Source organism: Ursus arctos, unplaced genomic scaffold, assembly GCF_023065955.2.
Source record: "Ursus arctos isolate Adak ecotype North America unplaced genomic scaffold, UrsArc2.0 scaffold_6, whole genome shotgun sequence".
Taxonomy (NCBI): domain Eukaryota; kingdom Metazoa; phylum Chordata; class Mammalia; order Carnivora; family Ursidae; genus Ursus; species Ursus arctos.
The window spans coordinates 68,857,344-68,929,432 of record NW_026623078.1 but is presented as its reverse complement, the minus strand read 5'-3'; positions in this window follow the sequence as shown (position 1 = coordinate 68,929,432).

Here is a 72,089-nt window from a genome sequence, read left to right as displayed (position 1 = left end):
GAGGGTGTGAATGAAAGAGACAGAAAGGTCTAGGATAACTCCTAAGATTTTATTTTATTGCTGTTTTATTTTTTATCTTTGCTGGGTCTCAATTATACTTGCTCAAGAGCAGAAATTGAGTCCTATTATTTTGTGGGAAAAACTCAGACTACAAGTTCTCTCTCCCATCCATAATTGTGGTACCCAAAATCCTGTCACCATGGAGGCTTATTTCTGCTATTTCAAAAGTATCATGCACAACACTCCAGGTAAGACTAATAGATTGAGTTCATTATTCTTTTTTAAAGTCCATTATTTTTAATTATTCAGAGAAGTACTCCTAAGAATTTTTTTTTCCTCAGAGGATTGGTGGACATAATATTTGTCTCCTATGTTAGTGTCCATACAGGAATAATATTTTAAGATTCTCAGGAGAAGCTCTCCTTAAGGAGCACGATCTTAGTTAGATAAGCTAGATATAAATTGACTGAAGGAAGGGATATTGGATATTAGTGGTCCAGCACCAGAAGACAGAGAAGAAAGGGAAGGTGAGACAAAAAAATATATATATATATTTACTGAAAACTTCTCCTTAAAGATCTTTCCATGTTTAGCACAATTATTAAAATGCAGGAAAGAAATTAAGGTTAGAGATGCATATCTGGGAGTCATTAGACATTGCATGAAGAGAGGAAAAAGAAATAGGGCAAGAATGATGTCCTGGGAAATTCCAACATTTAAGGGGGAAAAAAAAGGAAGCTTTGAACAAAGACTTGGAGAATTTAGACAGTTATCTGTGTGAGTATCTGACAGAAGGTTATTCCAGGCCTAAGAAACAGCCAGTACAAAGTCCCTGAAAAGTGTGAGGAACAGCAAAAATGTCAGTGCATCTGGAGCACAGCGGGCAAGCAGAGGAGCAGAAAGAAATGGGAACAAGACGTGATGATGAAGAGTCATGCAGAGCTCGACGACCATTGTCTTGTCTCTGGCTTTTCCTCTGAGTGAACTGGGATGCCATCACAGGGTTTTAAGCAGAGGACTGAAACACTATAGGCACTATATTTGGAATAGGCTATAGATCAGACAAGAGCAGATACAGAGTTACCAGTGAAAATACTATTAGGGCAAGAGATAATGATGGCTCAGACTAGGGAAGTAAGAGTAGAGGAAGCAAGAATTGGTTGAATTGTGAATATATTTCAAAGGTAGAGCCAATAAGATCTCCTTATAAATTACATGTAGGTATAAAAGAAAGAGAATAGTCAAGGATTACTTTAAGAGTTTTTGCCAAAGGGACTTCAAGCGTGGAATAACCAGTATCTGAGATGGGAAAGGCCACGGATGGAGTGGGTTTCAGAGAGAAGTACAGAATTCAGTTTGGGACACGTTAAGATTGAGATAAATCTTAGATATCCAAAAGGAAATTTCATGAAGGTGGCTGTTACATGAGTCTGGCATGAGACAGATCTGTGAGACAGATCTCATCCCGAGCTATAAACTTGGGGATCATGGGCCAACAGAGGGAAGTTAGACTATGTGAATAGCTGAGATCAACAAGACAGCAAGAGTAAATCAGAGGAGGACCACTGACTAAGCCTTGGAACCAGAGGAAGACAGAGAAACAAGGTGTAAAACCAAGAAAACGTGGACGTTTATGGAATGACTATACAAAGTATATGTAGAAGGAGAGAGGTCCAGTATGTCAGATGATACCAACATGTCAGGAGGTGGCCTGAAAACTGGCAACTGGATTCAACGATATGGAAGTAATTACTGAACATGACAAGAGAAGTTTTAGTGGAATAGTGGTGATGAGAAGCTGATTAGAAACAATTCTTTCAAGAAATGTTCACATAAATGGGTATAAAGAAATTGGGCAAGCTTGTAGGGAAAGTATGGTAAAGACAAGTTTGTTTATATTTTAAGATTGGAGAAAAATAGCATGTTTATATGCTGATGGGAACATATGAGGAATGAATGGAAAGTGAAATAGAGATAGTGATATTAGGTATGCATTAAGACATGCATAAGGACCTTAAATCTGGAGGAAATAAGAAGTACTAGGAGAGTTTGTACAGAGGGTCTCAGAGGCAATGGTAGTTAGGACTATTTTTTAAGGATAAGATAAACTAGAGGGTAGGAGGAAAAAAGGCCAGTAGAATTAAAATGGTTTAATATACCGAAGAAAAAGAAATCATATATGGATCTAGTTCCCAAGGAGATGAATGGAGAGAGGATAAGAGTGTAGATGGGGACTTGATCCATACACACAGGAATAATTCTTCCTCTGATCTGGAAGGAAGGATGATACTGATGAGATGAAGGGTTAAATCAGGAGATAGAAGTGAGGACGTATGTACTTTTGTGGTGATGTAGAAGGTGAGGACATGTGAGGAATGAAGGGTGAGTGCTAAGTGCAGGAAAAGAGTGAACTCTGGACCATTTGCTGAAAGTGGGAAATGGACCGTGGCTAAGGATAAGTGAAAGATGAGTTAACTGGCTAACATTAATATCCTAGTGAAGTTGAAGAATCATACATTTACAGTGCCACCAATTCGTATAATATTGTGATTCTTTTCCTGTAGTTTTCTTTAGAGCCTGATTGTAGGAGGTGAGAAGGCAGATGGTGAGTTGATAGGTCCTAGTTTGTGAAGCAGGAGCTTTGGAAATAAAAGGGAGCAAAAGCTGGTATTCGAGGAGTGGCAGTGATTAACCATGATGTCAAGGTTTAGTAGTGAAATAAACAAAGCCAGGAGGTGACAGCTAGAGAAACAAAAGGAATTACAAGTAGATGGTTCCTGAAGGTGGAAGAGCAGGTAGCTGTGAAAGCTGGAGGAGACTGGTGTAGGTTGATTCCAAATGACAAGTTAAGGGTATGAATACAAAAAATGAAATGCTGGTACAGCAAAGATGTCTTAGTAAAGTTGGATGGATCATTTGCATTGATTCTTGAGTCACTGAGGATGTTGGTAGAATATGTGATAGAGGGGAAAACTGTGACCCAGACATTTAAGGCTTGTTTCTGTTTTGTTTTGTTTGACAACTCCTAAGTTGGTCACTGATTCATTGTGGTGTTCATGGAGTTTGCTAAATTCTACTGAAGAGCTGCTAAAAGTTTGCTGACTCCTGATATAAATGTTCCTTTGGTGTGTTGTAATAATTTAATTACTTCCCTAAGCACCAATCATATGTAACATAAGAGGAACAAGAAAGAAGAGACTGTTCCCATTAGTATTGCTCCATAACAAACTACCCCAAAACTTTATTTCTTAAATTTTTTTATTTAAATTCAATTTATTTAACATATACTTCATTATTAGTTTCAGGGGTAGAATTTGATAATTCATCAGTTGCATATAACACCCAGTGCTCATTACATCTAGTGCCCTCCTTAATGCCCATCACCCAATTACCCCATCTTCCCACCTACCTCCCCTCCAGTAACCCTCAGTGTGTTTCCTACGTTAAGAGTCTCTTATGGTTTGCCTCTCTCTCTGTTTTCATTTTATTTTATTTTTCCTTCCCTTTCCCTATGTTCATCTGCTTTGTTTCTTAAATTTCACATATGAGTGAAGTCATATGGTATTTGTCTTCCTCTGCCTAACTTATTTCACTTAGCATAATACCCTCTAATTCCATTCTTATCATCGCAAATGGCAAGGTTTCATTTTTTTGATGGCTGAGTAATATTCCACTCTGTGTGTGTGTGTGTGTGTGTGTGTGTGTGTGTGTGTGTATCACATCTTTATCCATTCATCTAAGGACATCTGGGCTCTTTCCATATTTTGGCTTTTGTGGACACTGCTGCTATAAACATTGGGGTGCATATGCCCTTCGAATTACTCTTTATAACCTTGGGATAAATACCTAGTAGTACAATTGTTTGGTCATAGGGTAGCTCTATTTTTAACTTTTTGAGGCACTTTCATACTGTTTTCTAGAGTACTACACCAAAAATTTTGGCAATTTTATTAAGTTCAAGATTCTGAAGGTCAGGAACTCAGAGAGGGTTCCATGATATCTGGGACCTCAGCTGAAAAAACTCAGCAGCTGGGGATGACTGCACAGTTGGGGATGGAATTATCAGGAGGTGTCTTAATTCACATACATGGTGGTCAATGCTGACTGTCAACTGGGACCTTAGCTGGGGCTGTCAGTGGAGCATCTACAGATGGCCTTTCTTGCTTGAGCTTCCTCACACCATGGGAGCCTCAGCATGGTAGACTTCTTACATATTGTTTGGGGCTTCAAAGGTGAGTGTTCCATGAGAATCACATAGAAACTGCATGGCTTTTCCTGACCTAGGTTTAGGAGTTACAGTGTCATTTCTATTACATGTACTAGTGACAAGTGAATCATTTAAGTTAACCTAAATTGAAAGAAAGGGGATACAGATCGCACCTCTCAACTGGAGAAGTATAAAAAATCTCCAAACATGTATTAGAGCTTCTAAGTGGCACTCATAGGGATTACTTAACTCTACTCCCAAGTCTAGTGCTAAATGTTTGCTGAGTCCCATTAAAATCTTCCTTGGGGCACTGGGTAGCACAGTTGGTTGTGTCCAACTCTTGGTTTCAGTTCAGATCATGATCTATGGTTGTGAGATCAAGCCCCACATGGGGCTCCATGCTCAGTGTGGAATCAGCTTGAGATTCTCTCTTCCTCTGCCCCTCCTGCTCATGAGCTCTCGATCTCTCTCTCTCTCAAAATCAATCAGTCAATCAATCAATCAATCTTCACCAAAAAAAATCTTCCTTGAGGGGCGCCTGGGTCAGACTCTTGATTTCAGCTCAGGTCTTCTACTCAGGTAGGTCTTTGGCTCAAGTCATGATGTCAAGATCCTGGGCTCGAGCCCCATATCAGGCTCCATGTTCAGCATGGAGTCTGCTTGAGATGCTCTCTCCCTCCCTCCCTCACCATCTATCCCTCCCCCCTGCTCTCTCTCCAAATCTAAATGAATAAATGAAATCTTTTAAATTTTTTTCCCTTGATTCTAACTGTATGATGTTCTGGAAAAGGCAAAACAATACAGACAGTAAAACAATCAGGAGTCGCCAGGGGTTGGGGAGGGAGGGAGGAATAACTGGACCACAGAGGATTTTCACGGCAGTGGAAATACACTGTATGATGCTACCATGGTGGATACATGTCATACATTTGTTCAAACCTATGTAATGTACAACATCAAGAGTGAGCTCTAATGTCAGCTGTGGACTTTGGGTGATTATAATGTGTTACTGTAGGTTCATCAATCATAACAGATGTACCACTGTGGTGGGAGACATTGATAATGAGGGAGACTGTGCATATGAGGGGATGGGGGTATATAGGAAATCTCTCTACTTTCCTCTCAATTTTGCTGTACCTAAAATCTCTCTAAAAAAATAAAGTCTTAAAAAAAAAACTAAACCATGATGGAAATTGTGCATAAGTTAAATTTTAAAAAGACAAATTCTTCCTCTGGTGTCTTTAGTAAATTTGAGATTTCCCAATTTTCTAGCCAGTGCTTGAATGTTCTCACCCTCATAAAGTGTGTTTGGGTACATATTAGTAACTCTCTTCATAACTGAAAAACCGTCAATTATATGCTGCACAGATTCATAAAAACCACCAGCAAAACCACAGTTCTTCATAAGGAAAAATTGCTCATCCAGAGTTTATTTCAACAAAGGTGGCAGTAAACAACAGAATCATTTTCCCCATTCTTTTTCAATGCATGTGTCTTCTTGGCATGTTGCAAGCTTATGTTATTTCAGTTGTCCTAGTAATTCCTTATGTTTGTTTAAGAATTGCCTAATGTTTATCACTAAGTATAGGTTACTGTGTTGAGTGGATATGCTTATTTTTATTCTGATGTAATTTAAAAATAGAACAAGTAAGTAAGAGATAATGGTTAGAAGCAAAGGTCCTTTAAACATTAGATAATATTTTGCAGTGGTATTTGCATTTTGTGGGAGAATTGAATCAACTACTAACTCATTCATTTCATAAAAATATCCAGTTAGAACGTAGAATGTCCACTATATTCTGAGGTTTGCAAGTGACCAGTGAGTTCAATGAAAACAATGGATTAAGAGTGTACTTCCATAATGGAATCAAAGTTCTGAGTTACAATGTGAGATGGGTTGTAATGTTAGCTACCTCGCCTTGGGTAATTACTCTGAGCTTTAGTTGTTCCCTCTGTGAAATGGAATTTATATCAAGCTCACCCTTGTAACAGAAAACAACTACCAAATATGGACAAAATACAAAAAACAACTGTAGACATCAGAAAAATACCCAGATGGTCAGTACTTGAGGAGTAGAGATGATAAAGCAAGGGGAAATACATTGACATGAACCCCAATTCTCTACTGCTTTTTTCCCCAAACTATTTGCTCATTTGTTGGCAGTGTAGGGCATACAGTCTAAGCAGAAAATGGCAGCTAAACATCCCCAATCTTCAGTGATTGATGTAAAGACTGTAAATACAATCCATGTAAACACTCATTTGTTGGCAGTGTAGGGCATAAAGTCTAAGCAGAAAATGGCAGCTAAACATCCCCACTCTTCAGTGATTGATGTAAAGATTGTAAATACAATCCATGTAAACACTTATCACTGGAATGTGATAAGTACTTGAAACGTGTGTAAGAGGACTAAAACAAACATGACAGAGGGTCTTCTGCTTTCCCATTGCCTTCTCTCTTGGCCTCCCCACCCACTTCCTTACATGTTTGCTCTCAAACATCCTCACCCTATGGACTTTGACTACCTGGTAAACCACAAGTCTTCCAAAAAGTGAGTTCTTGGAAAATACTGTTCTGGTGGGTATTGTGATAATACCAAGAATCATAAGGACATATGACATGTAGCATCTCTCCTTATGTTATTTTACATCTCTGTATCTTTGGTGAGGTGTTATGGTTCTGTTTTAATCATGCTATTTGTTAAGGGGCTCTTAGCCACTGACAATACCGTTTTTAATATCTTTGGCAATAATCTAGTTAGGTATTGTTATAGCCTAATATTAAGATAGTTATAGTTCATAGATATGGGCTTGATGATACTTATGACTCTGGAAATGTTACTTAACCTAACATTTCAGCCTCCTCATCATTAAGATAAGGATAATGATAATACCTTCTTCAAAGGATTTCTTTTAAGATTAAATATAATGTACGTAATGTCTGTACAGGTATTAGCATACAATAAAGACTCGATAAGCATTATTATTATGATTAATGTATGTGAGATACTGAGGCTTTGAGAAAATGATAACCCAATTACACATAGCTTTTATGTATCAGAATTGCAAATCAGACACTCACTCTCTGATTCCAGGATTTGTGAGCTAATGACTATGCCGTAATTACTATATTGTAACAAAACCAGAGTTACAGGACAGAGCCAACAAGCACATCAAATTTTGTGTAGAGGGTTCAATGGTGGCTTCAAAAGATATGTTCATTTCATAATTCCCAGAACCTGTGACTATAACCTTATTTGGAGAAGAGGTTTTTTGCAGATATAATTAAATTAAGCATCCTGAGATGAGGCAATCATCCTGGGTTATCTGGATGGTCCCCAAATCCAATGATATGTGTCATTACAAGAATGAGGCAGAGGGAGATTTCTCTCTCTCTCTCTCTCTCTCTCTCTCTCTCTCTCTCTCACACACACACACACACACACACACACAAGAAAGCCACGTGATGACAGAGACAAAAACGGGAATGAGGGAACCACAAGCCAAGGAATGCTGACAGGCACCAGAATGTGGAAGATGCAAGGAACAGAATCTTCCCTGGAGCCTCTGATGGGAGCATGGCCCTAGGAACTTCTTGATTTCAGATTTCTGGACTCCAGAACTGTGAGAGAATAAATTTCTGGTAATTTGTTATGACAGCCCTAGGAAACTAATATACCTTGCTTTAAGACTGATGTAAGACTGATGTCAATTTAAATTTAAAAGCCACTTATTATTTACCTCAAGTCCCACTTCCATAATCTTGCCTAATAAATCTACTTTATATCAGCCTTATTTTCCTTTAACTTCTTTGTCAGTGTAACTAGTACCTTAATATACATTTTCCTTGATTTTTAGCTTGTATGCATCACAGTATTTGATATTCAATTTTATTTTCTCATTTCTTTATGGTTAATTTTGTCTCTCCAACTAGGATGTAGGTGCCTGTGAGCTGGAACTCTATAGCAATGTGTTTATATTGCATTCACATTGTATCAAGAAGCTGGGTCTCTTCAGCCCTCAATAAACACCTATTTATTGATTGATTGTGATTGATTAAATAAATGAGAGACTAAGAACTTCCATAAAAATAAGAACAATGGGATATTTAGGAAGCAGTAGAGACTTCAAAGTCAAACACAGATGAGTTTCCATCTTGTTTCAGCCAGTTACTAACTTTGTGACCTGGTGGGAGTTATTCACACACTGAACTGCAAATTCCTTATGTATAAACAATGGTATATACCTATTCTCCAACCTGGTTGAAGGCAATTGAAACAGTGTAATGCATACACATTGGTTGTTTTGTTCTTTCCAGAATACATTCACACCTTTTTGCAGTAATAGCACCTAATTTTGTCCCATTAGTTAAGGTCTCCACATAATGATAGCCAAGGCATCGTCTGCTCCTGGTCAATAATAGTCATGTGAGCCAGGATAGGCTATCAGACTTTCTTCTTGGAACTTAAATCTCAAAACCCAGTGACTGAAAATGAGGTTCAAGATGACTTCCTAATGCATGAGCCCTAAGGTAATCCATCATTTCTTCTGATCTAGAAGACAGGAACTTTATAAGGGACTGGAGCTTTATTGGTTCCTGTCCTTTCTGATACCTGGCTCTTAAGTTTTTTTCTTCAATTATATGACTTATTTCATAGAACTTAATTTTCTGTAAATTTTCTTTTTGCTTACATTTGCCAGAGAATTCAGTTTTTATGCTTTTAACCAAAGGTTCCTAAACAACACGTTTGTCCAGTGACCAGGGCAATATACTGAGCCAATACGTTGCAGCAATTACTACCAGCGGTATTGAGCACACAGTCTCATGCAATATAGACTGGCTGGTATAATTTGCAATTGTTATTTTCTTCCTCTATATCCCTCCTGGGGGTGATTTTGTGTTCCAAGGGACATTCGGCAATGTCTGGAGACATTTTTGGTTATCACAGCTGGGGAGCTCCTACTAGACCTCTGGGGGGTAGAGACCAGGAATGCTGCTAAACCTCCTACCCTGTAGGCCCCACAACAAAGAATTATCTGGTTTAAAATGTCAATAGCGCCAAGATTGAGAAACCCTGCTTTAGAGGAAGCAGGACAGCACACTGTAATTTCCAAGGAGTAAGTGGCATTATTTAGACTAATTAATCCTTGTTTAGAATCAGTTAATTTACTCCTGGAGGAAAAAAAAAAAAGAATCAAGACAGTGATTGCCACAAAGTTATGAAGATTTTAAATTCTTTCTCAGCGCTGTGCCTACCAACATCTGATCATGGCTCTTCAGCCATTTGTTGTCCTGGGTTTTTGATGATTTCTTTGAAACACTGTATTAATCGCCAGTCTCCTTTTTTCCATAGCTCTCACTATGTCCTCCTCAAAGAAACCTCCTTGAATGTGCTCCCACACGTCTCTAATGAGTCTCTGGCATCAATTGTCCTCCCTTTGGGAATGACCTAATCAACAAAATCAGTCTATATAAACCCTCCCAAAAAGAGCGGGGGGGGGGGGGTGCATGTTTCAGGGAAAACCAATTAGAGTCTTTGCCAACCAAATGTTCTTTTACATCCAAGTAATCTGTTCCCTATTTCCCTTTCTCTGTCACTGTATTGCCCATCAGCATTACATGGTTTTAATAATGATGATGATAATGAGATGAACTTCAAGACGGGTTACAAAGTGAAGAAATAATTAGAGAAAAAAAATATGACCTTCTCTTTGGAAGGGAGCGATTTGGCTTGTATGATAAAGGAGCTTAAGTCATTCAGCTGGGATTGGTAAGAAAGGGACCTTTATTAAAGATGAGCTTCAGACACAAATTTCGGTTCTTGCCACGGAGTCAAAAAGTTTTTATATTTTGGGTCCTCCTGCTTGAGCATTTTTTTTTTAATAATTGCTATGTTATCAGAAAGCTATAGTGATTAAAAAAAAAAAAAAGAAGAAAGCAAGCTATAGTGATCTACAATTTCATCAATAAGAGGTCTTCAAGGGCTGTCCTTAGTGGGTTTCACAAAATTCTGACAGTTTTAAATGATCCACTCTCTAGTGAAACACTAAATGAAATGGCAGGATGAAAATAGCTTCAAGTAATTTCCCAGTGCCAGGAACATCTCCCATTGAATATTTTCATTGCCAGGATATTTACTGCCTTGACTCTCTTTAAAGTAGAACTATAAACTCTTTTTAATTCCCTCAAAAAAAAAAAAATTCCAGACTTGCAAAATGTTTGGTTATTTTCTGAGCTAACTATACCCAAATGAACATTTATTTTAACTAAAACGATCTTTCCCCTCACATTGCTCTGTTGCAAATGGAGGAAAACAGTCCCACACTTCTGTCGTTGTTAATGACAATGAGAAAAGAACATTTTCCTGGAGATTAGAGCTCAGTAGAGCTGCTTAATCTGTGATAATGTGGGGGTTAGCCATATAATTCTCTACCCCTGTGAGTCCGAAACAGCTACATCATTTGTAGATAGTCTTTGCAAAAAGGTGTCCTGGGAAAAGGAAGGTAGAACTCACTCATTATCATCTCTAACTGCCACTCACTAGTTGTTTGATCTTGGGAAGTACTAACGCTCTCTCACCCAGTTTCCTCATCTATAAAATGGGAACAATGATACAGATAATAATGCCCATCCTGTTTTCAGCCTATGGTTGTGAAAACACTTATAAAAGCTGTAGCAAGGTAAACTGCTATAAATATAAATAGCCATGGGTGAAAAGAGAGCATATCTAGATAAATGGTTAATTCATCTCTTGTCAGTGAATCATACGTCAATTACTGTAGTCCAATTACCCTCTGGTGAAATATATGGAATCATTGTTTTGTATGTGTGCAGACTGAACAACCAAATTACCACTGGCATGCTATAATTTTCAGTGGTTGCTTTCTGCTCTATCATGACTTCTGGAGCCAAATACCCTAGGGTTAATCCTACATCTGTCACCTACTAGATATAGAACATGACATAAATCAATTAAGGCCTCATGTCCTCCGATGTATATGGTATATAAAATGTAGAGAGCGTTGCAAGGAGGATCTAATGATATAAAGAATGCAACATGCTGCTATAACAATGAACACTGAAGTCATGTTAGGGTTTTGCAGAGATATTGCCAGTATACTCAGAATTCTCTCCAACTCTATTTTCTTCAACTTCCCAGTGCAGAGATGGTTCAAATACCACCACTCTATAAATGGACAATAATCAAATGATGAATACTGTGGATCACAGTTTTGTGGCTGCTAAAAAATATTAATCAATACAAACTTGCTTACCAAACTCTAATATTTGTCCCAATTGATTGTTTTCCATTTAAAATTCCCGCCTTACTGAAGTTCTGATCCTACTATCAGAACCCACAGTTAATTGAGCTTGTAATGATAGTAAGCAAGTACCAAAAGAATTTACTTCTTTAGCTAGGAAAGAAATGCCACAGATGCCCACCACAGTTGACCATATCCAAGCATTGTTCCTTGATATCTTGCAGAATCAGACTAAACCTAACGGCTGAGGCTCAAAAAACCCACTTTCTCTGTAGAAAGCTCTATTTTGGTTGGGCGTGGGTTTCTACTGCACAATATTTGGCTTTATTTTACTAACCACATGGTATCTGTTGCCATGCTCTCTCTTGAGTCCTCCCACAGACATTTGAATGCTTCCCTTAATGGTAAACCACCAGCATCAATGCAAGCACACCAATAATTCCACAGCCAGCACTGGATCTTAGCACTCTAAAAAGAAGAAATCAATAGGTCTTCAAAATATAACTTTTCACCCATAGGGTTTTAACCAACACTGTTTTGTCTACATAGGCCACGAAAGCAAGTAGACTGAGCAGAACTCTGTTTTTGCCCCTCTACGTGATGGTGATCAAATTCATATCAAAAACAAAAGAAAGCGATTTTTTTTTTTTTTTTTTTGTCACAGGATAGTAAGATAACACTGACATTTTGGGCTTGACTACATTGGTACCATTTGGGATTTTTAAATTTTTCAAATGATCACAGAATGATCATTCCCCATAACGCAGAGAAACCTGGTCATGTTTACTACACCTGAGCCTCAGACACTTGCCAAGTAAGGATCTAGATCAAAGTAAAAACCGATACGGTTATCTTTATGTACTCCTAGCAAAAACATTTTATGCTTTTAAGGGACTTTTTTAGGAAAATTTAAAAGTAAGAGTATATCTGATTTAGTATCTTTTTTATTCTTTAGTATCTTTATTTATTCTTCCCCCACGTGGGCATGGTTCATGGTTATATAATCACCATAATGTTTCTCCCATGGCTGCAAGATAAGCACCACACACATACACACACGCACACCCTCCTCTTCTTCTCAAAACCCAGCACAAGCCTGCATTTACTCAAACTCAGTATCTCTAACATTTAGATATAATTTACATAAAGTGAAATAAACAGATCTTAAAAGTACAGTTTCATCAGTTTTGGTAAACGCAGACACACATGCATCCCAAACCTCTCCCGAGATATGGAATGTTTCCATCATCCCAGAAGTTCTTCTCATGCCCGTTCCCACCCTTCCTCCCCGTTCATGTACAAAAGCAGCCGCTGTTCTGGCTTCTGTCACTGTGGATTAGTTTTACCCCTTCCAGGATTTCATGTAAATGTAATCCTCCAATAAACATGAAGTAAGTAGGAACTCTTGTTGCATCTTGTTTCTTTCACTCAGCCTAGTGTTCTTGAAGCTCATTTTAGGTGCATCAGAAGTTCTTTTTTTAGCGCTAAGTAGTTTTCCATTATATGAATATTCTACAGTTTTTATTTTCCTGATGATGGACTGATGAGGTGTTATCAATAAAGCTGCAATGAACAGTCTTGTACCAGACTTAGTAGACATATGCTTTTATTTCTCTTTGATCAATAATTAGAAACTGATTTGCTGCAGGGTGACCTGGGTGGCTCAGTTGGTTAAGTGTCTGACTCTTGGTTTTAGCTCAGGTCATGATCTCAGGGTTCTGGGATTGAGCCCTGTGTTGGGCTCACTCACCACAGTCTGCTTGGCCCTCTCCCTCCCCCTCTGCTCCCCTGCCCTGCCCCCACCACTCCTGTGCTCTCTCTCTAAGAAATAAATAAAATCTAAAAAAAAAAATTGATTTGCTGCATCAGAGTAAATGTATGTTTAACTGCTAAAGTTAAATGCTTTTATTAAGAAACTGCCAGTTTTCCAATATATGTATATAATATATATAAATATATATATAGTGACATGTCTCTTTAAGTTATATATACTATATATGCCATAAATATATACTCATATTTATTATTAAATATATGTTATTGAATTTATAAATATTTACAGTGTCTATAGTATATAAGACAATATATATAAATACATATATAGTGACGTGTCTCTTCTAGTCATCAAGTCTTCTGCTAAGCTTTATATATATTTTTTTACATATATTTTATATGTACAAAATGATATATATTCATATATAAAGTAATATGTATATACATATATATATCACAATAAGGGGATATATAGGGGCATAAGGTTAAAGAATCTTTATTTTAACAAGTACAGCTGGTGTGTGCTCCTACTTTGAGAAACAGTGCTCTCAAGGTCACAAGGGGGAAGCTCAAAGCATCAGAGGCCCCACTCCATTCAGCAATCTAACCCTGGCCAAAACCTCTTTATTTTTAAATTTTTTTTTAAATTTTATTTATTTATTTATTTATTTATTTATTTATTTATTCCAAAACGTCTTTATTCCATTAAAGTGAAATCCTCTCTGATCCATGTCAAGTACAAATTAGAGTCCACATGGGTGTATACTACAACCACAACTGGGGCAGGAGATGTCAGAAAGAGAATTGATGCTGTGAGTATCATTAGTTAAACATTTACTATTCCTTGGCACTATGCTAAACACTTCTGATGTGTAGTTATTGCTATTTTACTTAAGACTTAAAACAATCCAAGTGGCTATAATTTTCACATTTTAAAGATGAAGAAATCAAATTCACAGAGATTAGTAGTGTTGAAATAAATTTCTTGCTCAAGATGGAGCCACTCCTGCCCAGGGTGCCTCTATTTTGGTTCCTGGACCCAATTCCAATGTGGGGGATGTTTCCGCCCACCCACAACACCAAGTAATTCTCAGATACCAGAAGGGTGTCTAAAAATTCAACTCAATTCTAACACAATTCTAACAACTCAGTTCTCTGCTACCCAGAGATAGCATCAGATTTCACAGGTTATAGGTTCAGCCCTACAAGACTGCCCCCTGCACCCCTCTTCAGACACCAGTCACAAACCCCAACCAGCTACAGATGGGAAGTTCCAATGATCTCATCCTTAGGTTCTTTCAATTTGCTACAGTGGGTCACAGAACTCAGGGGAACACGAACTTACGGTGACCGGTTTATTAAGATGTGATAAAGGAGACAATCAACAGCCAGATAAGAGATAAATAGGGTGAGGTATGGGGAAAGGGCTAGGAGCTTCCACACCCGCGGCAGTGTGCCACTCTCCCCACATCTTCACATGTTCACCAACCTGGAAGCTCTCGGAACCCAGTCCATTTGGGTTCTTATAGTAGATTCCTAATATAGTCATCATTGACTAAATCATTGGCCACTGGATGATTCAACCTCCAGCTCCTCTCCCCTCCCCAGAGTTCAGGATCATCTGAATGACTAAATGTGTATTTCTTACAAATCACAGTATCACAGTGACATGTCAACAAACCAAAACTTAGATAACTTTCCTGTCCAGTAATTCTCTGCTTGACCCGAAATGCAGTATATCAAGTCAGCCAATCCCCAAATGCCAAGCCAACTCTGGGCCTTTTCACCCCAAACAAGGTTGACTCTGTGACCTCGGTCAACCATATATTTTCTATTTTTCTCTTCCTTCTTCTTTATCCTTTTTTTAAAGATTTTATTTATTTATCTGATAGAGAGTGCACACGCACAAGCAGGGGGAGCAGTAGTCAGAGGAAGAGGAAGAAGCAGGCTTCCCAATGAGTAGGGAGCCCGATGCGGGGCTCAATCCCAGGACCCTGGGATCATGACCTAAGCCGAAGGCAGACGCTTACTGAATGAGCCACCCAGGCGCCCCTCTTGTTTTTTATTCTTTATCCTATAAAACTTTTCTGACTTCTGCCCTATTTTGCAGTTCTGACAGGAGACTGTCCACTTCATGAAGTACTAAGTAAAGTTTATTTGTAATACCTAAATGGTCTTCTTTCATACTTCTTTAACAGAATGACTTACTTAAGTCAGTTTTAAAACAAGGAGTCCAGATTAGTCTGATTGCAAAGAACATGCTCTTAACCTTTGAGATAAATTGTTTTTCAAAAACCTAAAGGTTTACATATGAAATAATCAGGCCCAATTTTACTTTTGCCTAAGATTAAACTCTTGTAAGAAAAATGTATTCATGATAATTTCTTATGAATCAGAAAACAACTCTGAATGATAGATTCACGAGTGACATTTCTTCTTGAATTTACAAACAAGGAGACTGAGACTTGGAAGGGCTGAAGTTTTACCCAAACATTCACAGGCTTACATGTGGTCAACATGGGACTGAATTAGGTTTTCCCAGCTTGGAGACCTGTTGTCTTTCAACTGTACCATCAGCTATGCTAAATTTGAATTTATGCTCCTCCATCCAGTGGCTACAGCTCAACCTCTCAGAATGGCTCTCAGGATGAATACATAACGTATTTGAGAGAACCTAGTTCAGGACGTGACATGACAGCAGAGATGCTCTCAAATTATGAGTGAAATCTGAATCTAAGTGGCTGAAGGACAATAGGACAGAGTCATAGCTAAACAAAATGCTCTCAGATGGAAAGTTCCAGTTTTCTATATTTCCCGATTAAACTATTAACCAGAAAACCCTTTTACAATTCATTTTGTAAAACTTTTTTATTTGAAACTTATTTTTAACACTTTTAATAATAAGTCTTCTACCTTTCTGCCTTAAGCAATCAGCTCCAGTGCTTTTTTTTTTCTTTAAAGCTTGAAGCGTTAGTTTGGTGTTTCTAAGCATGAATAATTCTGAATTCTGTTGCCCAAAATTATATATGAAGAAGACATAAGTAAACAGGACACAAGGTCCATCTTTTTTTTTTAAATAAATCTCTGAAATTTGTTTGTTTGCCCAGATCAACTTTCTTCAGATGCTATGAAACAAGAACAACAAAAAATCCAAGCAATTAATGGTTTGGTTTGGTTGGTTTCATACGATTAGTCAAGGTTTTACTGTACTTAACAGATAGAGGACAAAGGTAACATTTCAAGAAATGGTTCACTGACATTACATGTGTTTTAACTTGGAGGATCCTGTTTTGAATTTTAACATGTTCAGATTCCCAGCCTTGAATTAAGTTGTTTCGAAAGCTCACAGTAAATGTTCACAACGGCAAAACCCACCTAGAGACTATGCAGTTACTTTGACTTTGGAAAGCAAACTAATTGATTTGTGGGTCTAAAACCTCAAAAGTTTCACTTGAATCCACTGTTTATCTGAGTTCTAGGAATCTTCTACTGCTGGGTCCAAAGGCCAGGAATGAATGGATACTGGTTCCTCCGTACCCAAACCATACATTGGCTGGACAGCAGGAAAATGTTCTATGGGGATTTAGTGAAAGAAAAGAAGGGAGGGAGGGACAGAAGGAGAGAGGAAGACAGGAAAAAAGAAAAAAATCTTAAAGAAAAAAGAAAGGAAAGAAAATGTTGTTTAAAAGTTTTCACGTACAACTTCTAGTACTTGAGATAATACTGATTTCTAATATTTTTCAAAGGGACTTCACAAACTAGAGCAGCTATTCTTAAAGTGGAATCCCAAGACCAGCAACATCCTCCGGGAACTTGCTAGAGATGCAAGTTTTCACTTCCCATTCCAGGTGTACTGAATTAGAAACTCCAGGGGTGGAGCCCAAGACTGTGGTTTTATTAGCCCTCCAGAGGTGATTCTGGTGCACCCAAAGTTTTGAGAACCACTGAACTAGATAAAGTTCACATACAGTTAGCTATAAGATCATAAGCAGTGTTACATCCAAGGTGTTAACTAGGACCACCACAAAATCCTGCTTCTCATGCTGGAATAATATTTTCTAGCAGAAAGTTATCCATTTGCGCGGCACAAGCAAAATGAAGGGCAGGAACTTAGGCAACTTAGGAAAATGCCAACTCTTAGTGGGGTTAATGTCAGAAGGGCAGTGTTAGGGATCCAATTCTAATCAAAGCCAACAAAAGTAGCAATCATATGAGCACTCACCAGCATAACAAAAACAAATATCTGACAAAAACACAAGATCAGAAACCAAGGTTTCTGTGGGGTCATCACAGATGAATTCACCTGAGCAAAGACTTATGTCCGACAGACTTCCTGTAAAGTCCTAATTCCCCAGTTCACATGCTCATCCTCACCCTGGTAGACAAGCCCAATTCGTCTTGACAAATACGGCCCTGCAATCCAAGGTTTGATTTTGTCACAAACCTTTCTAGAAGCAGCAGTTCTGGCTGGAAAAGTCAGGGGCCCTCCTCAGAGTTTATGAGCCCTGCCCCGTGCTTCAGCCAGGATGCTTTTGACCTGCCCAGACTCTGAAGTCTCCCAAGGACACTTAATTCACATATCTGTCAAAATGACCACGCGATCTGATTTTACCTAAGCTCCACCAACCTGGATGGTCTGTATGAGATCATATTGTTAACAAATCCTAAATTTCTTACCCCAAACTGCATCACATGCACCCCCTTGCCACCTGAAAATTCCATGCTATTCCTACCCACCTCTCATTAGGTATGTCAAGAAATTCACATGAATATCTGAAATGGGCGTATCTTCCTCTGTTCTGAAACTCTGCTACCACAACCGAAATCTGTTGCCACCATGCTGGATCATGTCTATGAAAATTTTGTTTCTGGAAGTCCCCAGGCTTCTAAACCCCCTAGGTGACTTTTGGGCATATTTGCCTTTAGGGAACGTAAGTCTAAAGGTGACAAGTGAAATTCTGGAAGCATTAAAGAAAAGCCAGTGGTGGGGGGAGGAGAAGCAATTGAGGATGGCATTACTGGAAATAAAGCTTGGAGAAAGGAAAAAATTAAGTGAAGCGCATAGGAATTTTAGCAGGAATTATAAAGAACACAGAGTTCGAAGAACGGGGAGAAAGTTATGTCATGCAAACGAAGAGCCTGAACAGTTTTCAAGACAATTGAAATGACTGGTCAATAAAAGCATGGGGGGGGGAGGATGATGCTTGGGTGGCTCAGTCAGTTAAGTGTCTGCTTCTACTCAGGTCATGATCCCAGGATCCTGGGATCGAGCCTACATCGGGCTCCCTGCTCAGCTGGGAGCCTGGCTTCTCCCTTTCCCTCTGCCTGCCACTCTCTCCCTCTCTCTCTCTCTCTGTCAAGTAAATAAATAAAATCTTTTAAAAAATAAAAGCAATGGACTGCAGAAAATTCAAGTGGTATTACTCTTGGGAAATAGGAAGACTATCAGATTTAATGATAGCGGATAGGCGATTAATCTTGCAAAAGCAATTCTTGAGGAATGGTGGGATGGAGGGGGTAGCAGAAATCAGTGTTTAGTGTGGTGAAAGAGTAGTGGGAGAGAGGACAGTGAGTGCAGCCTACTGTTTCAAGAAGGATGGTGGTGAGGGGAAGGAAGAAAGGGAAAGGCAGGGGAGACTTGAATGTAAGAGGTATTTGGAAATGTTTCTAAGTAGAGAAGGAAAAACTTTCGAGTAGGGTGACTGAGGAAGCAAGACAGGAATGTCTCTGCCGCTGGTACCCCAGAGAGGAGAGAGGATGGGCGCAGACCTGAGCAAAAGTCCAGAGGCATTGGGAGGGAAGTTGAGGGAGTTTGTGCCTGAAAGCCACAATTAATTTTCTCAGCATTATAAACATTCTGGACGGTCATGGCACCAACGCACACTGGAAGCTAGGGAGTTGGCGGAAATTATATTTTAAGACATTAGACCAAAGAAACTAATTGCCTGGCTTAATAAAGCCACAAGGATCTGACAAATATCAAAATGATTAAGAAAGACGGGAGACAGAAAGAGATGATTGGGGCAGCGGTGAGAGGAGAGACAAGAAGAGAGAAAAAGGAACAGATAAAGAGATGCAGGGAGGAGGGGGCATGGCTGGGGGAAGAGGCAAAAGAAGGGTATAGAAGAGAGGAGCTCAAGAGAGAGAAACAGATGCCATCTCGGAACATGGAAATGCCTCATTTTGTACTTAAATTCCTAGAAAGGGGAACCTAAACAAAGACTTAAACCCTGAAATGTTCTTGTTGACTAGCTGGCTTTCAACCAATGATAAATTCTAGGTCAGAGGTTTGGTGAAAGTTAATGCAAACCAGGGGAAAGATTTCGATCACAGAACTAAATATATTCCCAGGCTGTTAAGTTGTGGAGTATTTCACAGGGGAAATTACGAAAAATTTTGCTCGTAGCTGCAGTGCACGTTATTTATAAAGGTCAGAGGGAAAAAACATGATAAGATATAATTTTCCTGTCTTCTGACTACAAATAAACCCAAGCACAGTGACTTCGTCATTCTGAGCACATATGAGACAGTTGCTACATGCAAAGATTTGCTTTTCCTTTCTACATTCTAGCCTAAAGCCACCCCCGGAGGTAATTTTAACCCTTTTGACAACTGCCTTGGATTTCACACTTCCTCCAAGGTGAAGATTCTTCTTGCCATGACTGGTCTGTGCCCTGGTGGGCAACTGCTTTAATTCTCCTCCCTTCCCAGACCCTTAGCGAGGGCTTCCCTGGACAGTTATCTCTGACCTTGGAGAATCCTGGGATTGGGACTCTCCCATCTCCCTGATATTTGGCTTTTGTTCAGTGACTTATAAAAGTGCTGGGAGCAGTTACAAATGCTGTTTGTATTTGCAAGATGGCCCAGTTCCATGGTTTTAAATACAGGGTTACTAAAATAAGTACCTTCCTAACCAGCAACATATTCTGAACGTATTATTGTGGTAAGGATTGGAGTCAGCATGGTATAGTAAAAGAATCAAACTACATGGTTGTGGAGTCAGATATATTTAGGCTTGAACCCACTATCTAGCTATATGGCCTTAGGCAATTTACTGATGTTCTCTGGGCCTCAGTTTCTTATGCCCGTAAAATGTTACCAATAATAGTATCTATCTCAGAGAGTTGTCGTGAGTTTATAAACCAAATAAACAGTTTGAGTGTTAAAGAGACTTGAATAGTTCCTCCCCAAAATTTCATGTCCACCTGGAAACTCAGAATGTGACCTTACTTGGAAACAGTCTTTGCAGATACAACTGAGTTAAGATGAGACCATACTGGATGAGGGTGGGCCCTAAATCCAATGACTGGTGTCCCTCTGTGAAGAAGAGGATGCACAGAGAAGAAGAGAAGAAAGGCATGTGAAGACAGAGGAATTATGCTGCTGCAGGTCGAGCAATGGCTGGGCCACCAGGAGCTGGAAAAGGCAAAGAAGCATTCTTCCCTAGAGCCTTCAGAGGGAGCATGCCCCTGCTGTGTTGACTTTGATTTCAGACTGCTGATTTCAACCCCCAGAACTGTGAGACATGTTGTTTTAAGCCTCTGAGTTTGTGGTAAATTTATTACAACAACCCCAGGGAACAAGTACAAGTACACAGTAAGTGCTCAACACAAATCGCTCAGCATCAGGAGGGTCTTACTCTATGTTCCGGTTCTGGTAATTTATCTTGAGGTCCTTGGACTGGAAACTTGGCTTGGTTCTATTCTACCAGCATCGATCCCTCCAGTTCACAAATTCAGCCATTTATTAACTTTTCTTATTCTCTAAACCTGGGCTAAGGGGCATCCTGCATATTCTCCTGCAAGCTCTGCCATTGGCTCTGTGTGTCCTCACTTATGTGGCCCAGCCAATCCAACCCATTCATTCATTCAATACAGATCAACTAAACACTATGGACCAGTTAGTCTACAAAGAACTTGGTATAAAGTCGTGAATGAATAAAAAAGTCCCCCTATTCAATAAAAGATCCTTTCTAATGAGAGGAGAAAAAAATGATAAACAAGTAAACAGGTGAATATATAAAATGTGAGATGGTGTTGAGTGCTATGGAAGAAAAGGCAGGATGTGGGTACAAAGAGCTGGGGACAGGATACACATCAGTGGGACAGAGATGGTCTCTCTGACAAGGTGGTATATTTTAATATTGACCTAAATTAAGCGAGAGAGGAATAAAGTCACTCTGACACCTGTGGGGGGGTAAAAATGAAAGAAGAAATAGGGGCTTACAGCCTCATAAGCCATGATTTGGGCGTGGCCTTCTGCACTGGAGGATCCAGGATAGAGGAGAAAATGATCTGCCTTATATTTTTAAAGGATCCCTTTAGCTACTGTTTAAAAAATAGGTTTTAAGGGGGTAACTTAGAAGCAAGACCAGTTAGGCTATGACTGCAGTAAGCCCAGGCTCAATGTAATTTCACATTTCTTTCTGACTCTTTCTCCAGAGTAATGATAAAAGGAAAAGGCAGGTAGAAGTGAAATCATTCATAAGTTCCTGGAGTCTGTTTATATCTTGCAGATAAAGCCAACTGGATTTCTTTTTTCTTAATGTACTGATGTGATTTCTAAGAGAAAGAGAAACCAAGGGACACTCCAAATATACTATTGACCTAGAAAGACCAAGGGGGAGGATGTTTGGAAGTGGAGAAAGGACGTAGATTCAGTGTATGGCATCCAGCAAGCTGTGAATGCAGAACTGGTGAATTCTCTCCCCTTCCCTGCAGCCATGCCTTAGCATTCAGCTGCTGGAATCCAAAAGGTGTCAAGCAATGTTAAGGAACTCACCTAGTTTATAAAAACCGGGAAGCCTAACTGTGCTTTCCTAAAGCACATTGTCTTAAATATATTTTTAATGTGTTAAAATCATATGATCATGTAGCCATTTAGAACACCTCATACATAAGGTTCCTCCCAAACAGAAGCACAACAGGCACCTAAGCACCTGTGTTGTCATTGCTGTTTGCTTCCTGCCTGCGGCAGGAGCTACGTCAAGTAACACTGGCCGGCCATGTTAAATGAAGACGGACCTCCCCAAACCCACCAAGCCAGACCCAGCTCTAAAGACGGCACTTGTGGAAGTGACAAGGCCAAGGTGTTGAAGATGAATCAGAGCATTTTGTATTGCCACTGATTTTTTTATCTGCTACTTTGAAAAAAATGAGGTGAAGGTCACTCTTGTCTAGAGTTGCCAACTCCTTCTTCCTGACAAAGCAGTTCAATATGAAGAGTGTAGCAATTATAAAGTAAAATATTACCAGCTCTTTTGTGGGCAAGCTGGGTAGGGTGTGGGGAGGGAGAAAGGTGACAGAGCATGATTTTTTACACCAACTCTGTCTTTCATGGATGATTCTCCTTCAACCATGAGAAATTCTTTGGGGAAGCAGGGCTACCAATACAAGATCCTAGGGGGTAACTTTTATGACTCCCTTTGCAAAAAAAAAAAAACACAAAAAACAAAAAACAAAAAAATGGATAGAGAACTAGGGGACTACTTAAAAACATATGTTCTTCAGGGAGTCTTGCAAGTCTTGCTCTAAACTCTGAGCCAACACAGCTGTGAGGGAGCAGAGGTCAAGACTTCACAGAAAGCCAGATGCTGCAGTGAGCATATATTGTTTTACAGACATATGTGTATATGGATATGTGTGGTGTATAAATATATACATCGACATGTGTGTGTATACACTGGCAAACCCCCCTCCCCACTTCCCATCCTTTTAGGTAAACTGAAGGAGGAAGGGAGGATTTCCTGTGAAAACAATGTGTAACCCCGCTCATCTGGTTAATGTGTTTAGCTGGATTCAACATAACCAAATGAAAAGGAGGAGTAGGAAAAAAAAATTTGGTGATAAGACAACTTCCCAGAGGGTATGCAGTCTAATTCAATTCAATTCCTAAGTACTATGTTTTGTATTGTTAGTACTATGTGGGATGCAGAAATAATTCACAGACTAGTCATCTATTTATAAGAAGTGTGACCTTGGGACAGACACTTAAATTCTCTAGGGAGATAACTCTGAGTGGGGGCATCCCTCTATTCTACCCTCTGATACACTGGATCCTTAACAGAGACACCCACAGTATGATATGAGGCAAAGAGAAATGGGCTGGGATTCTAGTCCCACTTCTGCCACTAGTTTGCTATTACTGAGGCCACTTCATCTCCTCCCACTTCTCCTTCCCCAAAACTACCCCCAGAAAGAGAAAGTTTCTTCATTGTAAAATAAGATGATTGGATTAGGAAAAGGGTCACAAAATAACTGTCTAGAAAAGAACCAAGTGGGTTCCAAGTATTCCAACAGGGAATGAGGTCCCTATATATGAGAGGCTACTCATAAAGCTACTCTCCACCATTGTCCCACTGCTATCTTGGGAAACGTGGCCTGGTCTAATTTTTCAAGGAAGCTTGGCTATCTGTATTCTTATATGAGATTGACCAAGTCTTACAAAACTCTGTAAGACAAACAAAACACATCTGGAAGCCCAATCCTTGCCCACAAGCTGCCAGTTTGTAACCTCAGGATTGGATGGGTTACAACACTTCTTTTAGTTCGACAATGGGTGAGTGCATGGCACAGCTGTCCCCAGAGTGCCCATATTGTATCTCCTGGCAATTTCTGCCAATCCTTGGTCCCCGAACGGGGGCCTTCCAAGGGTTATTCGCTCCTTGATCTACAGCTCCTCTGAAACTAGGCTGCCTAATTTCAAATCCAGAGGAATCTCTAGGCTGCCTCATGGTATTCTCATATCTAAGCAAGGCAGTAACACTGCCTAGAATCTTGATCTGGCCCATGAATCTTTTCTCAAAGTCTCTGACTCTATGCCCACTTAAAAGAATTGAAGACTTTAGTTCCAGAGGCTACATTTGCCCCTTCAGCAGAGCCCAGGGACCTAGAAATGATTCAGCAAACTTTTTGAGCATCACTATTGAAAAATGAAGAAATCGAATCTATCGTTATAGAGTATTCACCACACACCTGACCTGACTCAAGGAGCTTTCACATAACCCAATGCAAGGAAACCACATATGACTTAAGTAAAATAAACAGAATCTTGCCACAAAAAAGAATGGTCAGGTAGGAGTATACTTAGATATAAGAAAAAGGTAGATATCTCTAAGAGATGGTCTTCAAATTTTTTTCTTCTTTCTCTTAGTCCCTACCTATTACACGCCATGCATACCTGCCTTTACACACTTAGTCTAGAGAGAAAAACAGATATTGGAAAATGAATTATAAAAAGAAAAATAAACTTAAGTGACAGAATACTGTATTGCAGAGGAAAAGTTAGTTTCATGGGACCGTGTAATCTAGCTTTAGTAGGGGGATTAGTTTAGAACATTCTTTCCCCTTCTTTTTGTTGGTTTTTCTGTTCCTAAACAGAGAAACTGGCCACCCAAAGAGAGGAGAAACCAAGGCAGTTTCCAGTTACTGGGAGATGACACACAATGGATTAAAAAAGAAAGAGTCATGAGCTAAGAATAGAGAGACAAGCATGGTCAAGACAGAGTGCGGTCTTCTAGGGCATGTCAAGACTTTATCTGAAAGCCAATAGGAAGCCACAAAAGATATTAAGCAGTTTTTACTTTGTGATTGATTCCTTTTTACTCTGAGGAGATGTTCTCCATAGTCTCAGTGAGAGAAAGTAGTGGTTTGGTCAAGGATGATGACAATAAAAATGGAAAGAAGTGAGTGAATTTGAGAAATATTTAGATTTGCATTTTTTGTATCAGCAGAGATTAATGCAACCCATAGCATATGTTTTACAATGTGGGCAGCTTGGTTTCTCGTGCTATCATATTCCACATTCTTCCACATTTCCAGTAGACAATTTCCCCCCAATGGAATATTAAACACCTTAGTGGATGGTATGGCTATGGATATTAACATCTGATGGCTTGCTCAGACTATTCTATATTTAAGGACATTTTCTTCCCTTTCTTTTACCTCCCCAGCTATTGATTAACTGGAACCCCTGAGGCAAAAAACTGAAGTGAGGGAGATGTCTTTTTCCTTTTTTGTTATACTTGGTTCAACATCAAAAGCTTGAGTCCAATATCTTACAAAGTTCTGTAGAAGTTTCTTTATTTTAATTTACTTACAACACTGCCAGTAGGGTCCAAAGTGAATATAATTTTGGTAAAAGTCAGGAGACAAACTAAAGAAACAGACATTTTTTTCCATAAGCAGAATCACCCCTCTACTTCAATGCCCACCTCTGTTTCAGAGTCATGTTTAGCTTACTCGTTCCTTAGGATGAGTTGTTCCTATGAGAGCTCTCAGTTATCCATGAATATAAGATTTTTGATAACTCTGCCTCCTTCCTAGTTTCCTCTGATCCTTAGCAGGGTTCATGAGGTAGCCTCAAGTGGAGTCCCCACTACTTAGGTGTGTGACAATTAGAAGTCTTACCTATTTTTAACACATGCCTGAAGAAAGACATTACATTTATATAATCACGCTGAGTGTTGCACTTTATGTTCAGTTTTATGTTTGAGGAGAAAAATTGTGAAAAACTTTGAAATGAATCAAAAAGATTACTGTCTGACTCAGCTTTCAGATTATCTCAATCTTTTATTGTCCTATAAATTATGGAAAACTGATAATAAAGGCAAAGGATTGTTTGTTGTCCATCAAAATGGGAATTGTGTCCAGTGATGTGCAACTAATTATTGTCCTGTGGATATTGAACAATTTTACCAGTTTTGCATCTATTTGTAATTTTTTTGTAATAATTTTTTTGTAGCATTTGGATGTTTCTATATTTGTTGGTTCTTTGGATTCATCCTTGGACTGGTAGTAACTTTTCATTAATTAAAAAGTTAATTAAAATCTGGGACCCATTTTTATTTTATATATGTACGTGAGTCATTTTTTTCCCATTGAAAATAATCCTTCAACAGTGACTGTCCTTCTGTACTTCTTGTTACCACCGCGCAATGTTGTCTTTGATTTGAACTCCAAATATTTTATAGTATTGGGCTAAAACCTAACAAAACGAAAGGTGGCAAGGGGCAGTGTCATACATGGCAAAGAGTTCAGGGTAACTCTGTTCCAATATGTTGTTGAGTTTAATTTGTTGTGAATCCATTTGCTACCCCCTGCACCCAAATGTGTAGAATGGGGGTTGGGAAAACTTTTTCTATAAAGGGCAGGAGGTAGATATATTTGGTTTTGGTGTCCATGTGATCTCTCTTATGACTCAACTCCGCCATTACAGCACAAAAGAAGCCACAGACAATATGTAAAGAAATGAGCAGACCCTGGCCCAATAAAACGTCATTTACAAAAATAGATAGTGAGCTGGTTTTGGGCTCTGCCTGCTCTAGGGTACCTATTTCTTGAATTTCATCCTTGAAGAACAAGTTATTAGGCCTTTGCAGTTGGGAAGTCTTAAATATACTTTGGAGGAAGAGAGAGGGTGAAACATTCCCAGTTTCACAAACTCCTCTAAAGAGTGTGGTGATGTAGGAAATGAAAGTAGATGACTATGAGGTCTCCTTCCCCTTCCCCTTCCCTTCCTCCTCCTTCTTCTTTAGCATGGCACTCATTCTTATCACACAATGACACTCTCTTCTTTAAACCTAAAATGTCCTGTTTAATTATGACCATGAATTAATAAGAGATAAGAGATAATCAGTATTCTCTCTCTCCTTTATTATAAACATAGACAGTGGCCTGCACCCAGCAATCTGTGTCACCTACACTAGAAATTGAATATTCATTAGAGAAAGGAGGAGCAAAGTAAAAGGAAGAAGAAGAAACATATCACACAATTATAAATTTCTGAATAAAGACACCTCTGATTTTATGCCTCAGAAATAATACAATGTGTATTTTGTTATGTATTTCTGCAGTCCTTTTTCTTGGGGTACATCTTTCTTTAAAATGGTTGTGATGATACTTTACATATTCTTTTGTATATTTTTTTCTACTAACAAGTATTTCCCATACTATAAGCTTTCTATCATATAATTTTATTTCATTTTTGATATAATAATAAAACAAAACACAGGATATTATAAAGATAATACACTCAAAGCTATCTATTGTATAATTTTAAATGATACAATGTCCCTATTAGGTAGGTATACAGTTATTTATTTACTCTTCTCCTGTTCCTGAATATTAAAGTTTTCATCAATTTTGAAATGAATATATCAGTATTCATTTTCATATTGTCTTTAATAGTTAAGAGTGGAGTCTCAGCTAGAGAATTACTAAAACCAAGGGTATAAATATCGTAAGATCATATGAACCAGCAAAGATAAATATATGGTGCACAATTCTGCAATAGGGAAATCTAACACTTTTTAAATACATTATAAATAATTATGGACCTAGAGAGAAAAGTACAGAAAAATATAAAATGAAAAGTGTTCTTTCTTCCTGACCATTAGTCATAACCCAACAATAATGAGTCTTAACAATTTGTTGGACAGCTTTACAGGAATTTTAATGTTCTTAGAAATATATACACATCCTTTTAAAAACCCCAATAAGATGTGGTATACACAGTTTTTACACATTGATTAAATCATTAAGACATTAAGTACTCTCCTATTGAAAGAAATTCAGGTGAATGCCAGCTTTTTGCTATTACAACAATGCTGCAATAAAAACCTTTGTTTACATTCCTTAGAAGATTCAACACAATACAGCTGGACCATAAATTCCTAGAAGTCCCTTGCTTGGTCCAATTTAAGAGCAATTGCCAAGTCACCCTCTAGAGAGGTCGCACCAATCTACATCCTAGGGGAGATATCTTAAATCATTTCAACAAAACAGTGTTTATTGAGTCTCCAATCTCTGCAAGTTATTTTTTGTTAAGCGCAGGGAACACAAAGAATGAATATGATGTGGTCCCTCGTCTACAAGAGCAGGCATAGGCAAGCTATGGCCTGCAGGCCAAGTCCAGCCTGTCTCCTGTGTTCGTAAATGTTGTTGTATACAGAAATGAGACTCATGTAGAACTTCTGACCTTCAAATGTAAGATAATAAATTTCTGTGTTTTGAGGCACTAAGTTTGGGCCAATAAACTACACCAACTGTAGGAAACTAATGGAGAGAATCAAGAGAAATACTGAAACAGTTACTGCTACTTCCTGTTTTAGTTGAGTTGCATGTATATTAAGGGACCATATGACCTATGTAATTATGTGGGAGGGAAAATTCTCCCAGCAAGGGATATCATGTATTGTACTTTAGTGTTCAGTGAACTTGCTTTATCTTCCAAGGGAAACTCTCCACAATTCTTGCAAAATGGATTGAGCTGCTTGCTTTGAAACTGAAACTGCTTCTAGGGAAGGGGGCCTCTTCTGACACATTCAACCTCATTCTGCTGAAAGTTTAAAACAGTTCTCCACGCCAAAGGTACAACCAAGGAGAAATGAGAATGCCCACTATAAAGTTGTTTTTGGAATGCCATCAACCCTCTTTATGAGGTTGGGTGATTTCTCTTTAATCATAAAGCAGAATGCTGAAACTATCTGAAATGAATATATGGGAACTATGGACAAGCAAACTTCTGGGTCTGTCTTCTATGAAGGAATATTTCATTGACTTATAAACTGTCTGGTTTTCTTCTGGAGAGACAAAGTGGAAAGGCATTGGTTAACACTAGAATGCCTGAAATAGCTGTTAATTTGGTTGAAAACAGAAGATAATTCCCAGCTCTCAGCTGGGAGTCTCAGCTTCAAGTTGTTGCTAATAGAATAAATGAAAGAGGGGAGGCTGGGTGGTTCAGTTGGTTAAGCATCTGACTCTTGATTTTGACTCAGGTCATGATCTCAGGGTCATGAGATCGAGCCTGTATCAGGCTCCATGCTGGGCGTGGACCTCGCTTAATTTTCTCTCTCTCCCTCTCCTTCTGCCCCTCCATCTCCCACCCCCATTCACATTCTCTCTCTAAAAAAAAAAAAAAAAAAAAAAAAAGAATAAATGAAAGATATTTATTACATTGTATTCTTGGAAAAATATTCATGGGAAGTAACACACTGAATATTCTTTTGATTTGAGTCCAAACTCTCTCTGAGAGAGACCTCCTTGAGGTGTCTATTTTGGCTAATAAAAATAAAAGAATATTAACTTTTTCTTCTTGCATTCCTGCTATGAAAATGCTTGCTCTCCCTGAAGTGTACCTTTGGACAAGTCAGAAGGTGTTGGGAATAAAAGCACAAAGAATAACGCTTTCAGAGCTTTTCCTGCTATTTGCATAGTTTTAGCACAGATCCTTCCTAGTATATCTGGCTATCAACACCACCACCATTACCACCACCCTTAAAGGAATTTATTTCACTCTCACTCCTCTCTTGAAAATATCTGCCCCAGTTCTAACACCTTCCTCAACAGCCCTATAATGCTTCCCTTCATAATATGCTCATCCCTACCTGTTGTCTAGGGTTGAAGCATCCCACATAAGAGTGGGTTCCCTAAGACAATTTCACAGGATTCCAGCGGCCCAATCCTCCAACTACTGAATTTGCATAATATATGTTTACATTGCACCTGAGATAAGTAGGCACCTCCTTTGTTTAAGGTTCATTCACACGTCCTATTGTAAAGGGTCCTAAATGTGCTCTGTAACTAGCTTGTATAGTATCGCTCTACAGTCTCCATGTATTTCTCACCATGTCAGAAATAGAGGGTTTTTACTATTCTTTACTCATCTGCCATTTGCACAACCCAATGTAGCAGATGATAGGAAAATCAGCTTCTCTTTCTACTTGAGTCCAATAACTCATTAAAACCTACCACAGGTCTGAAACATTTAACTGTATAATATATTTTAGTTTTGAGCCTTGCACATGGTAGATGTGTAGTAAATGTTCTCTTTGATTATTTCATCCTGTTTTATAAATTATTTTAAGTGAGAAAAGGAGCTTCAACATCTTCTCCATATGACATTTTTAGTTGTAAGAAATCCTCACCCCCATGTAGTAGTATAACACAAATACAGTGGAGGTTCATTTCTTAATCATGTGGGCAGGTAGTATTCCATAAGATTCAGAAGCCTACAATTAATCCATGTAGTAGTATAACACAAATACAGTGGAGGTTCATTTCTTAATCATGTGGGCAGGTAGTATTCCATAAGATTCAGAAGCCTACAATTAATCCATCCTGGAACTAAGTTGTCAGATAAGGCCTCAGAGTCTTCTGCATTCACTAGGCAGGTGAAGAAGAGCAGGGGAAAAAAATAATATCCACATCTCAATTGACCTGGTCTGAGCCGTGGCCCATTTCTTTTATTCCCTTCCATGGGCAAGAACTTGGCGTCACCTGGATGCAAGGAAGCCTGGAGAATCCAGTTCCTGGATGTATAGACTCTTCCTAGCAACAATACTAAATATTAAAGTCGAGGGCCAGATCATTGGTGATCTCGGCCATAGAATTCAACTTACATTCGATATATGCATATTTGTGTATATGCACATAAGCCCACATCTCACATAGGATCTTGCATATCTTTTTCTACCACATATCACTATGGCAAAAAAAGCAATGTGTTTTATTTTACAGGCAACATATAAAACCTTGAAGCTCACCATACAGTACATCCCTGGTTTCTGATGTAAAGTTCGATGATTCATTAGTTGCTGTATGGTGACTAACATAATATAATAAAAAAACATTAAAATAAAAAAAAAATTAAAAAATAAGAAAAACCCTTGAAGCTCATCCAAATCTATAATTATCTGATAAGCCCTTTTCCTCAATTCAGGATACAAAATATGTTCACATCTGTTGTAGATTCAATTACTGGCCTTGATTCTTCATGCCTTTGCCATATAGCTTTTTGTTCCTAGGAGTAATATATTTTCCTGCTTCTTCCCTTTGAGCTCAGCCATGTAACTTCTTTGGCTAACAGGACATTAGAAAAGATGACACAGCAAGGGCTTAAAATGTACATGTGCATTTGAATATCCCCTCTGACACCACCATTTAAAGAACATGCCACCACTTGCCTGAGGGTCCAAGAAGGCTGAGAGGCACATAGAGCAGAGATGACACAGCTGCCACAGAGTTCTGCAGTGAGAAGAAGAGTAGCCTGGCTGAGCGCAGCCCAAATCAGCTGTACTCTAGTGAGCTCATAAATCTGGGAGGATGCTGATTGCTAAATGCTACTGAAATACCATGATTATTTGTTACACAACATTATTGTGGCAATGGCTAACTGATACAATATATTTCAGTCTTAAAATTTTTGCTCAGGAGGTAATATTCCTATATTACCACAAAAATCACCTTTTCCCCCTTTCTGGAGGCATCCTCCACCCTGAATTTTCTAAGAACAGCTGGACTTGGGTTTAAATGGTGATTGCTTAGGTGTTCTTCCAAATGCAGATAATGAGAGAAGTGGAGAGTGAGAATTAGTCCACTACTGCTATTGTTGCTTGCTGCCATTAGATGTTGCTATTGAAGACTGTCCAGCATGATCCTATAAATCTTTGTGATATCATTGTTGGTGTAAATTCCTTAACTAACCATAAGATTCTTGAGGTTTGGGTTTTAAGAGTATTAACCTTTATTCATACCTACCTTCTTAGCCACTGTCCTCTCCAATCATACATTCCAGGTCAACGTGGCTACAATTCCAGCACGTTTTTTTACAATTGGCATGCTTCCAAAACCTTTGAACCCATATTTGAGACCAGTGAAGATTTCCTATGCTCTTTTGGGGCATTTTCCACTAGCCAAGTCCATTCCAAACCACCAGAGAGTCCCTAATAATGGGAAAGATCAAAGCAAAGGAGATGCCAATGTTCATCTCCTCAAAGTCATTGTCATCTCTGCACATTTCATCCTGCCTTCTAATTCCAGCTCTGATAAGAAAATGCTATTTTGAGAATTATATTTTTCAGACTACAGAAGTTTTATTATACCCTTTCTGTGATGCATTTATATATCTGCTCTCATTCCAGTGACTGTTCCATACTAATCAATCAGCACCATGCTAATGTGTTACCTCCATGAACAAAGGGCTGGCTAGTGTAATTTATAAAATTATATCCCATCTTCCATCACATTATATCTAGTATTGTTTCAAATATTAGTTAAGGGAAAACCATTCAGGAGAAAGAGCTGTATCACAGGGGACTTAGGGTTTACAGAATGTAAGGGCTTAAGGTATCATACAGCTCACCAACTATCAGCCAAAGTCAGTCTTCAGCCAAAGAGTTTGCAGATAGATTTAGCTGAGCCAGCAAATATGTTTAGGTAGGTTATGTCTTCTTAGTTTTAAATCCCTGTCATGGCCAGTTGCCTTATAGCAGACAGCTTCTCAATTTAGTAGTATCTCCTTTCCTTTATCCATACATATTGGAAGACATCTGAATTCAGGATCTCTGTTACGGATCATTTCACAGATGGGGAAAGTGAAGTCCAACTTGATGATGTGGTTTATTTGGTGACTGGTGGGGTCAAAGGTGAAATCTCATTCTCTGGACTCTGAGCCTTGGACCATATACTGAGATTCAGAACTCATACACATTGAAAAATGAATTGACAAGAGGTGAGCTCAGAAGCCATTATTCTCATCCCAAAGCAAAAATCAGTGCATCCAGGTGTCAGGCAGGCCAGAGTGCAAGGATGAAGGAATAGCTATGGCCAGAATAAGGGAGATCAAGCCAATGGAAAGAGAAACAAGATTCTCTACTTCCTCCTCCAGGACTGAACAGCTGCTGAGGGATGGTAAATGTTTCCTTTTTGGAGTTAACTCTGAATGAACTAAAGGTGCCAAGAACATAGATGAAAGGAAAAACATGTCGACATCAAGACTGACTCTCTTTGCCCAAGTAAAACAGATGGCTGGAAAAAAGTCAAAGAAACTGGGTTGAAAACTAAATGTGTGGTCCCAGGGGAGGCCGAGATGTTGTCTTATTGACTAGTCCAAGCTTTGGAAAATAATCCACGATTAAACCAAATTAATTCAGATTGCCCTTCCTCTAGGCTGCTATCAGACTGGCTAAACGAGGACCTAGGGAAAGAGATTGTCAGTGGAGCCTGTAACTTGACAGAAAGTAAGAAGAATAAGAATGTGCTAAGGGAAATAAGAACAAGAAACCTAGAATAACTTGTGTCAGTGATTCTTGTTTGATAAGAGAAAAAGGAAAAAATTCCTATCATTAGCCAGTACCAAGTGGGAAAGGGAGATAGAAAAAGAATTAGAATTTACCCAAATCTTACAAGGTGTATGTTAATACCATGCATTTCTGGATCTCAGTGGGAGGTATGTTGGGAGAGGAATAATCTGAGAATGGAGAGGAATATGGGTTAACTGGGCTTTCCCCTTCCTACTGGAAAGGAGTGCTGATGGCCACTTATGTAAGTCTTTTTTTATTTAAAGATCGTATTTATTTATTTGAGAGAGTGAGAAAGCATGAGCAGGGGGTGGCAGAAGGAGGCAGAGAGAGAGGAAGAAGCAGACTCCCTGGTGAACAAGAAGCCTGACCCAGGGCTTGATTCCAGGACCCTGAGATCATGACCTGAGCCGAAGGCAGATGCTTAACTGACTGAGCCACCCAGGTGCCCCAATATGTAAGTTTATAATTAAGGGTCAATGAGGTATAGTCATTGATCCAAGAGTTCAGAGCTTGTAGATGAGGCAAGACTATAGAGATCTCAGAGGAACAATAATTCTCGAGGCTGGGATGTGGGGAGGAGGCAAGACTGAACAAGAGCTATAGTTTGTAGTTGGGAAGAGGAAGAAGGTAAGGAGAATGGGGTCTAGCCCTGAGGAGAAGGTGCTGGAGAGGGACGGTTCAGTAGTTGAGATATCAGGAATCCAGATTAATCAGCTGGGGTAAAGATCAGGGCTCCAACTCCAAGTGAGAACTGAATTCAACAGAAGATATTGGAACAGAAATCTAGATGCTTATCCTGACCCTAAACCATAGAGTTTAGAGCGTAATCACAAGCTTGTGACTTCTCGTGAAAACTGGCCTATGGATACATTTCATTTGGAATATAAGATTTTAAAAATATATGAGTTTTTTGCCAACATTTCCGAATCAACAGTTTTTCATACAAAAAATAGAAACTCCTGTTTTCTCTTTAAAAATTAGAAAATCAAGCAACAGCAATCACGTGATTTGTGAGGTTCCAATAAATCACACTCCCGTTTTTCTCATTTGAGTTTATGAATAAACTGAAAAAATGAGAGAAAAAAAGATTAGGGCAGGTGAAGATCAAAATATCTCATTTAATGTTGACAAAGTCTAAGATGAAAGGTGTGCCTTAGGCGAGCCAGGAACGATGGTCTTCTTGGTACCAAACTACAGAAATAGTCAGGCTTATTCACCTAGTCACAGCCAGAACTGGACTCCTGCCGGCCCTCTCACATGGGGGGCCCACTCCGTAACACTTCCCACATGGAGGAGCAGACTAAGGAGTAGCCTTCTCACACAGGCAATGCCACAGAGAAAAAGCAAGAGAAAGGCTGGGCTATGAAATCCAGGTACTCCTCCCAATAGAACTAAATTACTCACTCACTATCTCTGGGTAGGAGTGGATGACAGCATGGACAGAGACCAGGAGGTCGCTCCACCTAGAGAAAGGGGGAAAGACACCCCTTGGCCTACATTCTTCATGTGGCAAAAACAGCTCCTGACTCTATGGTCACAGAGCATAGGTTCCCCACCGCAGTTCCAACTACTTCTTACTCATCACGTAGCCAGCTGGCTTCACTCACTTACCTTACTTGCCCTGTCCCGCTAGTATTTGTTTGCAACTATAATCATCATCACACGTCATCAACGGGGACAACACAACACACAACTGGTTAGTAAAGCAAAATGGTTCTAGCTCCAACCTGTTGTTAGTGAGACCTGAGAACCAGAGAATAGGGCCAAGAGGTTTGTGATCTTCAGCATAAGCAGTTGAAATGGACTGAACTGAGCAAGGTTGTACGATGTAGCTGTTTTAAACACAAAAGCTACCCACATATGAATGATTAGTTATTGCTGGAAATGGGGGCCACAAGTATAGTGGAGAAACACAGAAGGTTAAGCAGAAAGCAGAATGCAGATGAGAAGGAGAGGAGAAACAAAACAGAAGACTCAAAGATCCACAGCCCTCTTTATTTGCCTCCTTATGGCCTTTACCTTACTACATTCTGTTTTTTTAAGATTTTATTTGAGAGAGAGAAAGACAGCACGCATGTGTGAGCAGAAAGAGGAACAGAGGGAGAGGGACAAGGAGACTCCACGCTGAGTGCTGAGCGAAGAGCCCCATGCAGGGCTCCATCCCACAACCCTGAGATCATGACCTGAGCCAAAATCAAAAGTTGGACACTTAAACAACTGAGCCACCCAGGCGCCCCACCTTACTGCATTCTAATGGCCTCCATGTCTATCTCATCTATGATTCTGTTCTTTAGGGCCTGCATATAAAGTGCACTCGATAAATTTTTATTAAATACCTGAACAAAGAATCAAGAAAGTTGTCTCAAGTAAGAGGCTGTTTAGGATAAGTGATAAGGAACCATTTTACCAATTAGAGGCTATTGTTATATAGAAAGCATAGAGATAGAAGTCAGACAACAGCATCTTAAACAAGCTATAATTCCTTTGCAAAACTTTCCCTAACCCCACCATCTGAACCCAAAGCAAAATTGATCAAAGTGTCATCTGTGTCACCACTGTTGCTTACACCATATAAATATTTATCATACTACATAACTTACTACACAGGATAAACTATATGATTATTTGCATATTAAAAATAGACCCACTCACTTCTCTTAAAAATTTACATTCAAGAGGAGGAAGACAAGACAATACATAAATAAACAGATGAACATATAAAACATAGCAGATTATTATAAATGTGTTCAGGCAGAGTAAAGGCAGATTTTGAATAGAGAAATAATATCCTATCACTGCTCTGTATGCCCCACTGAGAACAGATGCCAGAAAGACAGAGAGATAGATGCTGATAGAACAGTTTAGGAAAATATTATGAAAGATAGTGGTAGCTTAGACCATGTTGACAGTGAGAAGTGGTTGGATTTTTTTTAAGTATATTTTGATGGGAAGGACAATGAGATTTGAATGTGGATTATAAGAAATAGGGAGTTGTCAAGGATCCTTAGGTATTTAGTTAGTCTAGGAAGATGGTTGAATGGAGTGACCAATTACTAAGCAGAAGAATGAGGCTGGACCAGGTCTGGGTGAGAGGAAACACAAGGAATAACTAACTGTTTTCTTGTCTGCTTCCTGCACTATACTGTGGAGTCCTCTGTGACAGGAGTTTTGACTTCTTTCTCCTTGTGTCCATAATACCTAACACAATGTTCGACACAAAGGTGCTCATCCATTTTCTTTGCGTCTAGGGAATGAATGCATTACTTGGAAACATACAATAATATTTTTATTTCTTGAGTTTCACAATACTGTAAGCTCCACTGGAGGCATACATTTTATAGTGTCACTACTGAACCCCAGCATCTAAAGAAAAGCCAACACAAAATGTTGTTGAATAAACAGATTCTTGTTCCGTTCCTCCTACTGATACTTCTGGTCTCTGTATCTGGTTTTGGTTAGACTGAAGGAAATAAAAAAGGAAATTAATATGTGTTTGTTGGCATGTATTTTATCACTTAATGGATGAAAAGTTGCTTCGGAAAACAAATTTTATATTTCTTATTACCAACTGATAGTCATTAATACTGGCAAATCTAACGGTTTCGAATATCAAAATCTCTCCCTGAACTTTTGGCCATTACATGTCCTTTTCCCATTTTACTAGAATTTCATTTAGAAAGTCACTAGAATGTCAGGGAATGCTTCCAAGCACTCAACGTGTTCTTGTGGTTTAAAAGAACAGATATCTGGCTCTGTATTTAAATCTTATTAAGATGCTAAACAAATTATTGAACTGATTCTAATTTTCTATAGTTTAAAAATCACTTTTAAACATCCATCTTTGTCCTGGACAGTTGCCAAAGCTAGCAAATGCATCTCAGCTGGGGAACAAGCTGCCACTTCTTCCTTCAGATCCTCTTTCAACACTGGAGATCGGCTCACACATGGCGAGGGGCTAAAAGTCAGACCTGTCCTTGAATCTTCCTTTTGTCGTCAGGCAGATTTTCTAAATTGCCTCTTTCAGAACACCCCAATCTGTGAAAATAAGTTTTGGAAATTGTAGTCTACTTCCTAGGAGAGATTAGTAATGCATTTAAATGCCTTAAAAGAAATCCAGATTGTGAGAAATTTGGGTTCCATAGTTCAGTTTTGCAGATGCTCTTCTGGAGACTGAGGCTGAGTGGGATAGACTCTCCTTTCTCGTTAGCTCAAGTTTTCTGGGCTCTTTTCTTGAAGTAACTCTACTGGAGAAAATGAGGACTCTAGGTTAGGCACTGGTCTCCACCGCCCACAGAATGGGACAGTCAGAGTAAAGCCTTGGTCTGAAAGATGTTTCTAGACTCTGTCTTAGCTCTGTCCCTTGCTGCTTATGTGGGTTTTTTTGTTTTGTTTTGTTTTTTTTTTTTGTAGTTCTTTTATAGCATCTGAACCTCAACTTTCACATTTTAAAAATAAGGAGTGGTAAGTTATACCCTACTTATCACACATGACTGCCATGAGAATTAAGTGTATGTTACAGAAATTTATAAAGTGCTGCAGATTATACAAATGAAAAGCATAATTGCAAAATTTCCAGAAGGGTTTTTTTTCCAGAGACATAGTGGAAGCCAAATGTGTAATTTAAAATTTCAAATAGCTATATTTCAAAAGTAGAAAGACAAGGGTGAAATTAAGCCTAACAATATATTTTATTTAATCTAACATACCTAAAACATTAATATAAATAAGCAATATACTCAATTTAAAAATAATGAGATACTTTACATTCTGACCTTTTGTGTCAAGTCTTTGAAATCCAGGGTGTGTTTTATAGTTCCAGCATATGTCATTCAGACTGGCTACTTTTCAACTGCTCAGTAATACATTTTGCTAGTGTGGCTATTAGCACAACTCGACACCAAATTTTATCTGCAGTCAGTGATTTTGTTCTAGTGGATTCCAGAGTAATAGTTCTTACATTACTATAATCCATCCTGGAAGCTTTATAGGAGAATCCATTTTCTTGCCCTTATACCTTCTAGAAGGTGCCTATATTCCTTGGCCCAAGTTTCTCTTCCATCTTCAAAGCCAGCAATAATCAGTTGGTTTTTTTCTCACATCATGTCACTCCAACACTGAATCTTCTGTTTCCCTCTTGTACATTTAAAGACCCTTGTAATGACACTGAGCTCATCTGAATAATCCAGGATAATGTCCCTATTTTAAGGTCAGCTGATTAACAACCTCAAGTCCATCTGCTACTTTAATTGCCCTTTGCCATGTCAGGTTCCTTCATAGGCTATGGGGATTCAAAATGGGCATCTTTGGGAGGCCACTGTTCTGTCTACCACACTACTCTTGTCAAATTACGTGCAAATTGTTTTCCTCTGACTCTGGTTGAATACTGAGGCAGGTCACATAGCTATTTCCAGGTCCTTAATAATTTTAAAAAATGTCCCCCATGAATATTTTCAACATTCCTAACCGATATTCAATTTTAACTTCTCTTATCTCACCATTTAGTCCTGATGGAGGCCCGGAAATCTGGAGTGGGTACTACCTCTTCCCCATATCAACAGCTGTTGTTTCCCACCTAGCCAAGCTCATGGAGGAAGGGCACCATTCTATGGGCTTGAACCTCTGGCATTGGTGCTCTCTGGCCAGATGCAATTACTGGCTCTTTCATTCATTGGGTGCTTGGGTAGGCTCCATGAAGATCCTTCACCCGGAACTTCCACCTGCAGTCCCCATGATACGGTCAGTGCTTGCCCTCAGTAGCTTCTAAAACTCCCCTGGGGTTCCAGCATTCCTCTCCTCCGTTAGGGGCATGACTACTCCTCCAGGTAGTCAAATTGGACAGTTGACCCTGGACTAGCTCCCTTCCATGGTGGGGATGTAGCTTGCACCTCACGCTGCTTTTAGAGCAATCCAGTCATAGCTTGTGACATTTAGACTTTACACGCCTCACTCATAATATTTAAGTTTACCAAATTCCAAGTTGTGTGAATCACTCCAAGTCATCTCCTCAAAATTCTTTTCAGTGGCTTAAGGCAAGACGGAAATACACTCCCTTGTTGGGGGATATGGAAAAAGAAGAAATACAACATAGAAGCAACACTTTTCAAAATAGTCCTTTTTGTTTGCTTCTTCATATGCAGCTTAGAATTGGATAGTGGGATAAGACTGAGAAGAACTTATTTTGTCATCTGGTTACATTTTGAACATGCGGTCAAGCACTCAAGTTTATGGGATGGCTCTCAGCACCTACTGAATTGCTCTTGGCCACTGGTGTCTCAGTGGAACGTGAGATATATTTCTATCTATATTTTATAGTAAATTCTTTATATGTATGCAAGTATCACAGGGCATTTGAACAAACTGCTGGAACATAGATACTTCTAGTATAAAAAGCCCCACCACCCCAAGAATCTTTTTTGAGTTAACCAAAATACATAAACCTTTTATTTTATAACCACAGAAAGAGGAAGAATTTGAATATGGGGTCATGGAACATTGGAAAAAGAATAGGAGAGATAAGGATAATAAAGAGGAAGAATATGGAATAGTTTATGTCCCATTCCTAACCTCTTGTACTACCATTCCTTTTTCCCTAGTGTTTAGAAGGGTGTCAGCCAACAAAGGAAGGAGATATTTTGTTGGAGACCCTGATCCAAAACAATGTTCATCTGGGGCCAGCTTGACAAATTTTGGTACAGATTAGAAAAAGAGATATTTTTCTTACCTCTACTTAGAACCTACAACCACTTTGGCATTCCAAGAACTGGTAGCCTCATGAATGGGAGATAGCACCCCAGACCTGGGTGTTGTTTTTCCCACATAGGTATCCAAAACACAATCAATGGGACAAGCAGTCTACATCAAGTCTGAATAAAAAAAAAAAAAAAAAAGTAGATCCTGCCTGCTGACTATAGGCCAAGGAATAAGTAAGTCCTACCTGGTAAGGTAGGAAGCTTAGTGGTAGAGACTGAGTTAAGAACCTTTGAGTTATTGATGTCAACGGGGCTCCACTTGTGCCCCCAAACTGGAAAGGATATGGGGCATTTGTGGTACATAGGATTTTACAGTTGACAATGGATTTGCTATATTACTTCAAGTAACTAAAGAACAGGCAGATGGTTAAGGAAGTTGGGTTAAAGACAAATTATGAAACTATCAGCCTTAGGCATAAAATTGTACCAAGGCTCTAACTGTACACTGAACTGACCATATAAGGTTTGTTTCTTTTGCCCCCTATTGAGTGCTTCCTGAAGATCATATTTACATGACCCCAACTTTCAAATAGAAAAAAAAAATTCATTGAACGATTCAGGTGTTTTAAAAATAAGAATCACTTGTAATACAGAGAAACCTGTTTCTAGACACAGGATTGAATTCTTCGGTTTTTTCCAGATATGCAGTACAACACAGCAGAGATCTGTTCTGAATCATTGTGGGCAAGGATCACTAGACCCAGATCCAAATACATCACACACATCTTACTGTAGCCCTCCCTTTGATAATGTTTGGATCATCTGCCTACCATGCAGGAACTGAAGGGCTTGCAAGGGAACTGGGGAAGCAAAGGGAGTTTCATCTATGTGGTGTTTGAGGAAAAAGGAGAAAGAATATGAAAAACAAAAAAAGAAGAAAGGGAGACATTGGCACATGTTCACATTAAATAAACATTTTAATAGACTACCTTTCTCTTAAAAGATTGTTAAATATTCCTAAAACTGTAACTCTTCACCTCGTTTCTCTCTTAGTGCATACTTCTCTGGATTTCTATGCCGCTCCCTTCTCCTGTCCACTTCCTACCCTGACTGCTTTCTCAGGGCTGTGGCTTGTCACCTCTTATTAAGTGGAGTCACACTTGACATTTCCATGCTCTATCCTTTTCTCTTCCCTCCTAAGCAGTATTTCTAGGCAGCATTTCACACCAGTGATTAAACCGTTGGATGATCCATAAAGATAAACTCAGCAGGACCCATCATGTGTTCACACTGGCCATCTTGGGTCCATCATCTCACCATTTTCACAAATTAGCAACCTCCAATCAGCTTCATCTGTTTCCTTTTCTATAACCTCCACAACCAGTTAGACAACAAATCCAATTGATTTTACCCCTGTGTGCGTTGTGTAGCTGTTTCCTCTTTTCCATGGCTGGTATCTGCTTCGTGGTACCCTACCCTCCACAAGAATTTCCTTAATATAGACCCGATTCTCATCATCCCCCTGTTAATCATCTAATACTGATATGACCTGTTGAGTTAAGCCTGTGATGGCTTTCCATCTTCTCTAACAAAAAAGCACAAGTACTTGACATAGTCTTCAAGATCCTTCACGGTAAAAACCTAAATTGCTTTCTTAGTACTTCTTGCTAGGACTTTTGTGGGTACTCTTTATTAATCCTACACTATCTCTCAGTTCCCACCTCAGCTTTATTCCCCTAATTACCCACCATCCCCAAACAAAAAAAATGTGCATAATACCTTAAATCCTTCTGAGCTCATGTTGTTCTCTTTATGTGGGAGACCTTATTAGCACATAGACAATGAAAAATAATGAGAGCAACAACTACATTTATTGAGCACTTCCTACTAGCAGGGACTATTCTAACAGCTTGCCATTTATCAAGTCATTTAATCCTCACTCAACCGTCAAAAGAAAGTGGTATGATATCCATTTTGTAGATGAGAAAACTGAGGCAAAGAGTGGTTAAGTAATTTATCCAAAGTCACAGGGCTGACAAATTCTCTTTTTTTTAATTTATTTAAATTTTAGTTAGTTAACATATAGGGTAAAATTGGTTTCTGGAGTAGAATTCAGTGATTCATCGCTTATATATAACACTCAGTGCTCATCACAAAAAAGTGCCCTGCTTAATGCCCATCACCCATCTAGCCCATCCCCCTCCCACCTTCCTCCATCAGTCCTCAGTTTGTTCTCTATCATTAAGAGTCCCTTATGGCTTATTTCCCTCTCTCCTTGTCTTCTTTTCCCCATTCCCATATGTTCATCTTTCTTTTTTAAATTCCACATATGAGTGAGATCATATGGTATTTGTCTTTCTCTAACTGACTTATTTTCCTTAGCATAATATACTCTAGCTCCATCCACGTCATTGGAAATGGTTAAGATTTCATTTTTTATGACTGAGTAATATTCCATTATATAGATAGATGATAGATAGATAGATAGATAGATAGATAGAGATAGAGATAAATATAGCACATCTTCTTTATCCATTCATTAGCCGATAGACATTTGGGCTCTCCCCATAGTTTGGCTATTGTGGATAATGGTGCTATTTACATCATTGTGCACGTACCCCTTCAAATCTATATCTCTATATCCTTTAGGTAAATACCTAGTAGTGGAATTGCTGGGTCATAGGGTAGCTCTATTTTTACCGTTTTGAGGAACCTCCATACTGTTTTCCAGAGTGGCTGTACCAGCTTGCATTCCGACCAGCAGTTTAAGAGGGTTCCCCTTTCTCTACATCCTCCCCAACACCTGTTGTTTCTTATGTTGTTAATTTTAAGGGCTGATAAATTATTATTGAAATTCTAAATATGCATTTCATTTCATTTCATTTGCTTCTTAAAGCAATGTTATGAGGTAAGTATTATTTCATAAATTTCACAGGAAATTGGAGTTTATAAAGGTCTGCCTCCAAAATCTTTGCTATTTCCATAATAAAATGCTTCCTCCCATCTAAGGGAAAAACACAAGCTTTATTGTTAAACTGAAATTTGTGGCTCTCCCACTTAATGTAGTATTATTTTCTCCATGATGCTTTTAGTGGGCTGGCCAAATGATGATGCTAAGCAGGCTTGGGTTACACATTTCGTGATGTGCCAGGTGGAGCACAATGAGCCAAGGCAAATAGGATTGTAAGAACAACTAAATTATGAATCTGTCTGTGACATCCAACTAGCATAGTCTTGATAGCTTCATTGGCTGAGATACATGTTACATAATATCCAGTTTACGGACTACACGGACAGTTCTTTGTGAAATCAATACCTGGGACATTGTTTAGAGCAACTGATTTCAGATTTTACATTTTCCTATTTTGAATATTTTCCTCTGAGTAAAACAGTATGTTTGGTTATGAACAAGGACATTTTGGCCATCATGCTAATGAGGGGCATTTCCCCCCAGTCATGCGGGAGATTGCTCTTGCCTCTTCTACTGCACAGCAGAGGAAATCAAACCACTGAAACATTGCACAACCACACTTCTTTTCTCCCAACTGGTTGCTTTTCCCGAGTAAATAAAGATGACATTTTGCAGCTCAGTGTCAAAGATCAAAACAAAAAATGAAATCACTGCTCAGATGTTGCTTCACGTAAAACTGAAAAGCTACAAACTCACCAACAATGTCCTGCCTTTTGGTCAGTGGCCAAAAATGAAATAACGTATTTAGAAGAAAAAAAAAGCCAATTATGAAAGTTGTCTGGGAGATTGTAGATCACTTGAAAGTTTTAGAAAGTGCCTCTTTCCAGCATTATTATTTGAGAATGATGTTAGTGAGGGCCAATGGGCTGTGTGCACTTCAGTAACACCCTTAGTAATTGCTGGCAGATGTATCATATGATTTCTAGTCAGAATTTCAAAGTAAAGATATTTAGTTAGATCCTGTGGATAATGATGAACTTGTGCAGCAACCATACCTCTAGATACTGGTTTGTATGATGAAAGGTGAAAAGTCCCATCAAACCACAACACAGACTGCAACCACCACTACACCTAGCCTTCACATCTAAGAAGCCCTCTTTCTGATGAATGGTACCTCTGTTCTCCTGCCATTTTTCATACACATCATCAGGCTCATATCCAGTCTCCTCTTGTGAATCTTGTTCCTTCTCCCTGCTCTGGAATTAGAACTTCATTATACTTCTCAATAGACTTTTTTTTTAATTTAAAAAAGTACCTTGGATTAGAGATCCCACTGTTCACCACTGAATAAATAACTCTAATTATTTTTGTACTATTTTTCCAGCTTTGTCACAGAATCACAACAAATATAAAGAAACTATTTTAAGGAGGAACATCTAAATCAATCTTACTATCCAAACATCTCAGTACTTTTTTCTTTTCTTTTTCAAGTCCTCCCACCACCGTAGTCCATATAATAACTGTTTTCATATAATCAGTTCACACACATAAATCTATTTTCTACTTTTTAACTAAATATTTTTATATAAAATTATAGTTAATATAAAAATTATATTAAGCGGGGCGCCTGGGTGGCTCAGTCAGTTAAGCGGCTGCCTTCAGCTCAGGTCATGATCTCAGGGTCCTGGAATCGAGCCCCAGCAGGGAGCCTACTTCTCCCTCTCCTCCCCACTTATGCTCTCTCTCACTCTCTGAAAGAAAGAAAGAAAAAAAGAAAGAAAGAAAGAAAGAAAGAAAGAAAGAAAGAAAGAAAGAAAGCATTTCCACATACAGTTACATGGTGTATATAATTTCATTTTTAATGGTTGTATGATATTAATGAGGTTAATATACACTTTTTAATTGAATTACTTTTTAAATATTGGATAATTGCATTGTTTTCAATTTTTGTGCTAAAAAAGACCATCATTCTTCCTGTTTCTTTTTGATACTAGATGAAAGGACAGGATTCGTGATATAAATTGCCAAATTGCATATCATACTTTTTGCATCAATGTATGCATTTCAAGTAATTCATGAGTATATGGCCTATATTTTTAAAAATCTGTAAGATAAGTTGTATTTTCAATGTAATTCTTAAATTGCAGATGCTCTTTTTGCTCATAAATTTTTTTTTAATTTAACCACTGAGGGCCTGCTTTTATTTTTTTTTTCTAATCAGTTTGTATGAATATTTTTTGTAAAGTAGAACCAAACCTTTATAATTTTATAAAAATTTTACATATTATTTTTCATTCTTCAGAAGTTTAAAAATTTTATGACTGGATCAATTGATTTTTGTTTTTATTTTACTTCATAACTTAAAATGTTGCACCACCAAGTATCTAATAAGTACTAAAATTTACTTTCCATGATTTCATTTTGCTTTATAGTTAACTGTTTAATCCATCTGGAGCTTTCTTAGGGTATGTTCTGTGGTCTATTCCATAAATATACAGAATCACATGTGGAATTTTATTTTCCTGAACAAAAATAAGCAGAACCAGTCCCTGGAGATCTACATTTAGTAGGTCTGGGATTTAAAAAGATACATATATGTATGTGTGTTATACACACACACACACACAATGAATTAATGGATCATTTATAGTTATAATATATTGAATATAATTTTATAAATATAATCAATATGATTATTATTTATTATAATATGTCATCCAGTTTAGAAGAGTAGCAAGGAAGGAGCAGTAAATAAGTAACAAAGTATAAAATAAGGTTTGGCCCATTTTTTCCCCTCAGACTTGTGGTGTGTAATTTCTTACTTAATCGAAATATTCCCCATTGTTTTGGCTACTGCTTTTACAGATATGAATATTTCCTATGTAAAAGGGAGTCATAATTTTCTCTATTTCTATCTGGAGTAGGTCCACTTAGTACTTTTCATCTCCACTCTATATGCAGCCCCTCAAGTTCCTTTGATGCATAGGCCTTGAATTTCAGCAAGCAGTGTCTTCAAACATAGAAAGGGCAAGGATGAAATTGCAGAAAGCAATTGCAGAAAGCAGCTAACCTGAGAAAGCTGGGTCTTGAAACACAGTGCTGGCTTGTTTCTTTATTGATCTGTCCCCAGCACTAGCACAGTGCCTGCCCACACCTGTCCTCTCCTAGATCCATAGGCTTTGGCTCTCTTGGCCAGAATTTAACCTAGAGCATGGTGTCCAGAGAGGCCTCTCTTGAAGAACCAAGAGCCCTGACCACCTTCCCTACAATGGCAGAGAATGAGATTCCTAAAGTTCCATGTCCCCCAGCCAGAGACCCTCTTTTCCAGTCTTTTGAGTTTCATGTGGCCATGTGTCTGAGTGTTCATCAATTGAAAGTGAACACAAATGATAAAGGCAACTTGTGGATCACTTTCTGAAAAGGAAATTGCTGTTCTCTTATTTCCTCTATTTCTATTTCATGTGGGCTAGTCCATGCAAATGATGGTGAACCAGTTTCAACCATGCAGATGAGGACAATATCATAGGGGATATAGCAGTGTGAACAAGGAAATCTAGGCCCCTGGATGATCTCATGGAGCAGAGATGCATAACTGACCCAGATACCCACTGACATCCAAATAATCATATTTTGGGGTCTTTTTGTTAGAATAGTTATATAGGTGCAAACTAATATATCTATGCTCTCGACTCTCACCTGTCCTTCACCCTCCTCCACCTTTCTGGAATCTATCGACATTTTATTTTAGATACACACACATGCACACACATGTAAACACACGGAAAAATACAAAACAACATATACAAGTGAGTGATGTTACTCTCAGTGACTCTCATTATGCCCCAATTCATCTTTCTGATGATGCCATTCTCAGTAGTTTCAAGAGCATTTATAATTTATCAGGGCTGATGACCCAAAGAATTATAAGATCCCCAGCTAATCTTCTAGAATGACTACCTTCAATGATTTTCAAGGTACTTTTCTGTACATTATCTCTCTATTGGGTAGCAATAGACTACCCCCAAAATTTACTTCCCATACCAGTAGTTTTCCTACTGAAATCTTTCTTGCACATCATGGTGAAATTATTTTCCTTAAAAAAAATCTGTGTCAAAACTTTCCACAGCACCCACTTTACCTGTATCATACCTATATAATGATCTCCCACCTGTCTCTAAGACACAGAATATATGCTATTGAAAAGAAAAAACAATAACAACTAACAGGTAAATATATATTCTGTCTAATGCTAAACAATGCTGATAAATGCTGAAAAGAAAGAGCTCAAGGGGAACAAGAAGTGCTAGAGGGCTAGTTTTGTTGTTGAGTGAGTGAGTGAGTGAGTTTTTATGTTGGGTGGTCAGGGAAGACCTTACTACAAAGATATCATTTGTGCAGAGATCAGAAGGAAGTAAGGACCAAACAATGTAGACATCTTGTTTAAAAGTATTTCAAGCAGATTATAAACAACAACAACAACAAGTGCAAAAAACATGAAATTTAAGCAAACTTGGCATGGCTGAGGAATACCAAGGAGACCAGTGTGGCTGAAGCAACGTAATTAAAAGAAAAAACAGCAGATGAGTTTAGAGCAGTGGCCAGAGTTCATACCATGGGGAGCTTTGGTAAAAAGTTTGGAATTTCACTCTGAATAAAATGGGAAACCACCAAATATCATACTGTATGTCAGGCATGAATATGTAATATCACATTCTTAAAGAGTTGACAATCCAATAGGGAGACAGTCATGTAGTCAAAATATCATTGTCTATGATGAAGTACTATGCTATGGCTCTTTCCAGGGAGCAATTCTGAAGGCCACCTACATCATCAGAGGGAGTGATACCTGAACTGAGGAAGAAGACATGTGGAATCAATCTCATCTTCCTTTTCTTCTCTCAGTCCTAATTGTTAATAGGCCCCGATGATTCTAATTCCTGGGTCAATCTTGGAAGGATATCCAAAGCTTATTTCATAGAGACCTAGGAAGTCTTAAAATATATTGCTGCTACAGCGCTGGCAACCTAGCTGTTCATGTGTTCTCCAAGTTTCATCATTCCAATTCCCTGACCTTCTGCTATCTTGGAAAAACTTGGACTGCAGTTTCTCTGATTAGCATTTCACTTCCTTATTAACTTTTGTCTCTCCCTTTACCCAGCAGCAATCTTTCACTAGCACTGTCCATCAGTCAATGTTCAATCAAGGAAATAGAAACTGCTCTAGGTATTTCAGGCAGAGAAGAATTTAATACAGGAATTTATTTGCAAAATATTAGGAGGGCTAAGAAATAAAAGAGGAAAGTTAATGTTACCCAGGTGTCTGTGACTACATGGAGCCTCTGCTTTCACTAGATTGCAGGAGACGGCATTCCCAACATACTCACACTCCTACTGCTAATCAGATCATGAGTCTACACACATCAACGTTGGTACCAGTAGTAGAAATGGCATCTACTTTTCTAAGGTCTTCTAATCCCATGTGAATGCTTACTACTAACCTAACAGAAATATAGTATGCGGTAAAGTGACCAACTCATCACCATTTGCCAAGAACTTTTCAGGTTTTAACAGGGAAAATCTCACATCCTTAGAAACCTTTCGTCGAAGGCAAACTGGGCCTATTGATACCCAATTGACAAGGGAATCTGGGAAATGTAGTTTTCAGGCTTCCAGTCCTAGCAATACAAAGGAAAGTAAAGAAAAGTTGCTCTGGGGCTGAGTACCAGCACAGAGTTGTCTGACATAGTCCCTTTAAAGAAAATACAGGGGCACCTGGGTGGCTCAGTCAGTTAAGCATCCGACTCTTGGTTTTGGCTCAGGTTGTGATCTCAGGGTTGTGAGATCGAGCCCCATGTCAGGCTCCACTCTCAGCATGGAGTGGGCTTCAGACTTTCTCTCCCTCTCTTTCTGCCCCTCCCCCCCTCAAATAAATAAATAAATCTTTTAAAAAATAATAAAAAATAAAGAAAATACAGATAACCCAAAACCAGTATGTCACCAATACTTAGATGTGAGCATAACCCATTACTTGGAATTCCTGTTGCTATGATACTATTGGACATGTTGATAGGAAAGATTTATTGATTTATACTGAGCTGAGCTATGGTGATGTAATTCTGACCATGAAGAAGTCAGGCTCTAAGTGTAAGATTTTTATGAAATTAAGTGAGATTATTATTATATAAGGTCCATGGCATACTGCCTACACAGAATAACTATCCAATAAAAGGAATTATTACTACTGCTACTACTACTATTACTACTACTACAACTACTAACAGCAACAACGGCAACTGAGATCAATTGTCTTTAGTCTTCTCATAAGCAAAAACAGGCCGTAAAAAAAATGAAACTGAGGCCAAGTGGAAAAATAAAAATAAAAAACAAATTCACTAATTAACTTTTCCAGTTTCAAAGCGTATGGAATATATGGTGTGGCTATTTCCTACAAGAACGTAGTTCTAGACATTTCTAGCCCCTCTTGGAGGAGAGAGTAAGCTCTTCTTCCTGGTGTAGTTGTGGTTGTGGGCTTGGCTTATTATAAGAGCTATGAGCTGCCTCTTATTCCTTTATGCAAAAAAGACAAAGGACACTCTTACTGTCAAAACACTCAGTAAAACAAAGGTAAGTATCATTTTAAACATAAAAGAGTTTTATACCAGTCCTTGGTACTAATAGGAATTCACTGCATGCCCACTGGGAACATTGCTTGGCTATGGTACAATTTTGCTTGCACGGCTTTTAAAATGTCACATAAAATGTATTTAACTTCCACTCTTTCATTTTGTGTTATCAAGTGAACACAGGACAATTAAACTGACAGGTGATGACACACTTTTCAGGCAGGACGGTGGAATCTAGAAATGGCTGTCTCTCACTGGAGAGCAGACAATTCCATGCTTCTTTGGTCCTGCACAAGCAACTGCAGAAAAGGGCTTCCAGAACCCAATACCACTGACTCTCAGGGTGGAGCCCAGGGTTCATCCCTAAACCAGAGCTTTCATCATTTGTTCTTGGTTTATAGCCCCTATTCTGGCTGCCAGGCAGGGTACACACAGCTTTCTAACCTGAACAGACAGAGATTGCATGTTTATCCATCCTGGGCCTCTGACATCTGATGACCAGCTGTGATTACGCCAGAAGAATGGACTCCAGAGGCATTGTTTGGTGACTCCTTTCAGGGAACAATCCCCAGGGAGGGACACAAATCCCTTACAGAGCACAGGGGAGGGAGGCTCTGGAGCTGAGGAAGCTCAATGGGGAAATTTTTTTCTGGCTGTGCACATATGATTTGGGGTTGTAGAAAGAACTAAAGTGTTGCTGATGGACTGTTTACTTCTCAGAGAAGACAGTAACAGGGTTGTGTATTTTCTTTTTAAGACAAGTTACAACTACTCTCCCTGCTCTTCTGTGGAATGCATACCTACACGAGCCCCCTTGGCTCCTTTATGTTAATGCTCTGTTTAACTTTTCTCATTCATTCACTTCGAATGAAATTCATCCATCCATTCGTTCCCTCATTGGTATTAAATGCCTAGACTGTGTCAGGCACTATGCTAGGGACTTGGAACACAAGAAGGAATAGAAAATATTTCTTCAAGAGGTTCTCTGGTCTCTCCTCAGTGGTGGCAAGCAACAGAAAGAAAATAATTAAAACGCATTCTGAAAAGCTTGTATAGAGGTTCAATAAATAAAAAGTCTTGACAGGGGAACTGCCATTCATCCTGATACTCAGTCCCAGTCCAAGGGTAAACATGTGCTGGTCCTCAAACCATCGGAGACTAGTAGATTTTCTTTCTGAGAAAATGGTGAAGTAGAGGATGGGAAAAGGCATAGATGGAACGAGGTTGTCTGACAAAAGAAAGAGTTACTTTCCAGGGGCCAGACATTTTGTTTCTATCAATAAAGGGAAAGACTCAGCTCTTTAGCGCACTGTTGGCACAAATTGAACTTGTGGTCAAACAAATCATGATTATATCCACCGCAAGTTTTAGGGAATTTTGTATAAACTGTCAAAAACTGTTTGCCTCCCTCTTACAGTCTCTCAACTAATTAAAAAAAAACACACAAATGGTGAACTTTATCATTTCTTCCTGTTGAATTTCATCTTATTGGTTGGATCCAATCTCCAAATCTGGTGAAATCATTATGAATTTTGCTTCTGTCATCTATTATTGTAACTACTCCACCCAGCTTTATGTCATCTGGAAATTTCACAAGCATCCCCTCTTTCTCTTTGCCTCCTCCATCCAGTCCATCTACCACATGGCAACCCCGGTGATCTTTCTAAAATAAAGATCTGATCTTCATCCACACACAGTTTAAATATGGGGCTTCCCAACATGACAAATAGCCTAGCATTGGAAATCAAGGCACAATTTGTTTACAATTTGCCCCTTGTTTGGTTCTTTTTCAATTCCTGACAGGTACCTTCCCTTACCCCAAACATACTGAACTATTCAGAAGTTCTCAGAACTCAATGTACACCTCCTGCCTATCTGCCTAGCTCTGCTCTCCCTTCTTGGATCCATTTTGTTTTTTCTCAATCCTCTCTGATAATTACTATTCATCCTTCAAGCCCCAGCCACATTAGAGCTTCTCTGGGAAGCTTTCTCTGGACAAATCCACACCCACAGCCCCCACCCCAGGCTGGTGTTCTAATCTTTGTGCCTTCATGATAATTGGCAACCTGTTTTGTCCTACTTTGCTAAAACCAGAGAAAAGGTACTGTCTAGGGCTCCTTTCAGCAATTCTTTTCCAGATTTTCTGAATCAAACATGAAAAGCTTTGCATGAAGTGTAGGAATTATATTGATATCAAATGGAAGGTAGTTTCTGTCATCTCTGTTCAACATTTTTAAAAAATTAATATTAGATAATGACACGGGTCAACTCATCTAAAATGTTTACATATACACATGTGTACTGGATTCTAGAAATTCAAACAGAGTAAGTCATAGGACCTAATATTAAGGAGTTCATACTGAGAAAAGAAATTTTTAAGAACATATTGTTTCTGCTCAGAGTTGGACTAGCAGCAGCATCATGACCTGGGAATGTGTAGCAAATGCAGATTTTCAGATCTCACCAACACAGACCAAGTTAATCAGGATCTACATTTTACCAAAATTCATAGGTAATTTGTATTGAACATTAGAGTTTGAGAAGCTCTGAGTTTTATCTAATCTGAAAAGTGGCATGTTAGCATATATATAAATCAACAAGGCAAGGAGGAAATAAAATTTTGTTTTGATAAACACTATGGAATGCCTGGGTGGCTTAGTCAGTTACGTTTCAACTCTTGGTTTTGGCTCAGGGTCATGAGATTGAGCTTAAGATTTTCTCTCTCCCAAATAAGTCAAGCAGAGAAAGACAACTATCATATGATTTCTCTCATCTATGGAACATAAGAACTAGGATGATTGGTAGGGGAAGAAAGGGATAAAGAAAGGGGGGGTAATCAGAAGGGGGAATGAAACATGAGAGACTACGGACCATGAGAAACAAACTGAGGGCCTCAGAGGGGAGGGGGCTGGGGGAATGGGATAGACCGGTGATGGGTAGTAAGGAGGGCACGTATTGCATGGTGCACTGGGTGTTATACACAACTAATGAATCATCGAGCCTTACATCGGAAACCGGGGATGTACTGTATGGTGACTAACATAATATAATAAAAAATCATTAAAAAAAAAAAAAAGATTTTCTCTCTCCCTCTGCCCCTTCCCACCCCCTGCTCACTCTCTCTAAATAAATAAATAAATAAATAAATAAATAAATAAATAAAAATAAACACCGCAATTGTGGAGTAATTTACTTCAGCATAACCTAATGAATGCTGGCTAATACACTACGGAAACAGAATGAAATAAAAATTAGGACTATCTCAATTTTTCCTGGACAGTTTTTTTAAAGAAAACCTGGGCTTTCAAATCATTCCTTATCCAGCATAGATGACAAGACTGGTTTAAATTTATGCCCGTTTGAGATTGAGCAGCCACTGAGCTAATTTCATGAGCAAATGGCTGGCCACTGGTTTCTTTTTCCCTCCCATGTGGGATCCACAACATGGTGTGGTATAATGATGAGGGCCATCTTAATCAGGAATTTGGACTGTGATCTTGACTTTGATGGGACTTAGAACTTAATAATGGGCAAATCACTTAACCTCACTTAGTCTCAACTTCATCCCTTGTAAGAAACTGAGATTTGTGAAGCGTCAATTATTGGGGTTTTGGAGGAGTTGCTTTAAATCTGATTCATATATTTATTCAACAAACAATTATTGGGTATTGCTATGGCCTAGACTCTATATCTATTTTCTCTTTGTTCTTAAACCTATATTCCTCTACCATTAACCTCAAAAATCCCTATTTGAAAGTCAAATTTTTGTGTTTTCCAACCACACCAAGCAATTAATTCAATTCTGATACTATCTACTATCTCACAAGTTGAGAGCTGAGTCCCACAAGAATGTCCTCACTTCTGATGCCCATCACAAATCTAGGTGTTATCTGTGCTTCTGACCCACTGGCTATAAATTGAAGGTTCCCATGACCTCTTCTTTGGGTCAGAGAAATTAGCTAAAGCAGCTCATAGAACTCAGAAAAATATGTACGTATGTTTAGCAGTATATTAGAAGCCCTGGAGGCTTCATTTTGTATGTGTCACTGAGTAAATCATCAGCCATTGGCAATCGAGTTGACTTCCAGACCCTCTCTCCTCCCTAGAGGTCAGAGAAGTGGGACTGAAAGTTTCACCCACTAATCACATGGTTGGCTCCCTGGCAACCAAATTCCATCCTTAGGTGCTTTCTAAAAGCCACCTCAATAACATGAACCCAGGTTTGTTTTAAAAAGTTTGTTATGAATATCAAGACACCTTTATCACTCTTACCATTTAGGAAATTCTAAGAGTTTTAGGAGCTCTGTGCCAGGAATGGAGACCAAATATATATTTATTATGAATCACAATATCAGGGAAAGAAGGGACTGGCAGGGGACAAAGCTGAAGAAGGTTTGCTTATAGTGCATACACAGAGGAAAGATAAGGAATCATATCTCTTGTCCTAGTGATAACATGAAAGAACATATGGTTAAATTTCAACCATAACACACCATGGATAGCCTTCTCTATTTCTCTTTCTGCTTTCTTCCAGAATCACTGCTCAGTACCCCCAGTAGTAGTACAAGCCTGTTCTGACCATACCAAAAACATTAGCCATCTCATATGAGCCAAGGGCTAAATATTCTAAAATTTACTATAAGAATGGAAATTATGAAAGCAGCAATTATTGAAACACACATGATTCCGAGAAGTTTAAAGATTGTTGATAACCTTCCACAAATATATTTTGCATTAAGATGTAGAGAATAAATAGATACCTACTTGTAGATTGGTGCCTTAGAGTCTGATGGGATGATAGTTTGAGTGTGAATCTTATGGGACAAAACTGATGAACAACAAAAAAGAATCTTCTTGTTTTGTATTATTTTCCAACTTCCAATAATACACTGAAACTTAAAGTAACCGTCTTAAGATTAACCCTTTGCTAAACAGAGCCAGAGACACAGAGATTTTTGACAATGCAACTGAACTAAAATTCCTGAATTTTTTCATCACATGAAATGGGACAAATAGAACTGATATTTAAATTATTTTAACAACCATGTGACAGTAGTGAAAATTGTGAAATACTTCTATATGTTAGTGAAAAGCCATACCCCGAATCTCTTTTCTGTTGATAAATGTTTTGAAATTCACTCCTAGTTTAAAGCCTTGGTGTCCATGGTCAAGTTGGTGCAGTGATGTAGTGAGATGTTCCGGAGTTCAAAGAAAGAAATTTGAACCTCAGCTCTGCCATTAATTTGGGATGTAATATTTGAAAAATCCTTTAACATCTATTTCTTTTTTTCATTTAAAAAATTAAAAATGGTCAGGATGCCTGGGTGGCTCAGTCTGTTAAGTGTCTGCCTTTGGCTCAGGTCATGATCCCAAGGTCCTGCGGTACAGTACCACATTAGGCTCCCTGCTCAGCAAGGAGTCTGCTTCTCCCACTGCCTGCTGCTCCCCCTGCTTGTGCTCTCTCTCTCTTTAATAAATAAATAAAATCTTTAAAAAAATAAAAATAAGTAAAAACTAAAAATGGCAATGACAACTCCTCCACCTACCTTATAGAACCAAAATAATCAAATAAGGTTGTGTGAGAGCCCTTTATGTTAACCATAACAGCAGATAACATGTAGGAGGATTATTATGCACCAGAAACTCTACTGGGTGTTTTACATCCTTACCAGATTTCCCCCACACAATGCTATTCAAGAGAAACAATTAACATTCCGATTTCACAGATGAAGAAACTGAGATTGTGAAATAGCACATTACACAAGGTCATGTAAATGAGGTTTGGCAGAATGAAGGCTCAATCCAAGATCACTCTGACTCTGGGATTCAGCTTTGGTAAAACATTAGAAGAAATATTGAGAATAGCAAGACTGTCCTACAGTTTCACTTGCAAGAACCCACATAAGCATTTGAACAAAGGTAATCATGGGTAAGACCTTGATTGCCAGGTAATATCTCTTTAAAAATCTGATTCTGGCAAAAAAAAAAAAAAGTGTCAAAATAAAAAATCCAGGTTTTTTTGGTCCATAGATTATATGCCTTATGTCAGCCTCTTAAAACACGTGTGATAACTCTTTTAACAAGACCAGGACACACAAATGTTTTTGATCAAATTTTCCAATTTCTGTATTCCTCTGATGACAAAACATGTTACAGCCATTTTTCCAGGACTTGGTAAGATTCTCACTGGTCAAGGTGTGCTGGAAGGAGAAGGGCTCATCTGGCAACATCTATGGACTTAATGGGAAGCAAAGCAGTCTTAAGCATTGAGCCCATATGTTTACTCCACTAGTTGGCTTGTCTCCCCATCTGGAAAAAGATTGAGGGCATGAAAAGTCTCTGACCTGGAAATAGGGTAGGAGGCAATGAACTCATGCTGACCACAGATTCAGACAATGACGTTGAAGCAAACTAGGAACAATGGCAAAAAGAATTCTAGGCCAAGGCTATCTTGGTCTATAATTTATTTTTGAGAAGAAGTTTCATGGTTATGACCACTTCAGGAATGTAATGGAATCTGTTCTTAGGATTTGTTCTTTTCCTTCCACTCAAGTATATATGCTAACTCTAGTCTTCTTCCTCTACAGATGGGAACTCAAGTTTCTCATATTCTTTCCCCTAGTTCTATCTAAATCTATTTAGATTTATATTTTAGTATAAATCTTCCCACAGAGATTTATATTTTAATGACCAAGGCAGCTGCTACTATAGAATCATCATCGAAGAAGTCAGTGATGTGAAAAGCGGGATTACGGATTTCTGACTAATGGATATGAAATCACAGCTATGTTGTATAGCCCCATCTAAACTATTTTACTCTCTGATACCTCATGGAAGGTTTCTGAAGGTAAGTACCAAACTTACAAAATAAAGAAAAGTATAAAGGAAGACCTAAATACATCAAACACTGCAAAATATCTGTATTGTACTCAGTGTCTGAAATCCCCTTATTCTCTTTTCCCTCCTGCTTTCCCCAAAGAGGAACCTCAAATATTGACTCGTACGTGAAGCCTTCCTTGACCTCCACTGAAGCCTACTCTTCTTCTGTGCTCCTGTACTACTGTATAAATCTACCACCTTGTAGATATTTGTTTAATAATTTTCCCATTCATTTCTGAGGTGCTAAATCCGACTTTTCCATCTCTGAATGCCTGGTTACGAGCTCATGCCCACATAGAAAGCACTGAACACTAGGAGAATGACACCTAAACCAGACAAGAAAATATGAATAAAGTTGACCAAAAAAAGCAAAACAGCTATGTATAAAAATTTGCAAAAAAAATAAATAAATAAAAACCAAATACCACAAATTCTGAGAGAGAACAGATATATGCATTTGTCAGAGGTTAATCATCCCCAAACACATAGGATTTCCACAAAGCAACAAGAAAAAGCTTGATCACTGCACTCTCCACGCCACAAAACGGTCTATCCCCTTTAGATGGGGCATGTGCTTTCTTAAATCCAACCTGTTTCATTTATTAATTTAATGACTTGACCCTTGTAGGCACTTGACTTTCCCACCTCTGCTGTAAGTCTGTTGTGTGAAATTTGTACTGTGTTAATTTAATGAAACTGGGACTACAATTTCCATAATCCCCTTTGCTGCACTTTCGGAGATGGAGTCTGGCAATAGAGAAATCTGCCGAGATTTGAAAGACCAAGTACCAAGCATCTGTGTTTATGTTTTGAAAGGTGGATGTTGGGTCTGACTCTGGTTCGCTAGCCAGTGTGCTGGTTCAGCTTATTGATTCAGAGCAGCAGCCAGACCTGCAGCTCCCTAGTTCCTATCAATCTCCTCCTGCACTTTTCCAGATCCTCTACTAGGTTCATGTATAGTTCTGTGGTAACTCATACTAGGTTTTGAAATCGGAGGCTGGCTTTTGGTGAGCAACCCTGTGTAGGTTCCAGTCTGTCACTATAGGTTCCAAGTTGTCTTCTCAGGTTTCAGTTAGCCTTTCCACACCTCATACCCAACTTTCCCCCACTGATCGCTAACCCCAGTGACCTCAGGCTGCAGCCCCTGGAACAGGTTACAGACATACATAAACTGTTTAACCAGGTCCCATAATTGCATAAGGTCAAGCCCCTACAATAAATTACAATTGCTCTGCTTCTCTAATAGAACCCTGAATACATCTCTCATGATTCTAAACTAGAATTTTTGATCATGATAGTGAGATCTTTGCTGAGTATCCAATTATCAAAAAGATCCTTGCTTTTCTAATGCAAACATAGAATAATCATGATAATAGTGGGAACAACTAATGTTTATATATCATATTACTATTTACAGAGCAATTTCACATTTTCTATATAATGCTCAGAAAAATCCTCCATGGCATTTTAAACTACCCCTGTCTGAGAGATAAGGAAACTGAGACTTCAAAAGTCAAAATAATTTGCCCAAAGTTACACAGCTAGACTAAGCCAGCATTAAGGCCAAACCCTGAAGGGAGTTGGCAAAGTGTTACAGTCTCACAACCAGATCAAGGATTTTACAACACTCCTTTACCAGCTGTGTGATCATGGGCATATATATCTCATGAGGTTGTTGCAAAAATGAAGTGAAATAACATGTAAAAAATAATGTGTGAAGTATTTAGAAAGACACCTTGCACATAGTAATGACTCAACAAATGTGCCAGTTGTAGTTTTATTAATAGTAAAAGAAGAAATTCATAATGTAAAATTAATCAGTAAAACATATTTTAAATAGATAAAGACTAAAAGAAATCAGAGAGAGGTCTACCTACTCACTATGTCATAACGGGCGAGTTAGATTTCTATAATTCCTGTTTTCATGGTCTGTAAATGGGAATGAGGCTCTCAGCCTGTGGACCTCAACTTCACAGTGCTTACTTATCCACTCATACTTCCCTTCCCTTCCTTTCCTTCTTCCCAATAATGTTGTGATACCCTTTCTCACTGACATTCTTTTATTTTCCTTCTGGGACCCTAAGCCACAGTTGTCAGAATCATCTCTTAATATTTCCCCCAGGACCCTCTGTTTATCCTTCTTCCCTCTCAAAAGATTGCTGGAGAACTTCTTTTCTTTTCTTTTTTCTTTTATTTCTTTTCTTTCCTTTTCTTATATTTCTTTTCAGTAAACATGTATTTGACACACCCTTCTCCAATCATCTCAGTAACCTCAAATTTCCAAGCACCTCCACCATATGCTGTGTTCACCCAGGTGACAAAAACTCTTATTGATCCACCACACAAGACCACAAAGACAAAGCTTAGCTTGGAAAAATAGGATAAGCATTTGGCAACTTGCTTTGACAAATGCCTTCAGTTCTGCCCATGGTGCCATTTGATCTTAATTTCAACATTGACACTTCAGTACTTTGGCCTTCTACGAAATTACCTCCACACAAAATGGCCATTACTATTAATTCTCATAACAGTGCTGATAATAGGTCACGTGGCAAAAAGAACACCTCATCTACCCAAAAGTAGTTTAGCCAGGACCAATTTCATCCCAGCTCATCTTCAGCCCGTCTTCCAGAACACAGGAATGCTTCAAGCCCCGCTGGAGCTGAGGCGCTCCCCAGAACACCCACTGGAGCCCCATCCAGCCTCAGATCCCCCCGCTTCCAAAGGCTGCACCTATTGCATTGACCATCTTTTATTTTGACATTTAGGGTTTCTTTTCTTTTTAAATGAATTCCATTTTTGCTTTGTGTAGTAGAAAGCCTTATGTTTCCAATAGATTTTCTTTTGTTAATCATCTACTTCGAAATATTCTTTTCAGCTTTCACTTTATTTCCTTTCATCTTCTAATTCATAAATCTCAAAAGCTGTTTTGCTTTAGTTATTTTTAAAATATAATCCAGTGTACTTCCTTTGTCAATTTATTTGCAGTGTAGTCGGCCCTGGCTCCACCCTTTCTTGTGATGAAGGCTTCTCTCCTATGCAAATATATACACATAGATTTCTAAGACTCTACAGAGATTTCTAAGATAGAGTTTTCTATGTATAACTGAAATCTATTTAATAGATTGGGGAAAATTGGGGGTGGTATGTGAGTTGGTTTAAAAATAGCAGAAATAGGTAATGTGCTCAAATTAGGTTAAATGATAGTTATTTTTATCCCTATTGTCTACTATTAGATTCATTTCATCAATAAAAATTTACTGAAAATCTGCTGTATGTCATGCACCGTGCTGGGCACAAGTTGCTACATGTGGAGCAGAACAGATATAATTCTTCCCCTGATAGTACTTACAATCCAATGTCAGAGACTGATAATAACCAAATAACCAAATAAACAAATGAAATATATTAGTTCCTTATAGGATGGGCTGGATTCTGTCGCACGAAGTGACAACAACAATAATATATTAGGGGTTAAAGCAACAAAGACTTGTCATTCTCATTATGGGTCTTTAGTGGGTTAGCTGGGGATCTGCTCTTCATCATTTTCTCTTTGGGACACAAGCCAGCAGAGCAGCCATGACTCATGCATGTTTCTTATCTCTATAGCAGAGGGAAAGAGAAAATAGTGAATCACACTAGGGTTCTAAACTCTTTCTCCTAAAACTATCTCACAGCTCTTCTGCTCACATCTCATTGGTCAAGGCAAGTCATGGGTCCATGCCAAGCTACAAGGAGGTGGTTAGGGGTAGTAAAAGAACTGCACTCCTACCCATGCCAGAAGGAACAGAAACAGAAAGCTTGTGAAGAGCTCTAACAAATACCGTTAGAAGGGGCTATATTTTCAACTATCTTCCTATTAGCATGCTTTGATTATAAGTAACAGAAAACCAAAGTTGATGTGTCTGAAATAAGAAGGAAATTCACTTTCCCACAAAGAAGAAGACTAGTAATGGGACAGACTCTAACATGGGTTGATCTAATGGCTCAAATCATCCAGGATCCAGGTTATTTTCATCTCTCTGATCTACCATCTTCAGTAAATTAGCTTTGCCTTCAGACTGGCTCCTCTTAGTCTCAAAACAGATTCCGCTCTTCCCAAGTAACACACTGAGACCAGAAAAAGTGTAAATGAAGAAAGTAAGAGGATAATTCCTTCCTCTATCTCCTTGAGAGAGGAAACATGTGAAACCCTAGATTCTTCCATCAACTCCCATTGGGTCTTATGCTGGTTCCCGATCCAATCCTTGTCAAGGAGAACAAGATTGCTCTGATTGGCTTAGACCAAACACTTGGAGATGAATGGATGTGGAGGAATATATCACTCTGTGAATTCTCTATGCCCGCCATACCCTTTGACACATACGAGACCTTCATACATACTTGTTAAGATCATGCCTAAATAAGTGCATGACAATCACTTACATTTCATTTTAGACTAATTTCTATGATTCCCTCTACAACTTTTGGTTCTGATGTTATGTTCTTAGTGTATAACTAAGGGGTGCTATATTAGTTTACTAGTGCTGTCATGACAAAGTATGACACACTAAGTCATGTAAACAACAAAAATTGTCTAAAATCAAGGTGTCAGCAGCCTTGGTTCCTTCTGTGAGTGAACAATCTGTCCCAGGCCTCTCTCCTTGGCTTATAGATGCTTCATGTTCAAATGGTATTCTCTCTGTATACATGTCTGTGTTCAAAATTTCCCCTTTTATAAGGATACTGATCATATTAGATGAAGGGTCCACCCCTATGACCCCTTCTTAACTAATTACATCTGCAACAACCTGTTTCCATACAAGGTCACATTCTGAGGTGGGTGCTGGGGGTTAGGATTTCAGTATATGAATTTTGGAGGGGACACAATTTAACCCATAACAGATGTTATAACAGGCAGCAATAGGAAATTGGCACTTTTCCCTGGTTGTATATTTTTAATATTTTTCCTTATGATGTCTCTCAAGAATAATTTATTTTATTTTCTTGTAAGTGCCATTGTAAGCTCAGTAAGTTATATCTATATTTTTACATTATTGAGAACTGTAAACCTCCTGTCTCTTTTGCTGCAAAATCTTTTCTTCTATATTCCTGTATATAACACTATACTTCATTTTACTTCAACTTTTTTATCTTTATCTTGATGTCTTTATCTATTTTTACCCTATTATTGCTTTTAAATAACTACCATTTCAATGCGAGTAGGGAAGGAGGGAAGAAAGGAAAGAATGATGAAGGGAAGGAAGCCGGAGAAGGAGGGAGGGGAGTAAAACAGAGAAGGAGGAAGAGAAGGATGAAAGAAGAAACACTAATGATCAGCCTTAAGAACTTCCAAAGATATAATAGCATTTTAGAAAACATTAGCATTATTTTTTTCAGATTTAACAATATTCTAAATAAGTCTATAGTTTTTCAATTTATCTGGATTACACAGATTAGGTTAAGATATAAAAATGTAAGAAACATTCATTAAAAGTACAATAAACTACCAATTCAGAATAATGAAAAAAAAGTGAAATGAAAAAGTGACGTTCAATCTATGGTGTATTCACAAAAGAAGATAGCGGTTTTCCTTTCAAATCCTTATACTATCTTGAAATAGGACAGCAAGGTTTTAGCAAGGTTTTAGCAAATAAAGATTGCTTGAAGACATGTTTTAATGAATACATAGAAATAATAGTTAAAGATATGAAACTAATTTGTAAATTAAGGCTAAAGTACTTGGGAAGTAGATTCTTTTAAACTTCAGTAACCTGAACTACTAATATTTATTAAACTCTTTCTGCATGCCAGCCAATAGACACTAAGCACTCTACTTATTGCACTTCATATAAGCCTCGCAACAAGCCTATGAAGTATGTGCTACGATTACTACCATTTTACAGATAAGGATATAAGGCTCACCCAGTTAAGCTTCTTCCCAAAGTCACTGAGCTAGAAACAGGCCAAACTGGGGTAGAACCAGTCTGTCTGAACCCAAAATCCATGCTCTTAAAATCTTACTCCTCTCCCAAATGAAAGGTCACCCTTCTTTAAGATTTTTACTATTCTTCAATCTTCTTTCTAAATTACCATACATTTTGATTAAGTGTGTCTTTTATAATATCCTTGGAAGCTCATAACTAGTAAACTAGAAATGAATTTGGTAGAAAAAAAAGATCATTATATTCTCTTTGTATTTAACTATTATAAGAAAAATAAACAAAATATTAAGGGAAATCTTAAATATTAAAATTATTAAAACCCTCAAATAAAATATTTTTAAATTATTAAATAAGTAATGAGTTTACTTCATTAACATATTTTTATAGTAGGCTTATGCTTGATGTGGCACTCTCTGTATCTGTATCTGCTGTGTAATAGATTATCTCCAAACAAGTACTTAAAACAACAAACATTTATTATCTCACAATTTCTGTGAGAAATCCAGGCTAGAAATCCAGGTTCAGCAAAGTTGTATATCTCTGGCTCAGGTCTCTCCTGAGGTTGCTGTCAAACTGTCAACCAGGGCTGCAGTCTCATCTGAAGTATCAGCTGGGGGAAGATTCACTTTTAAGCTCACATGTAAGCTCACACTGTTGGGAGGATCTAGTTCCTTTCACTTGTTGGACTGAGAGGTTCAAGGTTCAGTTCTTCAGTGGTATTGATGAGAGGCTTACCTTGGTTACTTTCCAGGTGAGCCTCTCCATAGGGCAGCCAACTTCCCCCAGAGCAAGCAAACAAGACAGACAGAGAGGATGACCAAGGTGCAAACTGGTCTTTTTGTCACCTAATCTCAAAAATGACATCTCCTCTTGTTTGCTGTATTCTATTTCCCAGTGGTGAGTTAATAAATCCACTCTTACCTACTGTAGGGGAGGGGAGTACCTAGAGGGTGCATACCAGGAGGTGAGGATCATGGGGGCCATCTTAGAAGGCTCCTATCACAATGGCTCTACATCATTCATGATCCAAATGCACACTCTTCTTGATAGTAATCACTGACAAAAATCTTAATTCACCCAAGTAGGTAATAAAAAAATTTTAATCAATTTTATAATCATTTCAAAAGTTTATAATGGTTAAAATTACATTTCAAGAGGGGCGCCTGGGTGGCACAGTTGGTTAGGTGTCTGCCTTCAGCTCAGGTCATGATCCCAGGGTTCTGGGATCAAGCCCCGCGTCCAGCTCCCTGCTCAGAGGGGAGCCTGCCTCTCCCTCTCCCTCTGCCTGCTGCTGCCCCTGTTTGTGCTCTCTCTCTGCCAAATAAATAAATAAAGTATTTTAAAGAATTATATTTCAAGATAATAATAGTTGTTTCACTGACAAATGCAATGCTGAAAATTTCTTCAAATGAACTTTGATCCCAAACCTTTTCCTCATATTTTTTAAAGCAATGACAAATCTCAAACTTGCAAAATGTGCGTGAATTGTGCAAATAAAAATGGATACTACCAAATGGGCACACAGCTTCAAACACCCAGCAGGAGCCAGTATATGAACAGGTAAATACTTGTGGCTGCCTCAAGGAGCCTTGCTCATCAGGAGCTCCTGCCTAAATTCACATCCCACCTCAGCCAGTCACACTGAGGTCTGCGTACCAGATTCCTTAGAAGCTAGGACCTGAAATTCTCTGGCAGCTCTAGGATTTCTCTTTCATGGTGGTCAATAGCCATTTCGCAGCTTGCTGCTAGAATATGTCCAGGAGGCAAAGCACTTATTTGAGCATGTCTACACTAGCTCTAACTTCATTGTGCATACAAATCACCCAGCCATCTTGTTGAAATTCAGGTTCTGATTAAGTAAATGCAGCATGGGACCTGAGATTCTGCTTTTCAGTGTAAGCTCCTAGGTAATGCTGATGCTGCTGATTAGCAAGTCTCTGTACAACAAAATTGAATACTAAAGACCACTCTTGCTCATATATATATATATATATTATTTATTTATTTATTTATTTTATTTTTTTACTGAGAATGGTGAGGGAGTACTGCCAGACCCTACTCCTCAATACTACAATCTGAGGATACAGTAGAAAATATAATTGTTCTACCTTGAAACCCTTAGATCTCTTTTAGCATTCTGTTACCATACTCCTACTTCTATGAGCTTTGCTACTTAGGGCTCATACCCTGCAACTTTATTCAGAGCATTACTCACCTACAATGCCCCCACTTACCGAGAGAACCAGGAGTGCTTTGTAGTTCGGTTCCTGCCTGCCCCTCCCAGCCCTGGGGCAGCCTGTAGCTAATGACTGACTATTGCAGGAGTATGAAAGCTGAGCTTCCTTCAAGGTGAAGCAAAACCCAAGGTCCAGGTGTACCTCATGCTCCAGAGCTCCCTGCAGGATCAGGCTGAGTCTGAGACTTCACTAGAAATTTCCACCTGCTCAGCTTCCTCCCCTTCTCTGTCATGTTTCCCCCACTCCCTTACAGGTTTCTCCTGGGCGTACTTCCTTATTAAGTTACTTACACATGAATCTTTGTCTCAGGCATACACTGGAGGAGGATGCTTGCAGCTTAAGGCAACTGATAGGTCGCCCTAGACCCTGCCTTCCTTCCTAAGGGCCTAGGACAGCAATACCTATGGCACATATTTACGTGGCACACTCTTTGGGAAGCTCTGAGCTAGAGACCCAATTTTGTGTATAAATACACTGTGGGGCAAGAATCATGGGCCCCATAATGGTTTACAGTCTCACTCCTATTTGCTGATCATTGAGGCAAGACATCCACCTGTTTCTGCATTTGTAGGCCTCATGCTATTGACACGGATATCACAAAGCCACCACATCCACATTTGTAATTTTAGAAAAGAAAAAAATGCATGACAGATGTAAAATTATTTGTAGGCTCTCCCCAATCAGTTTTGCCAGTGATTCCTAATTTTTTCAGGAAGCAATTTTAGTTGGCATGTGTCCTCCAGCCTTTGCAGTTTGGGCTACAGTGTGTGAACAAGGATGGTGACGCCATTAGCAACTTTATTTAAAGTAGTTGCATTTTACTTTAAAGACAAAACAGGAAGCCCTTAATTTTGCTGACAGACTTTTGGTGTTTGAATTCTATTTAAAGTGAATTATGAAAAAAGCTTATGTGGGGAATGAAGCTACAAATAGCTTCATGAGCCTTACGTAACAGACTAACATCTCATTATCCTGATAGGAGTTTGTTCCAACCAGTGGATAATTCAAAGCAACTGCTACTTCCTTTAAATGCCTTGTTATTCTTTAATAAAAATAGCTGAACCTTAGTTCATTGAAACTCACTGATTTTTATTTTTTACTTCCTATTTCTCTGATTCATTAGGTTTCACCATTAAGTTCAAATAGAGCTAAGAACTATGATAACTAAAAAACAGTGATAGATTGAGAACTATCGCTTAAATGCAGCTATATTTCCCCCTCTGGGGGGAAGCAGCTTTGGACCCACTCTGTTCCCTGCTGCAGGCTTTAATAATAGTAGTTAAGCTGGGTGTTTCTTTCTGCAGTTAATCAAAACTACTCCCAACAAGACTGAACTTAGCTTTTCCACATTTGAACTGCAGCTGTTTTTCATATGGTGGTGTTCCAGGAAGGATCTGCAGGCTCCTAGCCCCATGAGAAGGTGGGCAGAATATGAGAAAGTTCTGTCTTCCACCATTTCCTGCCTTTTCTGTTCCTGGAACCCTCAAAACAAAATGATAATAAGTAGTTTCGTCCTTAAGAAAATTCTTTCCTCCATCTTTTTTCTCTGTTTAAGCAGCTCAAGCATTCAGCAACCAAGTTTAGGGCTACTCATCCCTCTGGAGGGGATTGAGAGCTAAGGAATATTTTCTGTGATAGTCAGGCTTTTACTGTATCAAGGTGACATAGGCAGTGACAGAAAGCACTCACTTCTTTCACTGTGGATATTTGTTCAGTGTCTATCACGGGTCTGGGGGCTCCCACGGAGGCAACTGGGATGAACAAGGCTAATTTCTCCACTTGACAAGTTCATGATTTTATTTGGGGTCATAGAAAAATAAGCCAGGATTTGCAAAACAATGAAATTAATTACTTAAAAGAGATGTATGTGACTTAAGCACAGAGGTTAAGTAAATTGCCCAAGTCACGTATTTTTAAAAGCGACAAATGAAGAACTTGACCCCAGTAGCATCACACACCCAAGCCCATGCTTTTTCCAGCACTATTTCACACTGCTTTTCTAGTAAGTAATTAATCCCATTGTTTTGAAAATATTGGCTTATTTTTGAAGTGCAAGAATTTTTGCCTTGTTCATCTGTGTCATCTGTGCGTCTTAGTTTCCAAACCTGGGGGATAAGGCTAAGGTACCCTGATTTTAAAAAAAAGTATCATTGATACTGGAGCACCTGGGTGGTGCAGTCAGTTGAGCGTCCGACCCTTGCTTTTGGCTCGGGTTGTGATCTCAAAGTCGTGAGACTGAGCCCCATGTCAGGCTTATCCTGAGCGTGGAGTCTGCTGGAGTTTCTCTCTCCCTCTCACTCTCCACCCCCCCCCAACTCTCTCTTTCTCTCCAACGAATAAATAAATCTTTAAAAAAAATAAAGTATCATTGATTTTAAAACACCCTGTTTAATAATAGGTTGTAATAGGAGAAAAACACTATATTAAATGTACACATGGCTATCGAACACTGTAACTGCAGAAATTAAAGTGAAAAATTACAAATATAAGTACAAGAGATATATAAGCAATGTCTCAGGAGATTGTTGTGAAGATAATTTAGAGCATTTACAAAGAAACTCACTCATTGTCTAATACATAATATTCATCTTATAAATGGTAGATCTTACTGCCATTACTGTTACTGAACTAAATTAGGATAGCACTTAGATGTGAAGGGGCTTAATCATCTGGCTCATAAGATAAAGTTTTACAGTAGATTCATAGGTAAGCTGGCTCTTCAAGACTTACTCTTCAATTCGATAAGGAATAGAACTGCATTTGAAGGAAAGGGGACAATAGACACAAAGGCATGCTGGTATGTTGTTTTCTAGGTTGCCACAGCTAGACTACAAGGGCTGCATAGAAAACTAACTGCAGACCCAGCTGGAGCTGAAAGCAGGGCCAAGTCAAGAAGGGCCTTGAATAGGCCTCCAATGGCATGACATAGCATTTAGGCTCCCAAGTGAAAAATAAACAGAGGACAAAGAACACTTGAAATTAAACTTCTCTATAATTTCATGTGTTGCTGTTGAAGAAGATAATCCATCCCTTCATTCCATTTCCCAGATGGAGATATCTTAAGAGTTCTATAGTTTCAACACCTTTAATACTATGGTAATTCCATAGCAAAAGGATGTCTTCCATTTGTAGTGGGCTTAAGAAGTCACAGAGCCCTTTCTTGTCAGATCACTCTGTACTGTGGGATGGATAGAACAGACTAGATCACAACTTATTTCTGAAGACCCTGATGCTGGGTAGACGACTAAATGACTTATCCAAGACCTCATAGCCAGTAAGTGACAAACAGATATTCACACTCATGGCTTTGGACTTCAGATCAGAAGCCTATCAGGCCTTTCTGGAAAGAACTTCCGGGTTTTCATCCTATCAGAATTGGGCTGGTCTATTCCCTTCTCTCAAACACAGTTTGCCTCTGGAACTTTCCTCACACTGATCTTCCTGCCCAGAATGCCCCTTACTCCTCTCCTCATGACTTTTTATTTACCCAAAATTTGACCACCAGAAATTTGCCAACTCAGGTTCTTCCCCATCTGAGAAGACTTCTCTGCTCCTTCTAGCCATAGCGGACTTTCTCCATGGCACTTCCCTAACCTCTTATGTAGCAGGACAAAATTCTTATACTAATCATCTTTGGGCTTCCTTTTCCTTCATCTTCTTCCTAATCCTTTTCCCCTGGAGATCCACAGACATCAACCTTACCTTGAGTGAAACTAGAATTTTAGAGCAAGAATTTAAAAAAATGCAAGAAGGGTTTAATGTTTGTTCAATAGGCTTTTTATCTAAAGAAAGTACCAAATAAAATATAGGCTATAAAAAGAAACTGGAAATGGAATAACAAAGAACCAGATATCTAATCCACAATTCCCACAACTCTACTAAAGGAAATCTATTGGTGGACGATGTGGAAATGTCAGCAGGGCCAGCATCCTGGGATTGCCAACAAGCTTGAGAGGCCAGTACAAAGTTGATACATGGATATTTTTGGTCATTCAAGGAAGTGCCCTATGCCACCCCAAAAGAAAAGCCAAATTAGAGTGACTTCACTGTCAATAGGGCATGGACCATCTTTCAACTGCCCTCTTTAGTTGCTAATGAAGCATCCAGAAGAAGAAAATCCACAAGGCCCTGGGGCTTTCACAATCTGCACTAGAACTGACCATAGCCCTCTGTCAGTGATCCAGGACAATATGAAAGTTGGACCCCTAGAGTCTCATGATGCTGCGGAAATGGCCTAGAAGGAAGGATTCCTTACCTTTATCCAGCTGAATAACTTTGACTCCAATGAGATGATGTGGTAGGATGTGCAATGTAAAGTTCAGTTCTGGAAACTGGGTGGGACTGGAGAATGGTAAAACCCAATCCCATTACAGTTTTAAATTCTATACAGTTATTAAATTTCTCATATATTTATGTCTTCACTCTACAACTAGATTATAAAGTACTTTTTGGCTAAGACTGGTCTTATATCTTTGTGTATCTCTAATAACACAGAAACTAGATGTATAAAAAATATCAACTAATTGATAAGATGATAACTTATTCAAAGTTATTTACATAGTAATAGATGACAGTGTCAAATTTTAGATTTGGAACTTCTGACCTTTTTAAAATAGTTTTTCCAAAAACCTATATTAATTCATGAAGTGAATTAATAAACATCAGTAGATATCATACATATATTTTTACATCACTGGAATTATTATAACTTTTTAAAACATGCACATGCATTTTGTCCTTACCTTTTACCCAAGGTCAAGGTTGTAGGTAAATGGGAATGTAAATGTGCTAGGAGTCTTGGGAATAATGACTTTATGAATTTTTTTCCTGACCAACCGCAGTCACAGAGAGGAAATATCCTTATTAATACCTTCATTTTTACCATGTTGGTATTTCTATCATAGCTGTTATTATATCATAACCTTTTCCTACTTATATATTTCATTTTCTCTAGAACAGTGGTTCTCAACCAGGAGACATTTAGCAATGAGTGGAGACATTTTTAGTTGTCACAACTGGGGTGAGGGGAAGGGGGGTGATGTTGGCTTCTACCAGGCAGAGACCAGGGATGCTACTAAAGGTCATACAGTAGACAGGACAAGCCCTCTCAAACAAAGAATTATCTGGCCTCAAATGTCAATAACTGTGAGTTGAGACTTCACTCTAGAGTGTAAATCTCTTGAAGACAGGGATCATGGCTTATTTAGACTGAATCTTATATGCCTGGAATATAGTAGTTTATCAGTACTGTAGTAATACATTAAATATTGTTGTAAAAAGAGCCTCCCTTTCAGGTTGTCTCAGGGCTGTCTCTTCATCTTAAACCAGGTAACTGTCGCTCCTGTTTCTCTTTGCAGAACCCAGACTTTTATCTGTCTTCCAAGGAAAAGCAGCAATAAATATGTATTAAATGCTTACTTATGTGCAGGTACTGTCTCAGTCTAGGGATAAAGCATGAATAGAAAAAAGTTCCTGGGGCGCCTGGGTGGCTCAGTCGTTAAGCGTCTGCCTTCGGCTCAGGGCGTGATCCCGGCGTTCTGGGATCGAGCCCCACATCAGGCTCCTCTGCTGTGAGCCTGCTTCTTCCTCTCCTACTCCCCCTGCTTGTGTTCCCTCTCTCGCTGGCTGTCTGTCTCTGTCAAATAAATAAATAAAATCTTAAAAAAAGAAAAAAATTCCTGCAGCCTATGGTGATAACTATCCTGAACACATCCACTCTCATCTGATCTCAGAAGCTAGGCAGAGTAGATCCTGGTTAGTACTTGGATCAGAAAAAAAAAAAAAAAATCCCTGCCCAACTCTTCTGCCCTCTTATCTCCAAAAAAGGCCAAAACTCTTAATGATACTTTAAAGCTTTTTAAAAATTATCAATTTAAGGAGTTTTTACAAAATTATTACAGAGAAGAGCAAGCATAGTTTGTTGGATGCTGCTTTAGGAAAGCATAAGATGAAAGAACTCAGTTGTCAGTGAGGCCAGACTTCACACAGATCACTTCCCCAACTCCCTGGAGATCATTATTAACTTCTCATGTTATCTATTTTTGTATGTGGGTGGGAAGGTTTTCATTTTCATACAAGTGAGAAGCCTTCCACAACAGAATATACCAGAGTGACCATCGTGGGGTAAAAGGAGACCTTGAGGATAAAAAGTGGGGCCATTCTGTAAAGAACATATCAAGGGATCTAGATATCACTCTGGTCAATGAAGAATTGTTTAAGAGCTATAGCTCATTCTGGAGCAGGCAGAATGGTCCTTGTTCATATGTTGGTGTAATTCTTAAATTAATTTCCCAATGGGAGGTGTTTCATTGACTTGAAGAGCACTCTCCAGTAGAACTTTCCACAATGATGGAAATGCTCTATAATATACCTCTCGTGGAGGAACTGAAAAGTTATGTGGCAAATGCTATGCATCAGGAAAAGGTTAAGGATAAGGCCCAACAATTCAATCTACCTTACAGTCCTATATTGTGGTATCCAGTAGGGCAGCCACTAGCCAGCCACATATGGCTATTGAGCTTGAAAATGGTTAAACTTGAAATGGTTAGTGGTGAGGAACTGAATTTTTAATGTAATTTAATTTTAATTAATTTTAATTTAAACACAGTTTATGGCTAGGGATTCTAGTACTAGATAATGCAAACCTAGAAAAATCTACGCTCTAGATTAATATTGTCTAACAGGAATATAATGAGTGTGATATTTACTATAAGCCATATTAAAAAAGAAAAGTAAAATTATTTTTAAGAATATATTTTATTTAACCAATTTATGCAAGGTAGTATTTTAATATTTAATACACGTAAAGTGATATCATTTACATTATTTTTTTGAACTAAGCCTTCAAAATCTGGTACATATTTTACACTTAATAGCACATCTCAATTCGGATGCCAAATTTCCATTGGTTAACATGGAACATAGTCCTACAAAAACAGTAAATAGAGAAATATTTTTATGCTGCTTCCATCTTTAAATTTAAAAATATATTAATTAAAATGAAATAACATTAAAAATGTCCTTCCCAGGACACACTAACCCCATTTCAAACACTCAGTAGCTATATGTGGCTTTTGGCTACCATAGTGGATAATGGAGTTCCAGATAAACAAAAAATTGACAAAATTTAGAGGAAATAAAAATGAGTTGATTTTGTAATGAGACCAAGATTATAAGTGTGAAGAAAAGTTGTCACTATTCAGGTTTAGATGCTGGGATTTCCTATCAGAACAAAAGTGGAAAATAAAACAACTTGCAGAAATGGAATGTCCCCATTTCCTGTTCACGTCCTCATTCTCTAGTTTGTTCTTTCGGAGGTTGCGCTATTTCCAGGGTGTAAATTTGGCGTGTCCTGCTCCCACATGTTCCCTCTGCCCCCACTGAGGAAAACCTCTCTATAAATGAAAAGCTCTAGGGATTCAGCCCAGCTCGTGTTAGGTCTTTACACTTCATTCTGTGTCACCACAGTATCCGCAGCGCAGCATCTCCTGCCTCCATGGAGCCA